At 37.6% G+C, this 72,089-nt stretch overlaps 1 protein-coding gene across 1 annotated transcript; it reads left to right on the forward strand.

The window, feature by feature from the left end:
* The first annotated feature begins 21,355 nt into the window (after positions 1-21,355).
* On the forward strand, positions 21,356-51,502 carry EMC2 (ER membrane protein complex subunit 2). Its single transcript, XM_041412949.1, has 10 exons — positions 21,356-21,471; positions 22,130-22,194; positions 26,337-26,422; positions 29,177-29,234; positions 40,108-40,193; positions 40,365-40,424; positions 42,878-42,959; positions 44,104-44,214; positions 45,081-45,185; positions 51,098-51,502. Exons 1-10 carry the CDS (start codon positions 21,360-21,362, stop codon positions 51,182-51,184), a joined length of 852 nt encoding a protein of 283 aa, XP_041268883.1. The 5' UTR covers positions 21,356-21,359; the 3' UTR covers positions 51,185-51,502.
* Positions 51,503-72,089: the final 20,587 nt, after the last annotated feature.

The raw sequence follows: 72,089 nt of genomic DNA on the forward strand, positions 1-72,089 counted from the left end.
CACTTGGCTTTATCAAACTCAGCAGATAAATCATGTATGTCCTTCCCATTTCCTATGTGAGATTATGAGTGAGGAGCTGCTTCTTGACAGATGTCCAGTGAGTATTTTCAGAAGTGTTTTTTCAGTCAAATGTAACCATTATAGCTGTCTAGTCAATTTAGCAGTGGTATTTCAGTTTTCAAACTACAGCCAAGTTTTCTCATAGCTATGACTAAAGAGGTTCAGTTAGAACTTCCTAACAGAACAAAAGGCCTCTTTTTCTCTGTTTAAAATTACTTCAACACAGTATTTTTTCACCTACAGAAAAGTAAAATGTGATGCCTCTCAACCAGGGAAGGTAAAAAAAAAGACATTTTAATAGTCTGAAGAGAGGAAAGTAAAATGAAAGTATGTATGGCACAAATCCTAAGAACTTTGCTTAGAATTATTACAGACATTGAGGTACAACTTCTTTTGGCATCCATGGGACATCAGGATTTGGAGCAGATCCATTCCTGCAGAAACAAAAGGCATTTGTGTTATTGAATAAAGATGGAAAATGAGAACAGTAAGAAGGCACTGGTAGAATATCTATGTATATTAGGTTTGACCTAGATTATAAATTTCAGCTACGTTTGCTAAGAACTCATATGATTAACTATATGTAAAACTACAAGTAGGAAATCCACACAAATTACAAAACAAGAGTTACAAACCACCTGTAGTGACATAAGCTGTAACTTCTAAGGAAGTCAAACATTTCTTAATTTTTGCAATTATGAAAATGTTGTCTTGCTTAGTAGCAGGAAGAATTGAGACATTAAAACACATTATATCTAAACATTCCCCACCTTTAATATAGGTTTGACCACTTTGCTTGAACTTCCTGCAAATGCCTAAATATAACATTCAACCATTTTATTAATACATAAACTGTGCTCTAGGCGTAAAAGTCACAGCAGAACATGGTGTGACCCATAGGATCACCTAGGAGACTGTGTTGGTAGTAGAACATGCTCTCTCTTCATAACAAAAGTATGGAATGCAAATTGTCTGACACATAAAAGGTGCATGCTGCATAGACCCACATGACTTAACGTAACACTTGGGCAGTATTAGCATTTTGACTCTTGCTTCTGATTTACAGGAAAATTATACTGCAGTGTGTTGCAAACTCTAGCAATTTATGGCAATACAAATTAAATTGGATTGAGTAGCATCAAGTCCAGTAATTGCAGGACCAAATAAATCCCATACATTAACTTTGGATCTCTTCAATACACTGGTGAACATCGACTACTCTATGAGATCTTACCAGTTTGTCATGAGATCACAAAACATTTTACCTAAACTGTCAGTAAATGTAAAAGTAGGTAAATACTAAGTAAAATGAAAGGTCATACTGAATCTAATGATAAATTCCCTTTAATTAGGACTTTCTATCTCACTCTGATTTTCAGAAGTAAAATATATTTTGAGAAATAACCTGAACTCCTTGTCTCAAAGTGATTCAGTGACAGCACTTAATATATGGTGAGATTCACAGTACCTACTTCTTGTCAACATTTGCAGATTTTTAGTTCAGAAATAGCTTGTAGTTCATGTAGGGGAGTAAGTTATTGTACCTTTCCACTTAATGTCCCTGGGTTTTCAGGTAGTAATACCTTTGAGAAGAATGTTGTGGCCAAAACTTTTGATTGCTCTACTAATGCATCTCTGGTACTCAGTGTAGAACTACTGTGCAGTTGAGGAGAAGACAGTAACAACCATTATTTTTAGCAGACATCTATTTGACAAGGAAAGTGCTGCTGACTAAATAATTTGTTGCACATGCACTGGTCCAGATTCTGCTTGTCTTTTGCAATCAAAGTTCTCCTTGATGCGTCAAGGAAAATTGAGAGTGCAAGCGTAGCAAATTCACTCCCCTAAATATTGAAGGACACATTTTCCTACTTTTCTTCACATTAAGCATGAGCATACTATGGAAATAATACTTGTAGGATCAGTCGTGTAGTGAAAAAACATTTAAAGAAAGTGAAAAATTTTCCTTTAGATTTATAATAGTCTTGTGTAGGCAGAAAAAAAAAATGAATACTCAAAAAACACAATGCAGTGAAAATCCACATTATAATCTAAAAGCAAGGATGCCATAAATCCTCTGCCATTCACAGGTCCGTATCTGAGTTCCATTCCTTTGATCTCTGCCAAATCCTTCAATTCACATTTGCTGGCAGTCTTATTGACTCTTCTAAAGGATATTCAGTGACTGCATCTAGGTTAGTAAATCAAATATTTCCCAGGAAATTAACCGCCTCCACCGTTAAATTGCCAGGAGAGTCCCTGTGATGGCTGTGCCAAGGCTAGCTGGCAATTTCCCAAGGGATTCCTGGATGTAATTCAGGAGGAGGTATAGGCCAGAGACCATTGCTCTTTGGATGTGGCACCATGTCTGACCCCATCAGACCACAGCCTCTGAGACGTGACCCAGGGGTAATGCAGCTCTTTCACCCGCTAAGAATTTCAGCATATGACAGTCTGAATAGCATCAACCACAGCCACGGGCTTTTTTGTACTACTAGAGAAGTACATGAAGTTTCCATAACCCTCTTAATTCTCACTACAAGGAGTCTTTCACCAGAAAGCTCTCATTCTGGCATTTGGGTCCTGGGGTTCATTCACTAGAGGCAGCTCCACCGTAGGAGCATCATGGAGACTTACCTCATAGCATCCAGACAGTTGTTACTATGGCCAAAGGTGATCTAGCCATTCGCTCTCACTTCTATTTCTATGATGCTAGTTCTTCAAGAGATGTTATCAGTGTAAATGACAGAGTATGATGTCTTACACAAGAGGGAAGCTGTTAAAATGCTCACCATTCACAATTTTTTCCCTCTTGTCTGCAGAACTAGTCTAAAGACATATGCACAGTTTCTTTGGGTTTCCACAGAAAGCAATTTCAGCACATAAACTGTCTTCCTTCCTAGTCAAAGTTTCCCTCTGTGACTTGCTTTCAGAAACTCTAAGATAAGCAAGTTACTGCAAGAAAGGGCTGCTGATGTCAAGCTGTGTTTGAGGGAGGTCTGGAGTGCATTTTGAGATTATAACTTCCCTTATTCTTTGGTCCTTTTTAGAAAAGTTGCTGTTAGACAAGAGCAGTTGATTATTTTAGAGAGGTTTTTGGATTCCCTGATAAGTCTGTATGCATAGCCACTCACAATCACCTGAAGAGATTAAAATTTAAGACTTAGAATTGACTGTAGCAGAAATTAAAAAGAAATTACCACATACATTTCTTTTTGTGGCATTCAAAGGTGTTAATTTTTACAGATCCTACACCAGTGTTCTACTTACTGACCTTAAAGGGCACATTATGCATTTTTATATTCACTGCTGCCTTTTCAAAAAATAGGGGTTCTACAGAATCACAAATGAGTAATAAAAAAAGAAATGCTGAGGAAATACTCAGTTAAAAACAGATTCTATAATTAATCCTTGGCTTTAAAGGAAAAATAATGCCTTTTAAACTCATACTTCCAGCACAATTGCATTAAAACTTACTTAGGTGTTGGTCATATATCTGCTTGATCTTCTCACAATTATATCAATGCAATTAGTTTTTATTACTTAGGACACAAAACAAAAGTAGTGGGTGTGTGAAAATATCTGGTTAGATTATGCCTTTGAATTTCCAAGGAAGTTGGATGTATGCTTACATAGTTTTGGAAAGGCATAATATTCACTTTAACAGTGTGCTACTGGCCTTTACAAAAAACTAGTGAGATGTGAAAGAAGACCAAAGAAGTGCTTGCAGATATATTTCAGCATAGAAAGTAGCTTATTACAGAATTTAGGAAGAACTTTCTCATGCTTACCAGCCTCAACAGAAAAATGTAATAATAGACATCCTTTTAAAAGTAGCTTCCAAAGTATACATTAAAATTCATTATATCAGCAGCTCATACAATTTACTGTTATTGAAACTTGGCTGTTATAAAGTGGGGCTACTTAAAGCATACTGTGAAGAATAAAGAAGGCAGAGTTGATTCTACCCTCTTGATTTGATTCCTGGCTGTGCACACATGGTAAGCAATAAAGAAGCTAGTCAGGCCACGTTTGGGATGCTTATAGGATCACCTCCATTAACTGCCCTCAGGATTTAATGCAGGAAAACTCTCTGTTGGAAACTTCAGTGGACATAGATAGATTAAAGTCTTTTCCTTTACATAACAGGGTCTCATCATAGAAGAGGCATGAAATTCAGGTTACCAGTTGTCCAGTTTCATCCTCAACCAGTATGATTATCACTGTTAATATTTTTGTGGAAGCAAAGCTCTGCAACTTTTAGATTTGCATTGTCAAATATTGTATTTACATAGTGAAACATTTATTTTGAAGCAAGGAAACTTCAAATTTGTCAATACCTGAGTCCTTTAATTAAGGAAAACAGCAGGTAAACAACAGAAAGATGGAAAGGCTGGAGTTGGTCTGGTTTTTGTGGTTGCTGAGGTGAGTTTTTTACTTTTAAAAAACTGCTAGAGAAGTGGAAGAGATCTAGAAAATTGCAGAGAAAAAGGATTATCTGCATAATACAGTTGTGAGTTGAATGTAACCACTGAGCATTCAACAGAAGTTTGTGCCACATTCAGTCATCTGATAGGCCCTGAGGAAGAGAATATCCAGAAATACATCTGGAGTCCATAACAAAGTCAAGACAAGCATGCAATGGAGGAGGAGAGGAAAAATCAGGTTTGTAGATACGAGCTTATGAGATGATCCAAAAGATTGATCTGAGATTGTGTAAGCCATCACACGACCAAATGAAAGAAAAGGTGGAAGAAAAACAAGATTCTATATCAAGAAGTAGAGAGGAAATATAGTGGGCATAGTCAATAGTCACATCTTGAGTAGAAATCATCAGGATATTTAGATCATCAGAAAGAATAAAAGGCAGAGTGATACTCAGAAAGCTGGAAGAGGAAAAAGTGGAACTTCAGATCCAGGCTAAGAAGGTAGGTCTGCCTAGAGAGGAGCCCTTGTTAAAGATGAATGCAATGCAATGTTAAAGATAAGTGCAATAGCAGATGGCAGAAGGACAGAACTCAAAGAGGAGTACAGTGTGAGTTTCAGGCCTCAGAAGAGTAGGCCAGCAGGCAAAAGGATCCCTGTGGTACCAGAAAATGTCCCAAACCCATTCACCACTTTAGGAGTGCCGTGAAAATGTTCCTGTTACAATAGATGTGAAATTGGGTATAGACTTAAAGAAAATATTCACAGAAATGCTGTAAATAGTAATAATAATAATAATCCTAGTCATGCAGCATGAAGCAACCACCACACCACTTAGAATATGGACCAAATGTTTGTTGGGCAGACAGACAATCAGAGAGCTGTATGACTTTGGTGAATTTTCCAAGATGTTCAGGCCAGGAGATTTGCAGCACAGTGACAAAATGGGAGATATTTGGAAAATTCATTGTCCAAGTTGATCTCCTATCCCTTAGTCAACCTGAAAAGTCCACCCATCACTCTGTTATTGAAGCACACAAATTAGAGACCTTATGACAATAAAAAAATCATGATCTAAAAGCCTATCAAGACTATCATGTATTCAAAATCTCTTGCATGTTTTAGTACAGATTTGTGATGCATGTTAAAAGTTTTCAACATCTGTGTGGTCTAGAGTCCACATAGAGGTTGTATTATGAGCCCCATTCTCTCTGGCTTTCAGAGAACGGAACTTACAAACTGCAGTAAGGCAATAGATGGCACAAATGTACTCATTATTTGCCTTTTCACCAAGGAAGTCAGCACGTAAGTGAGCCATAAGAGGTTGCTTAAGAGCTCTGAGGACCAGGAAGAAAGCTAATGAGCATCAGCCTGGGAGGCATTAGCAAGATATGCCACATCTGTGTTTGGAGCAGATAAGACACACAGATCCTTGGACAAGCTGAGATCTTTATTCTCTCCCACTAATAACATTCTCAATAGGGTGCAGGTGCCTGCTGTTATTTTGAGGAATTCCATCCAGCTTCTACTGCCAGGACTTAAAAAGCCAAATATGCACATCCACCCAGTGCACACTATTACATCTTGTAACAGTTGCAGAATGGTGGTGGATAATTCACAAGGAAAGCTGGAGGCAAGAAGGCATGGTTTCCAGAGTCACTCAAATGCCAATATTATAAATACTATACATATGATGATGATGATCTGCTTTACCCATTTACAGCATATGAGAAGCTGGAGGTAATTTTGTTTATTATCACAATAATACCTGAATACTGATGAACTCATTAGCTGATCTGAAAATCTGGAAAGGATTCCCAAAGGCAGTGGAGGTCCCAGTCCAAAAGACTAGGAAAATTAGGAAAGTCACACTAGAACTTTAGTGTAAAATAATTACAATTATTTTGAACACTTTATGGTCAATAGCATTTTGATAGCACCTTTTGTTATTGAAATTCTTCACATTTTTTTCCTGCTTATTTTTTCTGCCTTCACAGAAAAGCATGAGATGGACAAAAAGTGTTTTACAAAAAGAAACACCACCTGTTTTATTACATGAAATGTAACACATATACTTCTTTCTCTTCTGCATATATACACCAAATAAATATAGCCCATATGGCACTCAGAGTATGTATGTGCTCACATTCCTGCCACACATAGTTATCCTTTCAAGAAATCACCTGCTAACTTGTGCTATTCTGCAAACTGGAAGTGCTCCTACTGCTGCAATACTGCACTGAAGAAGATTCTGATCTGTAGGACAGATGTTATCCCTGAAAAAATTCTAAATCTGGTAGTGTATAAAACATTGATTTTTCTGCTGAATTAAGTATTGATTTAATTGGAGCTTTTTCTGCCTCCAATTTTGAGATCATGGAACACTTTTCTAAGGCTTGTACATATTGCTTGGTGGTTTGCAATATTTCAGCAATGCCTTGAGGCTTTCTGTTTCATTGCAATTGCATTTACAGCAATAAACTGTTCAACAAACACTGAGTTTTATTAAACTGGCAAAATATGTGATAAAGAAAGCTAAACAAGCCCACAGTCAGCTGTGCCAAAAATAAACAAATGCTTTCTTTTAAATGCTAAAAAAACAACAAACAAGGTTCAACAAAACTAAAATGCAGAATAATTCCAAAAGTGAAGTGTGTATAAAATTAAATTTCACAAGAAGAATAGTCACACTATCCAGCTGCAGTTCCACTACAGCAGAGATCCATCATTCCCTGTGTAAGGAAATCCTTAGCCATTTTCTCCTATCCATTGCCACATTATATTGCTCCTTCAACTTAATGAGAGACTGGAGTCCACCCCTGAGCTGGAGGAAACGATCCTCCTTTCCTAAAGCTTTTTTAGGATTAATTTTCAACTGTCTGTATTGACTGGTTGAGAACCAGAGAAAAGTTGTACCAGCACAACTGAGGACACCCGTGTTCTCAGGATGGCAGCTGGACAAGGCAGGCAACTCTTCACACCTGCCTTGCTGCCTAATCTCACATGCGGCATAAGTATGGTCCCCCTAGGAATGATGCACTCTAATCTTCTCCCTTTCCTTTCTGCTTTCCTTTCTCATCTTTTCTCCCATGAACAAGAGTGTAAGAAGAAGAGGAAGCCATGGCCTTGCAGCTGCTGAGCTTCTTCAGCACCCACGGAATGGCCCTCAGGGTTCATCCTCCAGCCATCTGCAGCAGCACTGCCATATTCCCATTGAGCAGCAGCCAACTCACCCCACAAGCCCACATGTGCTTTCAGTATGAAATAAAGTAGTTTGTTCAGTGTTTTGTTTTCAATTGATTACATACAGTTTCTCCTCATTTCCTCTTGTATCTTGTCTTGAGTATAATAAAGCTATAATTTGCATTTTATGCAAATATATTTATATTTACAAATATCCAAAATGGGTAATGCAGAGGTGAACAGTGAAAGGCAAAGCAACTGTTGCCATATTAGAAGGTAAGTTATTGTCTTTTCAATCAAGTAATATAGGCAGTCATAGAAACCTAGGATTCATCCTCATCACTCCTATTTTGTCTGTTCTTAATACCCTTCACTGACGAAGATGCCATAATTTACCCAAGCAGGTTATCTTCACCATCTTTTTTTAACGTGGTGGGTTGCAATTTTTCTGCAAATGGAACATGGTTATGACTGATATAAGAGATCTTTTTCACCAGGCAGGGCTCCATAACTTTCTTTTTAGCTGATCATCGTGTTCAGAATATATATTTGCCAGAGATTCCTGACAGGAAAAGCATGGTGAATCTTCATGCCAGTGAAAAACTTTCTTCAAGAACACTCTTTTTACAAGTCTGGTGACTGCAGAAGATACACATAAACTGAGGGGCATGATAATTTCTTTAACTCACCACTTAATAAAAACTGGCAAATCTCACTTTATAATAGCTTGAGAAAAGAAGAACATCATCAGTGTGAAGAAAGAAGATGCTCAGGAGCATTGTGTTGAGAACTTTAATAGCCTCTTTCCTAAGAGAGAGAGAGACCTCCTAAAAGCACTTTCTTCTGTCTCATTTTCAGGGGCTGTAGCAAGGCTTAAGAAAGGACAGGATATACCCCTCTAGAGATATTTCATCTAACTAAACACAGATATTGTCAATGAAGACATCTGCAGATGAGTTATTCTTCTCAATTCCCTTCACAGTAAATGGAAAGAAAGAGTTGCATTTGGTTGTGATTCAGCTTATACCTTGGACACCTTCTATAGGATGAGACATACCCCACAAATGCATGATTTGCTCCACTGAGTATAAACTGAACCTGAGAATAATAGCTTGTATATAGACATCTAGACTGTATGGATTTTAAGCAAAGTGAGAGGAACCCTTCTGCTGCTGACTTTTAACAGGAACAATTTCCATGGATGGAGTAATTTTATTTGCAGGCAAAATCACTGTCTTGTTTTGATTAACTTTTTTCTGGAACTGCAGTCCATTAACACTCACTCATGCAGATTGTAATGATGTATTGTATATTCTTTTTAAATCTTATATAACAGCTCTAATGTGTAACAATGTTACGGTAATTAAAATCACAGTTTTGACTATTATGAGGCATTTTCTGCTTGTGGTTCTGAAATACAATTTCTGTCATTTGGCAGCTACACTACCAAGAATGTAGCAAGGTGAGGGAGATGTGTAAACAATTTACTGAAGTTTCTATTCCAAATCAAAGCTAATGACACCCCAGAGGAGTAAAAATCATCTGTTTCCATTATCAATCCATGAGAAAACTTCCTCCCCTCTGAAATTTTTCTTCCAAGATCAAGCAAAGAGGGCAAATGTGAGACTTCTGGTAGCAGAGGGTGCAACTTAGGCTACACTAGAAAACATCTGTGGAGAAACTCCCCAGGCTATCTCATGGAGCAGGCTCAGAGCAAGGTTTGCACTTGCTGAGGGGTACCTGCTATTGCAATGTCCATGTTCTACTAGTGCTCTTCTAGTCCATTTCTGCCTCCACAAAGAGGCCCCAAGCTGAAGAACTCAATGAAGCAAACAGTAGATTAGTATTGAGAGAACCAACAAGCGTCCAAATTCAGGATTTTGTAGCAGGGTAAATAGTAAAGACATTCTTGTCCCTTTAATGAATTTCATTTGATTCCCAGCTGAGCTGTTTCATATGTGTGTTGTGCTCGTGGCTCTGGTATAATAAAAAGATAGCTGAGGCAGCTGCTATTAATGCTGACGTGCTTTACTACTGCAATGATTGTGCTCACTGCAGCTCCTCCAGACATGCCCCACTCTTTGGACACACACTCTACTTTTCCAACCTGTGACTTGAGTATGAGAGCAAATGCTTGCACTGGTAAAACAGCATCTAGCTGGCAGTGTGGAAGCTCATAAAGGTTGGCCAAGCAGCTTCCAACAGTTTGCAAGGAAAAATGAGGGATTAAATGACAAATAATGAGATATATATTGCCACTAAGTTTCTAAGAAGTCAAGGCAGGAGAAGGGCTGGAATACCTACAAAAAAAATCAGTGTTGAAATTTGACACCTCACAAATGCACCCAAACTGCAGCAGGACCTGGCAGCGTAGGATGTGAGCAGCATGTAAAAGAGATGCGTGTGGATACTAAATAGCAATATGGCTGAACGCAGGAATAAGGACTTTCAATTTGGAGAGTTAGATTATGCATAAATGGGGAGTAAATCCTTTGTTTTGCTTTAGGAGTTTAGATAAGTTACACGAGCTCCCTGTATTTTAATTTTCTTATCTCTAATACTGAGATGAGAAACATATATTCAGAATATGGTTATTTTCTTCAGTATTTGGTGATGCTTTGCTCAAGGAACAGCATGGAAGTAATTTCTGCCTCTGCTGAAGCAAGAATGGATTACCTAACAGTGACAAACTGTCACCATCATTTTGCCTTGGCAGGTTGAATAACTGATTCGTCTTTCTTTTTAAGGATAAAACCACAAATCACTTTACCCATGAATAAAACATGCTGCCCTACAAAGAGATCATTTCCTCTCCAAATCAAGTGGTTGCCCAGAAAAAATCATCTCAGAAACGCCACAAAAATAATGAGATATAGCTGAACACAAAGAGATAACTCAAGAAAGGGAACAAAATTAATAAATAAGGATGGGCAAAAGCACAGGAGAATTCTTTGTGAGACAGATATGGGGTTTAAAAATGAGAAGATTTTTAAGTGGTCAGGATGTCAGGAGGGCGTTAAAGAAACATTCAGAGAGCAGACATCAGTCCAGAGAGGGTACTGTAATTCTCTTAACTTCAGTACAATTTATTTCAAGTCAGTCAAAAAAGATCCCAAATGTATATGACACACTACTGCAGCTATGAGGAGATGAGTGACTGGGCTGGGAGCTGCAGAGGTGAATGCAGGACGGAGTATCTGATCCTCCTTGCCAGCTGCCTGCTGTGTCCCCGCCATCCCTGAAGGAAATCCACGGGACGTGCTGAGTTGCTGACCCCCAGATCTGATCCCCCCTCTCAGTCCCTTCCCAGCCGGAGGCTCGGGAGCTGGCACGCCTGCTGACCCGGGAGCGAGGCGTTCTCAGGTCTCACCGCTGCTCGTCCTCTTTTCTTGTGCAGGAGAGAAGCCCTCCTCCCCGCCGCCACACAGGCATGACATTTCTTCTGCTCTGCCCTCTCTCAGAGGGACACTGCCGCTTGCAAGCACGGACTGCGAGCCCTTGTAAGGAGCGCGGGGCCCGGCCCTGGCGGCGGCAGAGAACTCGGCGGAGGGCGGCGGCAGCAGGGCCTGCAGCGTGCCCGGACCGCTCCGTCCCGCACCCGGCACGGCTGCGGGGAGCGCTCCGTGCCCAGGCCCCGCTCCGTGCTCGGACTGCTCCGTCCCGGCACGGCTGCGGGGAGCGCTCCGTGCCCAGGCCCCGCTCCGTGCCAGAGCCGCGCTCCGTGCCAGGACCGGGCTCCGTGCCAGGGCCTGCAGCATGCCCGGACTGCTCCGTCCCGCACCCGGCAGGGCTGCGGAAAGCGCTGCGTGCCAGGCCCCGCTCCGTGCCAGGCGCCGCTCCGTGCCAGGGCCGCGCTCCGGCCACCTCCCGGCGGGGCTGGCACCATTCCTGGCGTCCACCGGCTGGGAAAGGGGGCTGCCCTGGCCTGATGTCCCCCTCCTCAGCTCCCGCCTGACTCGGGCAAAGGCGCCTCCTAACTACTAACTGGCTCACTTTAGATATAAGGAAAAACAGCTTCCAGCACCAAATTTAAGCCTCGGCAACATACTACCATTCAAGAATTCTTACACTTCTTTAATGCTCACAGGCACAGTTAAGACTCCGCAAAAAATTTTTAATTAAGTATGCAGGGAAGTGTCTTTAGGAGAGCAATTTCAAGCTTTTGTACACTTGGCTAGTAAACACGAACTCACACTACCTTACTCTTTGGAATCAGAAACTTGGATCTGCAGTGTTTGTTCACCTCACTGCCCTTTTAGAATCAGGCTCAGAAGGCTCTCAGAGCGCGGGCTAGGGTATCAAGCCATAGAGGAAGTGTTGTTTGACTTGCTTAAGGATCACTAACATTGTCAATTCATCAAGTTGATTTATATTTCTTTTCCCCAGCTTTCTAAAATAGTGTCCTCTTTGCCTTTTCTCATGGCACACTGAATGATGTGATTCTGACATGTTCTCCATTTGTGATTGTCAATAGCCAGGAAGATTTATAGCCTAAGGTTAAAAAAATTCCTCTGGCTCTTGTTCCTTAGCTTAGGAATCCAAAACAGGGAATTAGTTTTAAATTGACTGTAAATACTAATGCTGGATTAAAAAATTGAAATTATACCACTTTACTATGTATGTTTCAATATATAATATTTTGTTTTCATCAAAATGATATGAAAAAGCCTCAGACTGAAAAAATTTTACTTGCCACTTTTTAATGTGGTGATGCTGTGATAAAACCTAAAAGTATGTTAAAATGTTCTATATATATTAACCACCATCATAGTAACGCTTTTAAAGCAAACTATTAATTTATTTTTACGTATTTTTTGCACTTTGTTAAGTTTTAAATTTGATGTAAGAAAATATCTGAAGCTCTAACATTAATGAATGAGTAGGATCAGACTCAAAGCTACCTACATTAAAGCAAGAAGTCCTTCAATTGCATTATTCATTTTTTAAAATTCCCTATATTTTTCATCCACTTATTTAACTTCTTTGACTGATCTTTAGCATCACTAAACAAGACAGTAATATCTTTAAAAGCTCCTCACATAAAATGAAGACTGTCCATATCTTGCATCTTAACAAGCAAATGAATAATTGATTCACACAGAGGATAAATTCTCACTTTATTAATTCACAACATGCATGGATCCTACATGTGTACATTCTTCCTTATGTCATGGAGTTCCTTCATGGCTGTCCTGGAGTTATTTTCTCCTATGTCCTACTTTCTTGAAGGATGCCACCATTGTTCCATTACTAAACGAATCCCCCAACATCACTGAACTAAAATGGGTCCTAGATGCTACTTATTAGGTGGTGAGCCCAAATGTCTCTCTATGCCCCATATCTCATGCACAGGACGCAGACTTGCATACTTTGCTTCCATTGGTAAACTGCAAAATTAAACTGTTTTTTTTCCTTAGCAAGTGTCACTTGTCTGAACAGCAATTCTGACTGGATTATTATTGAAGAGAAAGATTGGTTTCACAATAAAGAGAAAGGTTTTTTAATAGCACACTGAGATAGAAAAACCAACCAAAAATTACTTTTATTCATTTTTAATTGGTTAAATGAAGAACTAGCTGTGGTACCTACCAAATGTAGGTGGTGAGTTTTCTGTGCTTTAAAATAATGCCCTCAAACAACCTATGCATTTACAACTCATTATGTGAAGTTGGGATCCCTGCCCTCCTACTTGGCTCCTGTAAAAGTGGTAGAAAATAACAGAAGAGCAGAAAATTAGAGATCCAGAAAGGAGATTTCACACACTTTTTAAGAATATTTTAAGCTTTATTAACAAAACACTTTAAACTTTGAATTAAGTGATGAAGCTCCTTGGCATCAGAAAACAGCTTTGAAAACCACTGTTTTAGTTTCCAAGAAGAAAAGGCTTAATACCAAAATCATTTCTGTTTCCAACTATAACAGTATTTGGCATAATGTGATATTGTAGCAGTCATTCCCATCTCTTGGTGAGTGTGGATGGCTTTCTGCTCCACAGTAAGAGCAGAGGTATGCAGTGGAAGGGTCAGGTTTGAGCTTGGCAGAACGCAGCATATGTGATTTTAGGCAAGCCGTTTGAGACCACGTCCAAGAAAGGCAGCAGGCAACACTTACAGTGCATAACTTCAGGGCCTGGTCTCCTCTTACAGCTCAGGTGAAGGACTGCATAACTGGGGAATTGTCTAAATCTAGCTAGGAGAGAGATCACTGAGAACAGTAACTGGACTGTGTGCCTGTGGTGTACCATTGCCTGCCTCTTGCCAAGCCAAAGTTGTGGGCAGGTGCACAAGCATGGAGCACAAACACGGAACCAAAAGTCCAAACCCCTCCCAAATGCTTCAAACACACATTTCTGAAATTTCAGCTCCTTCAGCACTAGCTGACAGAGCTTTTAAAAGGATCAAAATATTGGATTTATATGACCAAAAGTTCTGTCTGTCCCACATTAGGCATTCCAGCAGCACTGAACGCTCCAAGTTAATTTTTCTTTTTATCTCAGCTATTTCAGTGTTACCCATAATGTGTAGAGCAGGTGTGTGCTAAATATTTTCTGCATCTGGATCATAATCATTCTGTATTCACTCCTTTACACGTAGAACAAGAATATAAATTCCCTATTCATATACTACTAGAAAAAAATATAGAAATATTTCTGTAAAGTGTTCAGATAATATAGACATTGGCATTTTAAAATTAGATGGAACTACAGCTATGCTGTACTTCCATCTAATTTTAGGTCTAAACAGTGTAGTCACTTAGAAGATCAAAAACCACTTTAGAGAGAAGAAAAATCAGTAACTGCCCCCTCTTTCTAGACCAGCATTTGAATTCTAGATGAGGCCTTTTACCTGTCCACATATTGATATGTAATTACACTGTAGACAGTATTAAGAACTGTTAGTTTATTGTAGTCAGAGGAGGAACATAAATACAGAAAGCATTCTTGATATTAAGGTTCATTTGTTGATGGAGCTAGAGGATTGATTTTGATTTTGACTGAGAGATTTCCCATGAAAGATCTTGTTAGAATTAAATCACAGACAATTAAGTTTCTGGTGATATTTTCTAAAACCCAGTTTCTTTAGTATACATGAATTTTAAAATCCATCACCTTTTTTTTTTTTTTTTTCTCCATGTCTTCAGCAGAGCTACATCTGTTTCTTACCAGCTATACAGTATCAAAATTGGGAGCTTCATTTACTAAGAAAGACTTCATCTCCACAGCAGAAGCTGTGATGCCAGAAGGTAAATAGTGGAGAGGACACAGAGGTTGGCCCCACTCCTACCTGTGGATACCCTCAGAGCTTCTCCCACCCATGGTCAGAAATTAGCACTGTGGTGGTTCACTGCCCATGGGGTGTCTGGGGCACAAGAAGAGTGTATTGGTTTTGCACAGCCTGGTTTTTGGTAGCAGGGGGGCCACAGAGGTGGCTCCTGTGGGAAGTGGCTGGAAGCTCGCTGGCCAAAACCGGGCCAGTGAGAGAGGCTGGTAATGTGAGAAATGAAACACTGGAGATGGGAGCTCTTTTTCAGAGTGGCAATTGCTAGTTAATGTTGATGAAGTTGATAGGATCTTAATTTGAAGTGTTGGTCTCTTGTTGAATATTGGATTGTTAGAGTTCTGAGATTTGCCTTTGGTTGCCACTGTTAAGTGTTACTATCTTACCCTGTATTTGTATCCCTTTCCCTCAGGAACCACTTCTCCTGCTCCCAGGACTTGCACCTGGACTGAATGTAATGAGGGGCTGTTGGTACAATATGGACTCTCTCAAAAACAAGAAACCAGCACATAAACTATGGTTTTAAACTGGCAGCACCACAGGGAATCACCCACCATTCACCAGAGCCAGATTTTGTCTTGTTACCATAACTTGAACAGTACTCAGTCTGGATGACAGCCCTAAACTACCAGCCAACATGGTCTTCCTAAGGACTCTTGTGAGGATGAAAGCCCCAGCTCAGCCTAGAGACAAAGCTGCACTCCTCCTCCTCCTCAGCGTCATCCTGTGGGAGCAGTGGCGGTGTGCGCAACCCCTCAGGTTCGCCACCCAAGAGCTGTTCTCAATAAAGGCCTTTTTAAAGGAGCTGGATTCCTGGCCCTGTTTACTACAGTAACAGCTCTGTGATGACATATTTAAGATGGAAATCACATCAAAGTCAAGTTTTTCTCCTAGTCAAATAGAAAATCTCGGTGATGAATAGAGCAAACCCCAGGCCCTGTCTCCCTCCACTGTCGGCGGGAAGGAGGGAGGGGCTCAGAGGAAAAGGTTGTTTTAAGGCCTTATTTTAATATCTCATCATCCTCTTCTGATTCTGTTAGTAATAATCTTCACTTTGCAATCTTAAATTGAGCCTATTTTCCCCTTGAAGTGTTTCTCTCTGTCCTTATCTCACTCATGAACCTTGTGTTAATTTTTTCCCCCTCTCCGCTACCCAGCTGTGGCACGGGAGAGTGAGCGAGCGACTCTCGACTCTCGTGGGTGCCTGGCGATGGGCCAGCGTCAAGCCAAGCACAGGGAAATCGACGGTTCACCCTTGACGGTTCATGCCCCTCACCAGGATGCCAGGGGCAGGAAAAACACTGGCCGTTCTCATGCTGAACCCAAACCACACCGGGCACTTCTGCGCCCGGTGTGTGATCAAGGTGTAAAACTTCATGCCATGCGAACTGGCCCTGGACAGTTTTTAAGGACTGTAACACAGAGAATTAACCTGCAGCCCTTAGTGCCACCTGAAGTTTGGGCTCTGACGTTTTAACCCCGGTGTCCGCGGGCGAGACAGGAATGGAGCGCCGCGGACTGGGGGTCACACGTGGCCCCGTCACCGCGCTCCCGACGCGAGCACGGACCAACAGAGCCCAAAAGCCCGGCGGGACAGGCGCCGGCTGCCTGAAGCTTCGGCCCTTCGGAGGCTCCCCTCCAGCGGGGCGAGGCTCTCTCTGGTCCCCAGTTGTTCTTGGGTGTTAATGATGGAAAAGAGCAATGAGCTTTTTCACAGGGTGGGTAACACTCATGTGGACATGTCTGTACATTCAGCCCTAGATTGTTTTGGCCCAGGGTATTGCAGAGTGTATGTTTATGCTCCAACGTAGAGGCCAGGTGTAGGATATTCAAGCTTACTGCTTCTGGACTTGGCTAATTCATACTGAGGTGAGCTTCCTGCTCTTTGAAATAACCTCCACATTTTGTTTCCAAGAATGCTCATTTACAGTTGTGGCATTGTGGTAGGTGTAGAGTTTTGCATATGGGTGGGGTTGAATGAGAAATTTCATACGACCAGCTTATGAGTTTTATCATACCAATTTCTCAATCTCTTCAAGTGTTCATCCATATGAAAGGCTGGTGTGTGTTGGTACAGGGGACTGTCTCCACTTTGGAAGCACACATTTGTAAAATTCTGTATTTTTTTTCTTTATTGCAAGAGTAAAGTAAAGTGAAAAAGGAGTCCTGCAACAGACCATGCAAGGACTCTTCTTAAAAAAGATAGCTTTTCTCTGTTCTCTGTGTGAGCTTTAACAGATCCTAGTGCAATGTAGCTTTTCATGGATGAGGAGATCCCAACAGTGTTGTGACTTAGTTCCTAGCAAAGAACTTGAACACAGTTCTGGCAACTTTATGTAGCTCATTTTGAATCCCCCTAAAATGCCTAATTTATGTGAAACCAGGTGCATGGTTCATATGTCCTTATATACCCAGGCCTTTCTAAACAAGACATTTTATACTTACATATTGCTTAAAGATGAATCTATGATTCAAGGTTAGGAAAGAATAACATGTAACAAATGAAGTAGTCTGTACCTTGCTTTGCTTTTCACTCAGATTCTTTGATACAGAGGTAGAAGTTTAACCATGGTTAATTTTTTTTACGTACATGCATGGTACAGGTGGTTAGGAAAGATAACTGAAAATAACTGTGTTTTCCAGTGTTGGAGCTGTGGTTTTTATTTTTTCTTTCTTTATTTTGTTGCTGTATCTCAAGCTTTTAAGTGTGTTTGGAAATCTGTGTAGCAGGAAAACATCTTGTTTAACTTTTTGGTCTTGTTCAATGGACTTAGATGATCCAATACCACAGAATACTGTGCTATTGCAAGAGTAGCTTGTATGTTGTTATGTAACATAATATTTCACAGTAAAGCTTAATTACTTGAGACAAAGGTGTAATGTTGCTGCTTTGTTTTTTTTTTTTTAATACTGGTTCTAATTATTCTGGAGAAAATGGCATATTTCCTGGTTCCTTCATAAATAAAAGAATTAGAAACTCTGGAGTGACAGGAAACCAAAAACTGTCTGTGTAGCCAAGGAGTGTGATGTAGCAGGTTTGCACATCACTTGGTACCTGGTGATGTGTAACCTCTTACTAGGGCCTTCTTAAGTTATGTAGAACTTCATAGAATAAATATTTATCATGTTTTCAGTGATACATTAAAGATGAATTTGTCCCATGAGTGGAAATATTTAAAAAAGCAAACACCTGTATAACTTCATTTGAAGAGCAGGTTTTGGAGTACACAAGTGTAAAATTAGCACAATCTGCACACAGGCAGCAGTTCAAGAACTATTAAAATAACAATTGACTTTCACAGAAAATGCATCTGACATATTGTCAGAATTGGACAGAATGAGCCAGGTTTTCTTTTCTTAACCTTGCACAGCAGCATAATGGTGTTAAACACATCACGCCCTGCTAAAGGGAAGCAGTGCCTTTCAGCTGTCACTGCTGAGCTTTTTGGGGATCTTTGAGTGCTGTCACGGCAACTCTTCTTTCAGTCAATAATTCTCTTAAGTGGTTATCAAAATGAAAAAGAGAAAGGAATGGCATATTCTTTAAACTAGCTTTCTTTTGATATAAATTTAAAAAATGAAGAAGTATTTTTTTTACATATTTATTAGCTCTGAATGCCTCTTGCTTAAGTTCTCTGTAACATTAAATTAGTACTGCTATTTTCTGTATTAAAAATTACACTCCTTCAATAGTGGCACTTTAAAAGTTTTCATTATCGTGTTCTTGTGAGACTTTTTTCAAGAAACTCTTTGTCATTTTTGAAAATATCATAAAATGCTTTATAAGATGAAGTTTACCAATGTGTGTATCTTGGAACACGTTATATACAAAACCAGAAAATTATGAATTAATTTAAAAACCGAGCACTTCTGTCTTTAATGTTAGGTGACAAACTCCCCTTCTATGACTTAGAAAATAAATCCATATTCAGTATATATGGCCAGTCTCTAGGAAATAGGACACATCTGCCATTTCATCTCTGTAATAATCTATGTGCAATTAGCTGTTTCTGATGTGGTTTTGTTCTGTGCTGTCTTTGCTCTCATTTTAGCTATTTCTAATTTTCAGTTGTAATCAAAGGGTCAGGTCAGTTTACTCTGGATTTTATATATGGATTTATGGGATTACAGCAGGCAAAGGTGATCTGCTGGGGTTTTTTTTAATTGAAGCCCTTTAGACAGCAGAATTGCTGGGGTTAGAGGCAGAATCTGCAGCACCCAGCGTGACACCTGTGCCTCTGCCTGCAGATGAGAGTGCACAGAGGTGGGCTGTGGGTGAAGATTTGGTGTCTGTAACAGAGATACCAATATACAAATGAGCTCTGGAAATATAACGTCTGCGGGGTCCCTGTGCGACTGCTGTGGTAGCAGCAATATGCCAATGTGACATTCTGGAGTATGCAATTTCTGTCTGCCCCAAAGTGATAATTTCCTTCATTTCATCAGGTGCTTTTAGATTTCAAGGACTTGAAAACTATGATCCAGTTCATCAGTGGAAGTGTAGGTAATTATAGGAGGATTTTTTCATATCTGGTTGTTCAGGCCAAATGAACTGACACCTTACTGGACACAAAAATGAAACACAGGTTGTGTCTCTTAGCTTCCGTGGTTTTGGGCAAAAGTAAACATTGTCCCAAGTGTCTCCCTTGTAACATTGTGATTTACACATGCCATGGGTGCCAATTTAGAAAAACCCGAATCTAAAACAAATGTATCAATTGCTCAGCACCAGCCTATAGGTGACAGGAGAAGTTTTAATTAAATTTTTGACATTTCCTTATCTCACTTGTTTTTTTCTTCTAAAATCTGTAATTGTGTCTCTCCAGCCTTGTATTATGTCTCCGAGACTCATACTATTATTGTGTGACACTTTTTGATAGATTTCTTAGTAAAAAATTCATTATTTGACAACATTGTAAAAAGACTTGTATAATTTTACTGCAGTTCTTAGTGTTTTCTTTCTTCTACATTTTACATAAAATTTAGTATTTCTAAAATCAATAAATGTTTCATTCATCAGTTGATGTTCTATTCTTTATCCTAGAAGTTTTTTTCCATTGCTGTAAATGTTGGACTTGTGTGATGAATGGTAGATGTACCTTCTGTTAATACATAATTCAGACACTGTTCCATTTGGAATCACACTGGAATGAAGGCATTGATAATTTCCAAGTAAATGAGTGGGTGGAAATCAGACAGCTTATTTATTTTTAGGCGTTTAGCTTGTCAGCTTTTGTGAATGTTTGTGTTCACTCACATTCTTGCCGTCTAACGTTGAATTTCCAGGGACCATCATATGTCTAGAACCATTTAACTTTGCCCATGCATATGAAATGTAACCCTGTGGTGGTTTTGGTTGAATTTCAAAACACAAAATGTAGCACAATAAGAGTCTTATGAGCGATCCGAGATCACTTCAGGTAGATGGAACAACTTCTAGTGCTTAATTTTTAACTGTCATTTACATTAACTCTGTGTTTTGAAGTGCAAGAAAAACTGACAGTGTTTAGTTCTATTGCTGTATTTGTTTTTCCAGATGTTGTAAAATTAAAAAAAAAAATACTAGTAAGAGTTATCCTGGTACTTTCTTATTAATAAAGCCACTATCTAGTAATGAAAACTATTTGCCTTAAGTTTTCTCAAAGTTCGTTCTTGTGTATAGAACAGCTATACTTAGATAAATGTATATGTATATAAAATCAAATTCTTAGCAATTTCCTGGTTTAGAGGATAAATAAAGCTCAGGCAAGGTAGCATTCTCTAGCTGCATTGATGAATATGCCTGCTCTCTTGGAGATCTTAAATGTACTCTTGGAACAAAAATCCTTATAATAAAATAAACTGTCATTTCTATGTTGCCTAGGGTAAACTGATATTTTTTATACCTCTGGACACTTCCCTCATGTAGAAAGCCTTCACATCCATGTGTACTTTTATTGGAGCTCCTTTCTCTAGAAATGTGTAGATTCCTTTCAGAGTGGAAGTTCTAATGTTTTTTCTAAAATTTCAAGTGAAAATTTATTCACCTATAGCAGAAATGCAATTTTAGTGTTTTTTTGTAAATGGGTGAAACTACTCAGGAGAAATCTCGTGTAGCCTATTTTACCTAACAATGGTTAAATTTTGTTATTTATTGGATAAAGAGGTATACAATTTTTTTCACTTCATGTATTATTGTCCTGAGAGACTGCTAACTTAGAAGTTGAATTGATAATGTTAGAGCATGAGCACAGTGTGAGTAATAAGGTTTCAGACATCTGTTCTCTAGTAGTTTTTTAATTTTAGTAGAAGTCACTTTCTTAGCTCTGTTGCTCTTTAATCCTGTTCTTCAGATGTGTCTTATCTATTACGTGCACATTCAAACGCCATTACGATCTGAAAATCTCAATTTTTTTTCTCCCTTTGCCCACAGATATGCGTGATAAAATGAGGAAATGGAGGGAAGAAAACTACCGAAACAGTGAACAGATAGTGGATGTTGGGGAAGAGTTAATTAATGAATATGCATCTAAACTTGGAGATGACAGTAAGTAAGCAATCACTATTTTAAAAGTTCCCTTGTCTGTTTTGGTTTTGTTTTTTCAGTCTGTATTTTAGTTAACAGCCTTTATATTGTCTTCTAGTATGTGCTGATGTTGATGAAGTATGTATTGCTTTCTTAGTCTAATAGGTTTCCAGAATTCCAAGAGCTTACTTCTTTCCCATATGTGGGCTGCAGTGAAAACAGCCTTAAAAATTACATGATAGAACTGTTAGCTTGCTATATTAGTATTTAGACATCAATGTGAAAACTTCATTTGAAACTGTTACAGAGATATTATTTGCATGATTTTCTGTTCTTCAACTCTGTGACAGAAATTGAAGCAAGTCCTCACAGGGATCTGTCTAGAACATGGCAGTTATGATTTTGGGAAAAATAGAGAATTAGAGCTTTTTTGCTTTTCAAGATGTCAAAAAGTACTTTGTTAAGCAATTTAGCACTGAAAGTGCTAAATTGCTTAAATAAGTTGTTGATTAATTCAGCAGTTTCTTAATTTGTTCGTGTTTCAGCCATGATTAGTGGGAGTAGAAGGGGGAAAATATACAGACAGAATTAATGAATCCTGTTTACATGATAGGTGCTTCCTACTATCTTAAACAAACCCCAAACCAATTATCTGCATTTACTGTCTCTTTGTGTCCAGTTTGGATAATTTATGAACAGGTGATGATTGCTGCCCTGGACTGCAGTCGAGATGATTTGGCATTGGTAAGTTTTCAAGCTGACTTTCCTTTCACACTGTTGTGTATTCATCCTGGGTGTCTCTTCCAGATAGTTTTTTGGACGTTACAACATATTCTGAACTCCATAGCTGGAACTGGTAGAAAGAATATCTATCAAGAAATGCAGAGCTATGAAGAAACTGCCACCACTTACCTCCTCTAAGGCATAACTTTTGTTTAGACAGATCACATCTCTTCCAATAGCCATGAAAATATTTACAGCTACTCTGGTATGGGCTAAAGGTCAAGAATAATATTGAAGTTGCCATATTGTACAGAGAGTGTTTGTTTATTGAAATCCTCTCAAATTATATTGGTTTTCTGAATATTTTGAGGTAAAATGACCCATCTTACATATATTATATATCCTGTTGGCTACCCTGAAAGAAAGTCCCTGACATGTTGGAGCAGGTCTTCAAGATTAATAAGGAGCTGGACTGCATGGTGTGTAATGAAAGGCTGGGAGATCTGTATTAAATCTTAGGAAAGCCAAGAAGGGATTTTTGAATACTGATGGGAAGGAAGGTATAAAGAAGTTAGGCACATATTTTCATAGGTGTGAAACAAAAGACAAATGTGGGACATAAGCTGTAACAAAGGCAATTCCACTTATATATTATGAAAAATTTAGTGAATGCTTTATGAAAAATAGCACATTGAAGCTGTGGAATCTCCTTTGGTAATGCTTAAACATAGATTGGGGTATGGCTCTGCACACCCTTGGAAACTGGCTCTGTTTTGAGTGGGAATTTGGGGCAGGTGACCTCCAAAAGTCCATTGCAATGAAAGTTATTTGGTGGTTGTTGATAAAAATATTGTTAATGGATATTTGAGTCAATTTGTATGCAAATTTATTTGAATGATATAAATAACAATTGAGATAGAATTAACTTATTTGAACTGTAACCTGGTTGTTAAATTGAAAACAAAAAAAGCCACTGAAACAAACAAACGAAACAACTGAGTCAGTTTAGCTGATCCTTTAAAGCCAAAATCAGAAGAAAACAAAGGCTTACCTTGTGCCCTGAAAGCCATCAGACTTGAGCTTGCTCTAAGTAAAAAGCCATTTTCAGGGCTCCAGGTCTTTCACTGCAACTGTTCTTCCAGTGCCTTGTTCTCTGTCAGATGACAAAATACCTCATAAAATCTTTGAGGTTTGTGTGATGTCATTTGGGTAAAACTTAATGCAAGGGGGGTGAAGGGAGGCAGAACTAGACAGGGTTATCTGGCCATATATATATATACACATATATCTTGAAATGGAATATACTGGAAAATGTAGTACAAGACTTTGAACTTGTGAACCCACTGAACTTCCCTCTCTTTTGTCCCTCAGAAGAAAGTACTGTTGTAGTATAGCTGTTTGTTTAAACAAAAACAAATAGGCTTACTGTTTAAATAAATACATTTCTGTGTCCTGATTTATATGTAAAATAGATTTGGTCTTTATTTTCAGGGTCTTTTAAAGAAGACTTTCACAAAATTGTTGGCAGAGCCAGTGTTGAAAGATCAGTTGTGAAACGTTCTTTATTTTTACTAACCCTGGCAGGGAGTTTAGATTTCAGTGCCTGTGCCCTTTAAGGAATATTGCTTGAGATGAGAGAATGCAGCATTTTGTATACAGCTTGGAAATAAGATTAAAAGCACAGGTGGAAACTTAGAGGGATTTAATTTTTTAAAAATTTTATTTATTTATTATAAATAAGTAGTTAGTTTGAACAGGTTAATGTCATCTGTGGCATTTTACTAGAGCTGTAGCTCCAAAGTAGACGAACAGCTTTGGCTCTTCTGTTTTTTTAGCAGTGAGATTTTGACAGCTGGGATGCATTTTGCTTGTGGGGGGGATAGACATCATCTACTCCAAATGAGAAGCTGAGGTAGTTTTCAGAGTAATTTCTCTGACTTTCGTCTTTTCTTTTGCTTTCCTTAATTATTACTTTGTCCTTTCTGTCCTGCACCAAAAACCCATGTGTAATGCATGCCCCTGCTGCAGCCAGCCAGTTGGTTCACACAGGTGGTTTAGTGCAATCACGTATTGTTGGCAGCACTTGCATTATCAGTGTTCTACCTGCTGAAGTCCAGGTTTACATTTCTCTGCCTTTGTCTGATGTTTAAAAAGTCAGAAGGCAAATGAAGTGCGAGTTGAAGTTTCACATGCAAATTGTCTTTGCCATTGTAACAGAAAATTCTGAGACAATGTCACACGTACATTACTTGTGACATGGTGCAAAACCAGTCCTCAATAAAATAAATTATTATGGGTATTACAAGTCCCATTTTAAAAAGAGGACATTCAGTGCTGCTGAGTCCAGAACATTTTGAAGATATAGCTGGTATAGTTTATTAATGTGCTTTTGGTTTTATCAGTGTTACAGTGAGTTGTTCATGACTTTCCTACGACTTTTCCTGTCACTTTACTGTGTCTGATAGCTTAATCTACAGGAGTTTATTTTGGCCCCTGGACTGTTCTGTTTGGTTCAGTAATGGTTGTGTAGTGAGATCTAATGTGAACAATTCTCTTCTTGCATTAATCCTCCACTTGAGCACTACTTTGATATTGTCAATGAGGATTTTTTAGTTTTAAAGTTCATCTACAGATTGTGGACTTTAGTGTTGTAAATACTACATTTTTTTTATTTGTACTGTTATTTTTGAGAAAAATAGTACGTGTGTTTATAAAAATCACAATCCTTCAGGGTTCTCTGATCACTAGACCACATGATGGATTTATTGTATGCAAAAGTTCTTTTCAAAGTCTACAAGGTTATCTGGGTTCTACTTTTTCTGGAGTTTTATGTCTCTTTAGAGACATAAAACTTTTTCCTGTCTCTTTAGAATGGTCAGAGATTAGTTCAGTCACCACGTAACATGCTGCTAAGTGCATGTAGTTTTTTATGACTAGAGCAACAGCAGTTCTCCTAGACATCACTCAAAGTGCCAGTAAGCAATTTCTGTGCTAAACCTGAGCCTTTCTATGTGAAATTGCACTGTAAGGATCTTGGTTCATTGCAAATTAAGTTGATTGTGATGAAAATAGTCTGTTCTTGCTTGAGGCTAAGCATCACAACTTTGGTCACTGTTGCTTTTCTCTGTTCTATTTCTTAGCATCTGGGAGGGATGTGAATATTCCTCTTGGATGTGCTTTAGCAACCTGTTTATCTACAGAAACAAAGAGGGATCCTACTAATTGTTACTGATTTGTACTTTGTCCTTTGACCAGTGGATTTGATGAGATGAAACAGATTATGTAGATAGGCCTCTGCTAGAACCTTATGTCTGAAGAACAAGTTTCTAAGTTGAGTTGCACAAATAAGTGCCTGGAAGAGGATTCAGTGTGAAGCTTTTCATGTGATGCACACCACTGGTCTGTTTTGAGAGCCTATAGACTGTCCTGCCTCCCACTGTCATGAGTCAGCTAGGAACTTCACAATGCTACTTAGCCACATCCATGATATGGTTATGAGTTAGCTTGCTGTGGGGAAGTTGTGACTCAGTCCCTCTTCCAAATGTCCTCTGCTAATCCAGAAAAATCTGCCTATGATGAATTCTTTTTATCCAACCCAGGTGTCTCATTGATTTCAGGAGTTAAAAATTATGCCTCTTCTGCCAGCAGGCTGTACCCAAGCCAGTGGCAAACATTTTCTTTGGATTACAAAGTTTTATTTTAAAAATAAACACAGAGCATTGTATTAGCATAGTTTGTTCCATTGTGAAATATCCATTTATTGAAGAAGTATCACTTAAGCTTTCACTGTCTTTGTTTTTTTTTACTGCCTTGTGTTACTGTGGGGCAACTAAATAGAATTCAAGTTTTAATAGTGTCAAAGCTGTTTAAGTAGGTGATTGTAATTTTCTGGGCAAATAACTATTTCCAAGGGGGCCTGACAATCTAATGCCCTGTATGGAAGATACTTCTTAAAATCAGTCATCTTAACAGACAGAATTTCAGTTTCCAACCTTGTCAATGCCTTTTATTGCTTGTTTCAAAAATTGGTATTTACTTTTACTCGGAACTGGCATGTCAGGTAGTTGAATTATGAGTGAAGGCCTTTTTTTTCTGTTTTTTTCTTCTTCTAGCTTCTGTGAAGATAATTATATTCACAATAGTATTTTTGGTTCTTTGTATAGTTTTGTCTTCAGGAACTGAGACGGCAGTTTCCTGGGAGCCACAGAGTTAAACGATTAACTGGAATGAGATTTGAAGCCATGGAAAGGTAAAACCTGAATTTAAAAAAAATGTACTTTCTGTCTGAAAAAAATCTGTGCTCTTTCTTAAAAAAGCATTCAGCCATTGCAAAGTGGCAAAATAATGCTGGGCAGTTTCTTTATAGGAAATAACATTGTGCATGATCATATTAAGATTTTTAGACATCTGTATTGCATTTTTGCAGGTACTGTGTTTCATTTTTGCAATCTTCCCATCAGAGATCATAGATCAGAAGGATCTCTTACTTCACAGCATAAGCCATTATAAAGTAGAACACTGCAGAGTTTTTTGGCAAATTCTCTAAGGCCTAGGTTTCATCTCAGAGAGCTATGGCAGCATATGAAGACTAGTGCCAGCTGGTTTTTTGCTTTAATTGTTCTTCTGTACTCGTTATTACTCGTTATTACTTGTTTCTTGAGTGTAGGTAGATGAACTTAAAAATGATTAAATCTATAGAGTTTGTTATAGAAACAAATCAAAAAACAAATGGAATAGAATGGCTGAACATAAACATCAGGCTGACCTTTTTGAAATATCATGTCAAAGGGTTATAACATACTAAGTTCAACAGAAATTACTAAAATAATGAACAGATCAAAACTTTGCAATTTTCCAAATGAATGACCTCAGGACTTGAGGATTAACTTTATTGTGCACATTTCTCCTTGGATACATCTTTGTTGTCAACATTCTGTTCTATAGCACTTGTCTTGGGTGTTAGGAATGACACCTTCCAGTGCATTTGAATTATAGGAAATCTGTTCCATGCCACATTTTGCACAGAGTTGGTGAGTTTGGAGTCTTTGGGCCATCTTGATAAAAAGGAATTGGAAGTACAGCCTAAATGCTTTTTTAAAAGATACTTATTTAGCATATGTTCTTCATCCATTACATTTTTGCAAAATTAGATTTGAAAATGGTATTTGATATGAAGCACTGATAAGTGTCCATTGCTTGGATCAACGAGAATGAATAAATAGACTCCATTCACAGGAGCTGTCTCAGGGCAGCCAGATGCTCTGTTTCACACTCACTTTATATAAGATGCATATTTTTGAAGAATTTCCATTAAACTAAGCTCTCTTGTCTTCATTTTATATAGGGTAGGAAGACAGAGAATTACAGCAGCTTTTCCCCCTTCCCGAAACCTATTCAGAAGTACAATGGGTCATAATTCCCTTTAGGCTTATGTGTCTGCATTAGAGATGTTACTGAATGGGACCTGATCTTTGTGGGAGATAACTGCTGCACAAACATCATGTGTGGTTTCAGCAGTGAAGCACTATTGAGATCAGAGTATCAAGGAGCAGAGAAAATAACAAAACCCGAAGTTTCATGTCCGTAGGTTTTCTCTCAAAGTCAGAGCAGAAAGAGGCTTCAGCTTGGGGTTGTTTTGAACAGGAACCCATCTGCAGGTTCTCTAAGCCTTGCCCCAGCAGAGCCTGTCTGTTTTCCCCCAACTAAAAAAGAAATCCAGAAAGATTTAGGCTGCAGGCATCATGTTTCGCTTCAACTGAAGTGAACTACTTATTAAATTCCAAGTGACTGTAGGATCTAGGGACGATCCTGCTTTCCCAAACAGGAAAAGGAAACAGTGAAGAACATCCCCATAGACTGAGACATCCCTGTAGACACTTGCTCATAAAAAGAATAACTTTCTGGAACTTCACCATGTGAAGCTGGGATTATGGCCGTCAGATTCAGTCTTCTAAAATGCATTTGACAAAGCAGCAACTAACAGAGAGCACAAATACAGCATTTTACAGCATGTCTGCTCGGTTCTGTAGCAGTTGCCTTCTGCTCTTTCTGCTTTTGTGCTTCCTTTCACAGTAGTTCTTACACCTTAGAGTAGCTGGAGTGGACAGCTGAGCTATGCTAGTGTCAGCAGTGCTTAGGGAGCAGTGCAAGTATGTAAATGAGTGTCTGAGGTGATGTGTAAGGAATGTGGAGCATCAGAAGTCAATCAGTGGTATCTCTAACAAACTGCTTGTCAAACTACACATGAAGACACAATGTATGCCCTAGTTCTGTGGCAATAGCACAACAGCTGTGTAGTGAAATGTGGTTTGAGTTATTTCATTTGCTGGGGCCATGTACACAGCTGACTGAACACACAGAGCTGTTTCCCAGAAGGTTTGGAGTGCCCATAGCACCTGAAGTAACCTGTTTCAAGCACATTTCAGATAACAGAATTAATTGATAAACAAATAAAAAAAGTTGGAAATCGTGGAAGACATTTTCTGTAAAGATTGATATTATAATCTGTGGTAGACTCCTATAGGAATCTTTCCAGTTTCTGGTGTGCAGCTACTTATACTTTTTAAAGTCACAACAGAAGGAACTTTACATTAAGTTTTAAGTTACAACAGTGAAGTGGAATGTCATTATTTTGGATGGCTTTTCAAGTTTTGGAGTTTCTGTTTCTTGGGAGATGTGAAAAGGGGGAGTAGGGATGTGTTGGCTGAACCTATTGGGTAGACAAAGAGAACAGGCAGGAGAATGAGATACTGGGTGTAAAATATACAAGTTGCTGCTGAAATGGTATTTCATGAAGCAATTTCCATGTGTTTTTCTTAATTGGTGACAAAAAAGACTGCTGTTTATACTTACCACTCTCAGAGGAATTTTGTATAAATATAGTGTGCTTAGTATATGTATATTTCAGTATTAAAAAATGCAGGAGGGTTATTAGCTATTGCAATGAGAGTCAAAAAGTCAGAAGTTCTTAGCAGAAATAAATGTGAGTCATTTCTTTGTATAGGTATGATGATGCTATCCAGTTATATGACAGAATTTTACAAGAAGATTCAACTAATACAGTAAGTTTAAAAGATAATTCTAAACTGCACTGATGTGTTTGAAATTGTGACTGTATTTTCTGTTTCAGTGTGGAAAAATCTGTGTCTGTATTGCTGTATTTGTTTCCTTTAGTTTTCTGTTATAATAACCAATGTTACCATTTCATGATGGGAAGATGTAATGCAATACCTTCTTAAACACTGATTTTAGGAGGCAGATTATAACTACTGATCTTTCCAGAAGTCTTAGTAGTGTTTAGAGCTGGGCCTTTCAACTCTTTCATTTCCCAGAATACAGAGTATTTAAAAGACTAATATAGTCTGTCACATGTCTTCTGTGCTCCTAATGTGTAATCTTACTTAAGGATTAACTATTAATACACTCAGGTAGTGTTTGAATAGCAGTTATTTTGATTCATGTCTGAGCCATTTTACTAGCTCTTGAATCAAAATGCATAAAGCATGCCAATTGTATAAAACAAAATGTGAGACAGACTGTACTGTTCTTCTAAGCATTTTTTGAATACTGTTTGTAAAAGCCGCTGTGAGCTATTAGCTGCCAAAATGGAAGTCTAGAGAAACTTGTAGCAATATATTTTCATTGATATTTTTTCCTACAAGGATAAAACTTGATATATGAAGAAATGCTGGAGTTTCAGATTTTGTATAACATAGTTATTTATTGGAAAATCAAAAAATTATTAATCATTGAGGGTGTGTTACTTGACTTTGAGGAGCTGTCTATTGGGTGAACTTTGGTGTGAATGTAATACTTGGGCTATTTCAGATATTTTGACAATCTCACGTAAATCTTCCTAGGTGTGTGTTGAACCTATACCTTTCCTTGGTCAGTTTATTTGATGTGGTCTGCTGTTCAGGAGGGGAAAACCCACAGAAACATAGATAACTGGGATTAACTAGGGTATGCCAGAGCTGGATATTGATCATGTGCCATCCCTTAAACTTAGTAAACAATTAAAAAACCCCAGAAAACAAATTAAAAAGCAAGCAGCAACAGTAAAAAACACCCCAAACACCAGAAAGTTATTTTTGAGGCAACAAATGTGGAAACAATACCAAGCTAAGCACTTGGACAACAGTGGTAGGTTAAAGTCTGTCTGTTAGCAGTGCTAGAACTCACAGATTTTGTGCAAGGGTAAAAGGAACTATTTCAGTTCTTCACTCTTCTTTTTTACTCTCCCTGAAATAGTAGAAGCTTGAGCTCAAGAAGTTTTGAGCACAAGATGCATCAGTGTCCATAGTAAATGGTGGATTTTATCACTGCATGGCCCAAAGAGTTTGACACTAAATCTTCAGAGTCATGTTGGACCAATATGGAACCCATTTGCAGTGAAATGACAGAATGGGTCACCTTGGTACATGTTTTATGACCATTTGCTGACACCAGTGGAAAATGGAGCATCCTATTACAGTGACTTGCATGGACCACAGATCTTTGAAGTACATATTTTTGGCAGTTTTACTTTTTGCTCATCTCAACATAGTTAACGTCACCTGTGTGCTTTGTTGGATGGCATTACAAAACAAAATTATGTATTTAAATAAGTAAAATGCATGATTGTTTCTTTATTTGAATTTTTTCCATAAACAATTCATAAAGATCCCTAAACTTGTAATATTTAGAAGCATAAGTTGTAAATATTAGAACAGTTGTGTGGTTGAAGTTCTTAATTCTAATAATAGAATTGAAAAATGTTAAATGCAAGGGCCAGTTCCTTGCTATATAACTAGAATTGGTTGGGTAAGGCTTGCATGTCAAGAGTGAAAGTTAAGTAAAAAGTTTTGCTAAGTTGTCATGTGTATATTTCTTTGTGTCACTTACCTGTTAATTATTTCATGCACACATGTGGCTGCTATAGGAAAATAAATATTTCAAGATTTTAAAAAAGCAACTGTTGCTGAGTTTGTCTTGGCATTCACGTAACTTTATAGAAATTTCTTCTGGTCTGCTGACACATGGAGTTGCTTATATGCATTAAATGTTTTGGCAAGTGCTTTAAGTGAAACATAGACATTTGTTCACACAATTCATGTAAAAATCATAGCTTTCATTGACTGATCAAAAAGCAGCATGGAAAAAGATTTTTCCAAAAAATTACTTCTTTTAGACACATAGCAGAATTTTCCATTATAAAAAGTAAAATTTGAACTCAAATTATGTAATGGACATTTACACTTTCGTGTGAAGTTTTGTTGCTGAAATTACATTAACAGTAATTACTTAATTTCTTAGGGTAGAATTCAAAATAGTCTTTATTTTTTAAAATAGGATCATCTCTAAGTTTTATCTCACTCTGCGCTTACTTTCTGAAAAAGATGTCGCATTTGACAATGGAATAGTGTTAATGTCTCCTCAGATTTTGTTTCATTTTTCAAAGCATGTAGATGTTAAGTCATAGTCTCTTTTCTAAAGACTTTAATGAATGAAATGTGACTCTTGTGAAATGCATAGCTTGCATACATTTCAATAGGGTAAGGATTAGAACCTTTTCCATTCCTGTCTGTTTTGGTTGAAATGGTGGCATGTTAGAGGTCAAGCTGACAGATTCTTCTTATTAAGGCTGCATATTATTTTCTGTCATAGGGCTCTTTTATTAATTAAAACTTCATGTAGTGTCCAATTGAAAATGTTTATAGTGATGCTGAACAGTAACTGATTTGTTTGTAGATCTTCAGATAAAATGTTTATTCTGTTTCTCAGAACAAAATAAAAGGGAGTCATTGGTTTTTTTAGTAGTGTTGGTAGAAAGGTTTTGTTTGTTTGTTTTTGCTCTTTATGTATTTCACTGAGAAATCCTTATCCTGCTCTGCTTTGGAGGAAAACCTTTAGTTAGCTAAATATTTTTTATCAGTCAGGCTCTTCTTGAGGTGGTCTGTTCAGCAGAACAGAGAAGCCTGTTGTTAAGGAAATTGAGTTCCATGTATTCAAGTCTTAAATTGGTCTCTAACCCGCTCCACTGTCATCCTAGTGCACTTGCAGTTTCTCTTGGTTATTCAGCTCAACCATCAAGAAGATTACAGAGCATTTGGTCATTACCAGGGGAAAGTGAGATAAGGCACAAAGTTCTGCCGTAATTCTAATCCGTAGAATCTGGAGTCTTTATTAGGATAATTCTTCAGCTCTTTCTTGCCACTATTTCAGCTAAGCTTTTAATGCAAGACACTGCTTCCTTAGCATAGAACATGTGGATAATCTCATTACCATCGTGGGTTTAGTAATATAATTGTGTGAATGAAGAATTTAAATTTTTTCTAGTAAGACAGTGTTCTCATCAACTCTAATGTTTATAGGAGTGGGCAGGAAAAAGGGTATGCATATGGTCACATGAAGTTACCCTTTCTCTTATTACTTTGAGATTCTTTTTGTAGATGAGCTGGACATATTTCAGAAGAGGCAAAGGAGGTGGTTGAAGACCTCTGGGAATCCAGAATACTAGAAGGATTCAGAGCACTATCTCAGTACTTAGTATCATGTAAATAGGCAGCAGTTATATACCATGAATATCTGAGTTCATATCTTTCTGCATTAATTCCATCTAGTCTGCATAGGTAACCTTTCTTTCCCTACCTCCTTGTCTTCACTAAATAACATGAGAATAATGAGCACTGAATTTGAGCACTGGATTTCTGTTTATCATCTGAACTGTGATCATTCCTTAAAACTGCTGCAGTGGCTGTGAATTCATTTTTAACAGGGACCTCCTGTGAAGATCTTGCAGCTTTGTACATTTATCTACAGGATGCTCTGAGCTGCAAAAAGGAAAACTGCTCACCAAATGAAGCATCTACTAATGGGCAGAATTTTCTGAGGTGACATGTGTGTTTGCTTAAATATATTGGCCACACTGCCAGGAAAGACAGAACTAGACCTAAACATAGGTGTGTACAGTGATAGTTTTAAAGGGAGTTGAAAAAGATAGCTTGGCACTGACTGACACAGGGTGGAGTTGGTGAAAGTTGTGAAGTTGTTGCTGCTACTTCAGTTAGTCCCCAGTGAGAACTGCTGGGGAAGCTGGGAATGCACTATGTGGTCCTAAAAAAATGGGTTTTTTGCTTTTGGCAGAGCATCATTTACCATTGCAGGGTTTTTGTGCTTCTTGTTCAGTCATGATTGGTGAAGTGAGAGGGCAGAGTGCATTCCACCATTTGTCCCATGTTTTGTGTGCATAGCACTTTTAAATGTTGATGGAGATTTTGTCTCTGTGAAATTAAGTATTTGAGAACAGAAGAGCAGCTGTACTGCAGTTGTGGTAAAAGTCCATTTTACTTGTCCTGGGTCTGGCTTTCACTTACTGCAGATACCAGAAGTGTATACGAGCAGGGCAATGACAGTATGCTGTGGTCTGTTCTGCCGCTTTCTATTCATCTTCATGTTGCAGTTTTCCTGTGCCAGAAGTGTTGGCTCTGTTTTTAATAGCTCTTCATGAAATTTCTGCATAGACTTATTTTTAAACTTGCTGAAGTTTGCCATGCCTACATCTACAACATAATTGAGAAGTTAAATGTTGTAATTTTTTAATGGATTGTGCAGCTCTCCCATTTGTTTTTTTTTTCTGTTCCCACACCTTCAATCCAACAATTTTATTTAATGCCTCTGAATTTGTCTGTTACTGTCAGCAGTTGTTTTCCCTTTATTAATGCTCGTCACTATAGTGATCTTTTGCACTTTTCTTCCCTCTAAGCTAAGAAGTCCTAATGTGCAGTTGTTAGCATTCTGTGCCTTAAAACTCTGCTGCTGTTCTCTGTGTAATTTCTGTGTTTTTTCATATATTTGGGTGAGAAGTGAGAAGACTGAACAGCAGTCAGTACTAAAAATGCAGGAGCATTATGGACTTAAAAATCACAAAGTGATGCCATAGATGTGTCTCCTCTGATACTTGATGTGTCTCTTCTTTTCTGATAACTCCAATATCACAGTATTTTCAGTTTGGGTTTTTGGGGCAGGGTTTTTGAATTTTTTAAGATGGTTTCTGTACACTGAATTGATGTTTTATAGAACTGTTTATTGCAAGTCCAGTATCTCCCTCCTAGCCAGACGAATTCAGACAGTTTTTTGTGTACATTAAGTTAGTATTGTTTGTCCCTGTATGCAGCCATTTGTGTAGATTAAATTTCATGGGTCGTTTTATTGTGCTGGTAAAAGTATTCATTATGATTCGTTATTGTGAATGCTAATTTTTGGACTTGTCTTTTGTTCTTTATACTTAAATAAATCCTTATCAACATTTAACTTTACGTCACTATTAATTCCCGTGTTAGATCTCTTATCAAGAGTGCTGGGCAGTGGTTTTTAATACAGGTGATTCTGGGATTCTCAGTGCAGAGAACTCTTTTTCTCTATTTTATATCTTTTGACTTATTTATCCCTGTGAAGATGTTCTCTTGTTAGGCTCTGATGACTCTAGTTTCCTTCAGAGCTTTCAGCTTCCAAGGTGAGACATCTTGTTGAAATTATATTTTAAGTCAAAGATTACTTTTACATGGATCTTTATTCATCTACACTTAACGACTCCTTGAAGAACTCCACTAGATAGGGGAAGCCTTACTTTCCTCTGTGTAAACTGTTCTTACTTTTTTGTTGATATATAACATTTTTCATGTTTTCCAATTCCAGGCTGTAGTTTTCCAGCCTGTGAAGCTCCTACCAATTTTCTCTGTGCTGGTGTTAGACTTTATACGTTGTTTATGGGATACAAAAAGTTACGTTTTGCTTTGAGGTTATCCCTAAAAGGGCAGCTTTAACCCAGTAGTTCTGTGCCTGCATGGGTTTGCAAGATTTAACTGTATTGCATGACTAACTTTGAAAAAAGTCTGAATTCTGGTAGGAATAAATTTGTTATTGTGGTTGTTTTTGATTATGTGCTGGTTTTGATTATGTGCTTTTTTGACATCCGTGTAATTTTTTCCCTGTATCTCAGTTGTAGCTGTTTACACTTCTGTTTTGATTTGCATATTACAATTTGAGGGAAAATGTTTCAGTGGATCAAATTCTTAGATCAAATACACATTTTCTAAAATGTTAAAAGGAAACAAAACATTATTTTTAAGATGAAAAATATAATCTGTTAAATGCTGTAGTAGTTATACAGATAAGAAATTCTTTCTTTCATAGAGGTCTCAATCGCTGAAAATTCTCCTACTAATACTTTCTTTATGGCCATGAAATTCAGAGCAATGTTAGACTCTCTCTTGGTGTGTTTTACTAATGAAATGCAGAAATTGATAAATGTTCAAGTCCTCACTTCATTTTGAGTCTACCTAATGCTAATTAAAAAGAATCATGGCAAATGGAGGATTAGTTCTTATGCCAGATTGAGGATAACTAGTCTTTAAAAGAAATAACTGAGAAAGGTTCACTCCTTAATAAATTTGTACATACTGAAGTAGCTTACTCCATATGATACTGATTCTTTAAGTATTTCTTTAAGATGCATATATCTTTCCATAAAGAATTAGGGATTTGCAGAATTAGCCAGTAACTATTCTAGTGTTTTGCTTTAAACTCTGGAAAATTGAGGAGGAAATCTGTGTCGTAGTATCTGCGTGGTCAAATGCTGCAGATCTTGTTGCAGCGCTGGAGGTTTTGCCTTTTCCTTTTTACTTAAGGTGGAAGGAGAAAGAAGATTGAGTAAATTTTTGTGGAGGCTTGTTCTAGAAAGTCTTACTGTTGTGATGTGAAGAAATGAAATGTACCCCTTGAATGCTGTTTTCTAAATCTTTATCAATGTAATTGTTTGTGACTATTTTAGTAGACTTAGACTTCAAAATAATTTCAAGTCCCTGTATTTAAAAACTAATTTTTCAAGAATATTCTTGGTGGACTTGAAATTAATAATTGAACAAATTTATACTCTGCATTTTGCAGTTTTTTAGTATCTTGCAATAGGTCTGCTAAAAATGAGTTTGTGTTTTGAGATGTGATGTTTTTGGTAAAGAGGACCTTTAGCATAATGGAGCATGAAATAGTCTGGTTTTCTTTTATTAGCTGGTTGTAAGGCAGGTAAAAAATAGGAAATATGGTATAAATGCTAGGTAAAGCCTCTGAAGAATTGGTGTGAGTCTGGCTTTACTTAACAAATAACTATTTTTGTATGCTAAAGTGGTTATTAGTGTTGGCAGTGGTTCTGTGCAGTAAAGCATTTTGTTTAATTTGTATGGGAATAAAGAAAAATTGATGCTACGAGTGTAAGTTGCTATTAGTTATGTTGCTGTCCTCAGGATGCTCAGGAAACTGTGTGAGCTCCAGCTCACAGAACAGCACTTAAGCTGATTCACACAGTGAGCTCAGGAGCAATATAAATGAGAACAAGAATTAGAAGTTTACAGCACACAAATTGTGGTCCATGTTTTGTTTGTAATGCAGGCCTTTTTGTATATATTTTTCTTAACATACTGACTACTGGAATTATTGAATTTTATTTTTATTTAAAAACTGATAGACTTCATGATTGAAAGAAAAACTAGGAATAGGGAGTCAGACAGGAGAGTAGTTTGTGAATACCATTAAAAGCAATAGTAGTTTGTTTTCATGTCTTCATTTTTTCACCTACCATATCAATCCTGTGAATCACAGATCTACTGAAAACCTCTGTGCATATCTCTTGGCTTTATGACTTTATTCATGTGATGGAAAAAGTTAGAATCAGCATTAAAAAAACCTCTACATCCTCACTCAATTCTTTACAGTGCTTTTAAAAAGTCTCTCAGAAATTCTGTGCTACTAGACAACGTTTTGTTCTTTTTCAAGATGTTGGCACTGTTTGGAGTGGCTGAGCCTCTCTTTTGTAAACTTGGGAGTTCTCTGTAAAGAAACTTATCTCCCAGCATTTTGAGGGTGAAGAGAGTGCAGATTCCAAGCCCAGATGCTGCTATATTTTTGATGATAGGAAGGTAGACCAAAAAACGAAGTTTTAAAAGTTATAAAAGTGTAATTTTGAGGAAATTTCTTGGGATTTGGTGCAGCAGGGAGATTCTGTCGAATGTAAATGTAACTCATTCAATTCCTAAATACTACTGCCAGAATATGTTGTGTAATGCTTTTGTTCTTGTTATTTGATTGCATTAGATTACATGCTCACTATAGGTAAACATCAGTTTATGTTTGTGACTAGAAGTAGTTGTAGCTTTTCATAAATTAATGTCTTGAGGCTCCTGTGATTTATGTTACTTGTGAGTGCTGTGGTTAAGAAATAAAGCAGCTATGGAAAAAAAACTGTTTCCAGACTCTCTTGGAGGACTGACTTGGATACAGTTGAAGGAGTTGCATTAGAAACAGAGAAAAGAGTGACTTATGTAGACTGTTCCTGTTTGCCATTGCAAATTAAGTCTTCATATACTTTGATTGATTTTATATATTTAATAGATTATTTTAGTTCTAAGGGGTTTACTTTAATCAGGCTCTTAATTTCTTTAAATTTAGAAAATAACCGAGTTGTTAATCCAAGAGCTGCATTTAAAAAGCTGCATTTAAAAAGTCAATAGTCTGTTACCTGCAAAAATCCTTCTGTCTTCCTAGGCTGTAATTGCTTGATGCATTCCTTTGGCTGTGCACGTTGTTATCCCCACTTTTCCTCTTTTCATGTTTCAGGCTCAGTGGGCAGGTCACTGGGCTGTGTATAATGTCAGCTTTGGGTAGTGGGTTAACACTGCCCTGGTGTTCCCACCATAGAAGGGGGTGACCTGCTTTACAAAAGCTTTGAGAACTCCATAAAATGTGACAGCAAACAATGGTTTGGTTGAGGTTTTTTTCGTTGTTATTTTGTGGTGTTATTTTGTTTTGTTTGTTATAGCAGCATGATAAGCATGTGGGATTATTCTTTTTGAATTTAAAGAAAATAAGTTTAATTTTGCTGTTATCTTTAATTTTAGAAAAGCAAAAATAAAATACGGAGTGTGTTATTGTTACAGTAATAAATGTGTCAGCAGTTAAAATTTCGTGTTATGGCTTTTAGCCAGATGTCTCCCAGTAAAAGTAGAATGATGTATGTAACTTCACAGGTTGCAGTTTGACAAAGAAGCAGTGGAAACTACACTCGTTGTGTTCTAATTTGGCCTCTGATTAGTCTTCTCTCTGTCTGTGTCTTACATTTAGTCAGAAGGGTGAAATAATTTTTTTCCTCACTTGAGTTGTTTTCACTGAATTTCCATTGAATAAGTGTTTGTGAGGGAGATAAAGGGGATGAATTAAAAGGAGATTAATTAAATGTCTAAAGCATTTTTAGTTTTTCTGTTTTGGTGCTTGAACTAATTTACCACTCTCTTGTTTGGAAAGCAATTGATTTGTTCAAATGGATTAAAGGATAAAAAATTATTTAGGAGAGTAGTTATGTTTAAAGTGTTTTGTGAATACACAAGAACTCTTGTAGGGTATATGTGACTGTGAATTTAGAGTACATCATGAAGAAAGTGATTTCAGAGCTATCTGAAATTCAAAGATTTAAATTGTTCAATATTTTGTAGAAGAGTTGTCCTGTCAAGGCTTCTAAAATATGATTTCCAACTATATAAACTCTTTAGAAGATAAATGGAATGAGAGCTATGAAGGGGATAAACAGTGGGACTTAATTACCAGAGAAGTGTGCTTTATATTTTTTGTCTTTAATGTTATCTCATGGAGAAATTACAAACAAGAGATATGTGTGCGTGTTGATATCATGGACACCAGACTGTGTGTTGTCTCATGTCTGATCACAGTGGTTGTGGTCACCCAGGAGCACAGGGATTAGAGGCAAGGAAGGAGGCTGATGGCATTCCTTTTTTGAGTTATGTTCTGCTGGAATTGTGTTTTCCTTCCATTCGGTCAGATTTCTGATCTGATGACTTTTAGGCTGGCTGAGGTGTATTGTTTGCTCCCAGCTGGGAAGATTCCTTTGTTTTGAATCACACCTCAGGTGTATGTTGATATTCAGTTGGTTTGAGCACGGTGCTGGTAACATCAAGGTCGCAGGTTTGATCTCTGTAAGGACCATTGTTTTAAGAGTTGACTCAATAAGATCCTTGTGGGTCCTGAAAACTGTAACCAGCATCATTCAGAAGCTGGAATATTGGATTAAAATACAGAGTAATCAGCTATTACAGTCCTCTATAGCTTTCCTCCTTCTGGTCTCTGACAACTTTTCTGGACTTTAAATACATTTTAAATTTAGAAATTTATAAATACATAAATACATAAATAAATTTATAAATACATTTTAAATTTATATACAAATAAAATTTAAATACATTATAATTCTTATAACTCATTTTTATGTTTAAGTTGAAGTACATTTTCTACCCACATATCAAAGTACTGCTCAATTTTTGGCATTGAAATAGTGATTTTGTATTCCCTTTACATTGCAGAGCCTACTTTGGCCACCAAGAATGATGAGAGACTTTTTTAGGGAATTGGTGTGTATTTAGCATTAGTTAAAGGTGCCATTCAGCACTTCAACAAGAATATTTTATAAAGGCTGAAAGCCATTCTTATACAGAGATAACCAAGATGCAGCTGTGGGATTCTCTAGGACTCAGTCACCATTTCTCCTCTACAGTCATAGATCTTGTGAATGACAAGGTGGGGGTAGTTGGAATGGCTGAAGATTAGCATCCCCTGCTGTTTTGTAATTATCAGAATCTGGACAGTCATTTATTTGAATGAAATAATGCATACAGTTTGTGCCTCCAAAGAAAAGCATACATAATGTGATTGTAAGAAGAGGTTTTCAGTCTCTCAGTGGGATGTGATTGGGTATGTTTATAAACTTCAACCTAGCAGTGTCTCTGCAGTGGAATTCCACTGGTATTGAGATAATAATTTGCACAGTCAAATTGCTTTCCTTACAAAAACCCAGGGAATTATGAGGCCTAATCCTTTATTAATGTCAACCCATAGGCAGCAAGAAAGCGTAAGATTGCCATTCGAAAAGCCCAGGGGAAAAATCTCGAGGCCATCCGAGAGCTGAATGAGTATCTGGAACAGTGAGTGTCTTACAAGAATACGGATTGTGTTTTGCTATTCTGATAAATCTTTTTAATTAAAGTGGAATTTGCATTTAATTTACTCTTTTGCTTCAGTGCTAGTCATTTACAGAATTCCTGGCACATTCTCTCTTTTTTTCCTTTTTCCCCTCTCTTGTATTCTCTATACAGATTTGTTGGTGACCAAGAAGCTTGGCATGAACTTGCAGAACTTTACATCAATGAACACGAGTAAGTTGTTTGCTAAGTCTGCATAAAAAATGTTAATTTGAAACCCACTCTGTGTAAGTCAAAAACCACAGTAATTTTTTTTAAGGAGTAGTGTTACAAAGTATGCTGTCTCATTTCCAATATACTAGGCCTCAAATGGAAATAATTACCAAGCTTATTTGGCTACCAAATACTTTAAGAAGGCATTTGTTTTTCAAACAAAAAGAGTTTGTTTAATTACCTGTATGTTTTAATAGTTTTTAAAAATCTGATGTTTAGAAGAAGTGGTTTGAGTGCAGCAGAGAACACTTCCCATCATTTTTTGTTCAAGTTGTGTATTTTACTTGTTAGAGGTGTTAAATTCTCTACTTCTAAAATCAATTGATCACAGCAAGCGATATTCCAATTTTCTTTTAGCCTACCTCTCCCAGAACTTTTAGTAACCTTTAAAAAAAACCCCACAAAGCAAAACATGGATCCAGAGTTGGAGGCATCTGGTCGCCTGGGTACAAAACCCAATGCGATCAAGAATGCTGAATGTTGTAGTAACTGGCTTATTGGATATTTAATGTTTTTGTTAGCTTTTGTTATTGCTGTAGTGACAGGAGGAAATCCCAGTGTGAGAAGATTAGCACCAAAGCCTTAGTGCAAGTTTTCTAATATCACAGCATTAATTCAAACCTCCACCAAAAGGCGTATCTTTTCTTTCCCCTCTTTCTTTGGTTCTTCAAGCCAGCCTGAATTATATCACATTGTTTCCTTCTTTCCTTTTGAGAGGGTGGTAAAAGAATCAAATTGTCAAGAAAGAAATAGCCATTCTCACCGTGAGGAAAGAATTGTTCCCCAATCACCTCTCCTTGCACCCCATTCTCAAAGAAAATAGTTATTAAACTCTTTTAAATGATGACTTCAGGAATAAACTGGAATTTTGATACCCAGGCTTCCATTTGTTTAGGGAAATCTACCAGCCACTTTTCCAAGAAAATAGCTACTAAAAAAAAAAAAAAATTGGCTGGAAAGATATTTAAGCTTGTCAAATCTGTCAGTACGAAAGTGAGTGATAGAGTGGTTCAAACATACGTATTCCATTATTGGGTTGGGGTTTTTTTGCTATAATCTTTATTATGAAATTGTGCAATAAAACCCAAGAAAGAAATTGCTTTTGCTTGTATTTGTTTTGGTCTGTAATTCCAATAAAAAGCAATATGCAATACTTCAGTTCATGGAAAGAATTCACTGTCCTCACTGTACTTCCATAAGCATCATTATTATTATTTTGATAATGGGGAAAAATTGGGCTCTTGGCTAAAAGCAACTAAAAGTTAAGTTTTAAAAAAGAAGATAATTCATCAGTTTATATGTTTTATCAGGGTTACAAGTCACAGGGCTTGTGAAATCACCATTCTCATTTTTGTTCATAAACACATGTAGATATACAAGGTTTGCACAGTCCTCAGTTCTACCCTATTCTGCCATGAGGACTCTGGTTTCTGCTTTTGGAGAGTGAGGTGGCTGCCCTTTTATCTCCAGATTAATAAATTATACAGATACATGACAATCATAACATGCACCAAAGTAAACCACAACATATTTATTTTAGGATACAAGATTTTACAGGTAATATGGCTTAATATGGTCTCATAATTGCTAAATTGCTTTTACTGCGATATTAAATATATACCCACACTGTCATTATAAACCTTGTATCTCTGAATTTTGGAATCCTGTGACATAAACTGTGCAAGAGTGCTATCACATATCACTAAATGATGCAAATTCTGCAGACAGTTCTATTATTTGAAAGATTACAAAGCTAAGATTCTTCTCAATAAACCTGCATTTTGAGCTTGACTTCTTGATCCTTTCTGAAAGTTTCCACCAAGGAACTCAAAGACTAGCCTTTTCAAATGATAAGGATTTGCCCATTTTGAGAGGTCTGATGCTATTTTCATACATTGATTTGGACTGTTTGCATTTTAGAACTGTTCTTAGTATGTTGGTTTTTTGTCTCAATTCTGTGGTTGACTGTTGGCAGGTAAAGTTAATTGACAGTGTAAATGCTGTGATCAGTAGCTGAATTTATAAATCTTCAGATAGTTGAATTTTCTTAGGAAAAAAAGGAATTATTTTGTAGTTTCAGTTCAGTGTCTTACAGTACGTAATACTTGTTTTTACTCATCCCTCCTGCTGATGAAAAATGGCACTTATTAATAAGAGATTAGTATTAAATGCTTTTCATGAGCTGTTCCAGTTATACCTAGACCATTAGATTTTGGGTATTTTTCCCCTGTCTATAATATAAAAAAAGTAACTTGGTTCTGAACTTTATTTTAAAATGAACCATTTAAATTAATTGTGAATCATGTGATTTTATGGGGGAGGGGGAAGTGAGGCTTGTATTGTGCTGTAAAAAAACTGAAGCAAAGAGCTGTGTACTCGAGTTTCATTTTGTCACTGTTTTTTGTATTCCTCAGCTATGCAAAGGCAGCCTTCTGCTTAGAGGAGCTTATGATGACTAATCCACACAACCACTTATATTGTCAACAATATGCTGAAGTAGGTATTTCAGAAAAAAATCAATTATGTTTGATTACATTTTCTGTTTTTATGTTACTGAAGTGGTGAAAATGGTTTCTTTAATTTTTCCCTAGGAGATTTTAAGACTTCACAGAGAATGTTAACATCTCATAGAACTGATTATGTTCTGAAAACTGTGTTTTCATACTCAGTGACTCAGTCACAGTGTGACTAAGCTAAATATAAGAGTTAGGGGAGGAATTATTCAAGATAAAAGCTAATTTTAAATGAACTCTTCTTGTTGAAGTTTTTATGCACTTTTCAAATTAAGTTCCTGAGAAGCTAAACTTTTCTACAAGAATGCTGCCTAGAAGTTTAAAATGTATTGCCTGTTACTGTGGACTCAGATCTTGGAATCCACATACGAAATTCTGCTGAAGGAACACTGGTGGAAGAAAGGTGAATGCTAGAGGTAAAGTTAGGAGTTTTAGCTCAAGGTTTTAGCCATCTGAATTTGTCTTTTTTTTTCCAGATTATTTTTTTCCTAAATTATACTGTTAACTGCTTAGAATGGGTTTAATTTGTTTAGTTAACATGGGTAAAATTGGGTTGACATTAAAACTTGAAGGCCTGAGTAGCTTTCTCTTAGAAAGACTTTAAACATATCTTCTAGTATTTATCTCTTTTTGTTGGTCTAATATATAGAAAAATTAATAGAAAAATAATGGAGTAATCCTCTAAACTTTGTGTGCTATTTTGAATACATAATGAAAGACATTGTGTTGTTATGTGAGCTGTTTTCATGCATGCTGTGGGAACATAGTGTCAGTATGGATTTCTAGTAGTCAGAATTTGGATTTAAAGTTTGTGCTACTGTTCATAAGAGACAATCCCAAGGTTTCAGGTATTTATAGATGAAAAAGAATCACTTTTTAATCTTGTAGCAATGCATTAATGAAATTAATGCTGAGGTTTTTTCTCCTATAGTTAAATATTTTTAAATGTATCTGTTGTGAAGAGCTTGGATTTCTCCCAGGCCAGTATTTGGCCTTTGATAGGACTCACCTGATTTGAAATGTCATGTGAAACGAACTGGGAGTGAATTTTTGTAATATCATTGCTTCAAAGTGAAAGCCTGAGGTATGAATGACATGCAAGTTTCAGGAGTTTACCATTTTTACAGGTTAAATACACTCAGGGGGGGCTTGAAAACCTTGAGCTGTCAAGAAAGTATTTTGCACAAGCACTGAAGCTTAACAACAGAAATATGAGAGCTCTATTTGGACTTTACATGGTAAGCATGATTATGTATTTTCCGTGTTATCATTCTGAGTATGTTTATGCATGTATGTTATCCTTTGCCATTTGCTGGTTTTCCCCTGATTTTTAGCTTAACAGCTCACTGTTTTAAAATACAGAGTATTTTACATACCTTTGGAGTAGGGATAATTTTGTGCTAGTAACTACTCCTTACCGAAGTGCTCTTAACCTTTAAGTCTTGGCTGTATTTTCCAAAGAATTATTGTTACTGGCATGGGAAGGTAACTTCTTCAAAAAGGATTTAAAGTCAGGCATCCTCTCTAGAAGATGATGAATTGCTGAAAAACACCAGCACAGTAGCAGTATTCCTTGCAGAGTGGATTTATTTATATAAGTAAAATCTTTCTTTGGTTCTTAAGTAATATTTTGTATTCTTTCAGGTGAGGGTGGGCATATTTTATGTATAGTCTTATCTGCTTTTAAAAGTGTTTTCTGATGCAACAGGGGAAAATGCCATGTCTGCAATGGCTGCTTGGACGTACAAGTGATGCATTTTATATTGTGTCTGGTAAAAAATTGATGTGGAAAACTAATTCATAACTCTCACTTTAGGAGAAGCAAATTGGATTAGCTAATCATGTCCAGGTTTGGTTCTTAACTCAGTACAGAACTGAACTGAAGTCTAATGTAGCTTTAAATAGAACAAACAATAGTTTAAAAAGTCTAGCTGATTCTTATCTGGATGCTGTTTGCTGGTAGCTTTTAAATTTTTTTTGTCTTTTTCCACTATCACTGTCCATGGGGCTTGGACTGTAAGGATGCTCAAGGTTCTCAGCTTATTTCATGCACATAAATTTTATAATTACACTGAGTTTTGTTTTTATTTTATTGTATTCCTAGTCTGCCAGTCATATTGCTTCCAATCCAAAAGCAAGTGCAAAAATGAAAAAAGATAATATGAAATATGCCAGCTGGGCAGCAAACCAAATAAACAGAGCATACCAGGTTAGTACTTCATTGCTTTATGATACTCTCAACATGCTCTATAGTTCTTTTCTGCACTTTTATCAGCTGCTGTTCAAGAGGTTTAATATGACATGTAAATCAGCATAATCTGCTTGGATTTTTTTACATTCTGCTTCTGTTTGATTTCCTGGAAACCTTAATTAATAAAAGGTTAAGTTTCTTGGAAGCCTTAATTAATAATTTTTACAGTTACTAATTGCTATCATTTACTTAATATCTTTAAACATACTTTTCCTACTAACATTAACTGAACGTGTATTACTGTAATATTGACCTTCAAGACTTGGTTCTACAGGTATTTTGGAAAACTTGGTATGTCTTAATTCTTAGAGTGACTTCATTATCCACTTCTATTTTACTAGAAAACAAATTAAATTATAGGAGCTTTGTTTTCCTTGAATTTACTCTAACCTTTCAAAATCATATTTAATTGCCTTAATATTTGTGACTGAAGTTGGTTTTGTGTAGTTTTGTAGAGAAATGCTTATTGAGTTGTGAAAACGTAGACTTTGTAGGCCATAATCAAAGCTTGCTGAAGTAATTTGGAGTCTTTCCAACTTTTTTAAAAGTTATGTGTAAACTTCTGTATATCCTGTTGTATTATAAGCCTCTATTTCTTTCTATAACTATGAATGAAAACATGTTTTAGCTCATGGGCTCTGCTGTCTGTGTATCCCAAATATATTATGTCTATTTGACTCCATTACAGCTATTCTTAATGATCTGCCAATCAAAGTTTATATATAAGTAATCCTGGACATCAACATCATACTGTCCAATTCTCCCCACAACTTTTTTGTTGAGCAAATGTATTGGTACTAAATGCAAAGACTTTGTAGCTCTTTGTACATGTAGCTCTTCTTTCTCCCTGCAACATATCAGTATTGGAACCCATTATTTAATTTTTTTCTTCTTGCTACTGTTTCACAGTTAATACTACCAAATGGCCTTTTTACAAGCAGCATATCTATAGGGAATTAAATTAGATTTTCCTTTTACAGACAGTACAGTTTTCTTAATACTTAACTGCGTTTCAGTTTCTTGCCAAGTGTGCAGCTTCTTGTGGCTGATGTGTTTTTGATATATGCCAATTTAGAGGTATTTTCCATTTCTCCTAATTGGCCCTGCAGCTTCTGACTGTACAGTGAAGAGCATTGTATCCCTGGGGACATAATGAAAACTTTTTAACATGTGCCTAAAGTTTATTTCTCTTCTGCTCTTTAAATCGCTCTGCTTTTCAGTAATAAACCATTTACCTGCTCATGATGGTAAGGTGTGTATGAATTAACTACTTTGTCTGATGCTTCATAAATAACCAGGGCTTCTTTTGACTCTAAGTATGCCTGACATTCCTCTAAGCACAGCACAGATGGAAAACTCAAGTATTGCAGGATTAAAACCAAACAAAACCCAAAAAAACCCAACAAAAACCCCACAAAAACAACAAAACAACCCAAAGAAATTTTAAAAAAACCTAACACAAATCCAACCAAAACAACCAACCACATACTAGAAACCATTAAAGAATGGTTTTTAGTAAATACACCACAGATTCATAATTGACAGAACACAATAGGTTTTAAAAGATGTGTGAATTTTTAGTGAAAACCAGTATGCTGTGTTTTACATCTTAGTAAAATCAACTGCTTAGATTACAGTGGATTTGCATATGTTTTAAGTAAATATTGTGACTGTAGTTCAAAGTACTGGTAGAGACTTGTTAGCACTTCTGGGAAGCAGTCCCTTTCAGGGTGCATCAGGGTGGAAATTTACAGCCAGTGTGGGCCATGGAATGGCCTAGAAGACCTGGAAATAGGCATCTTCTGGTTCTAAATATAATGGATGTGTAATTATGACAGCTTCTAGTTAACTGTTTCCCATCCAGATAAGCATGCCTGTTCGGTTTTTTCTTCCTTTCCCTTCTTTTCTCTTCTCATGGCTTTCTGTTAATATCATAATGTCTATAATAAAACACAAATTTTATTGGGAATGGTGTGGTGCTGGGAGCATTTTTAAGTGCAGGGGGTTTGGGGAGGGACTGTTTGTTTGTTGGTTTTCTTCTAGTTTGAGATGTCTATTACTGTTTTTTTGGATCCTACATTAAGCATTTTTGGTTGATGCTTCCCAGAACAGGTCATGTGAACACAACTAACGTACATACATACATACATATATATATATATATATATATATATATATATATATATACACACACACACACATATAGCCTCCTCTTCTGCTTCTGTTAGCTGTTTGGGATATAAAGTGAAGAACACTGTGTGTGATGAGAATCTTAGGGGAAATTCAGCTCTTGGAAAATGAAAGTGCTGAAACTCAAGCCAGGATCTGGCAAATAAATGGGGTGACTACCTCCATTCCTCTTCCCAGAAGAACTACAAGAAGCTCCAGTGAGCACAGCTTGGCAGGACATCCCCAGCCCAACCCCCTTGGGTTGTTACAGTGCTGCAGAAGCGTTTGGCTACTCCAGTCTCTGTCAGCGACTCAGAACATCCAGCAGCTACAGCCAGAGGTGTTAGGTGATGCAGTAGTGGCAGTCACCCTATGAGTCAGTGTTGATTTGTTGCTCCCTCGATGAGCTGAGCTGTTGGAAATTGTCACCATTTGGACCTGAGGATGAAACCTTGGTCACTTGTGCCAGGGGAAGCCCTTACAGTGTTCTGCATTAGTGGGAGGGTATGTCTAGACAGGTTTTAAGCTGGATATTTATATGATCTCTATAAATCCTCCCCACTTTCCATGCATTATCCACCTGTAAAGTGCAGTAAGGGCCTTAACAGCTTGTTGGGTTTGACATTGACTTGTTTTATTGGTTGGACATTCTCCTACTGCTAAATGATGTTTTTCTGGTGGTCATGTTCTAGAGAGCAAGATGAATTTGGAATCCTGATTTGGATGTCTATACAAATTATATGAATTTGTGACTTTAAATTCCAAATTATTAAAGCAAAAAGTTAGTTTTGAGCAATTGTCTTGCTGTGAGATCTTTCCCTATTTCCAGTTTGGATTTGAACTTGAATTACCAGCAGTTTGATCAGTAATTTTGAAAAACTGCCTTTATTTTCTCAAGTTACTGGCTATAGTTGCTTTTAAATTATTTAATTATTTAAAAAAAATATTTTGTATGCTATTTACTTGAATATTTTTACTGGTCTTCTTCTTTCAATTTATTCTGTCATTCCAGCAGTGTGCTTTGGCACTTGATTTTTGCTCTTCCTGTGCATTCCTCTATGAAATCAGAGGAACTTAGTTTATTGTCATTTAAAGAAAGCGGTGTTTGAGTAAAGAAAGAAAACATTACTTCACCGATGTTGGTTAGACTGTGCAGCACTGTCTTTACAAGAAAACATGTTGATAAAGAATAGTTTAAAAAATTCTGAAATGCACAGATATTTGACACTTCAGCTAGTTAATATACTTATTTTGATGTTAAATATATAACAATCCATGCTGATTAGTACTTCTCATCTGTGTCTAATCTAGGAGAAATGTAAACTTCTTCAGGAAGACAGAAAGGTTTTGTAACTAGGGCTGCTGTATGGAGCTGGAATTCCTGGCTGCTAACACATCCCCTGAAAAAAAAAAGTCATTATGCTCCAGGCTTCTTAAATTTAATTGAATGGGTGGAAAAAAGACCTAAATAAAATTTAATTTTAATCTTCTATTTCAGAAGCTAGTGAAGTACTCCTTATTCAAAAAATTAGTTTTAAGTTTATTATTATTATAAGCTTACTTTTGCCTTATGACTGGGAAACTGGATCATTCCATATGTGCAGACCCTGAGAAAAACTTCTGTCTGTTCTAACTGAGGACATGAGTCACAGTTATTTTAACACCAAAACAAAATAAGGCTACCTGGTGCTCTTCAATTAGGTAATTGGTTTAGCATGTCCTCTGGTAGAAGCATTTCAGCAGAGGCAGGCGAGTTTGATTAATGCTCACAAAAATCTTTAATGTGATCCTACTCACAGTAATTTTCCAGATACACGCTTCTTGGGTACATTGCTAAACACTTCTGTGTTAGCAATCTACATGTTATTTATGGCTGGAGAGAGGTGATTTTGTTACCAGCCATTTGGGAAACAGAAAATTAAGTCATGATTTAAGAAATGGATTCCAGCTCAATCAGTCAAATTGCTGTGTAATGGCTGAATAGACAAAATAATTGTTCGTCAGGGCAAATTTGAAGTGATTACATTTCCAAGTGTGCTTCTGGTTGTTATGACGTAGAGTTTGGTTTTATTTGTTCAGTTTAAACTACATGTCAGTATCATGAAGGCAACTGCTCTTGAAATTAGCAAGTAGCATTTTTTTAAACTAATGTCATGTGTCAATTTTGCTTCCAGTGTCCATGTCAAGAATAAGTAAAATATTTCTTTACTTTGAAGCTTTTCTCTGCGTGCTTTCTGCATGTCTTGCCAAGTGCTTTTTGGCCACAGTATATTTAGGCTTTTGTGCATTTTATTGAAATTTCTGAATGCTTTGAGTTTTAACAATTTTTCACTTTAAACTTTTGACTTGTGTTTTTTAAACTTGCTTATTGTTGTGAAAGGATTTGGAATTTCCAAGTGCCTGTTTCATGTGGACAAAGAGAGAATATTTTATTCAATCAGATAAAATCATAAGTTGCTGCTTTCACCTTGGAGAATCTTAAGAAATCTTGGATTTTCCTCTGAAGTTGACTATTACATGTCACTTTGGAAACTGCACACCCTGAAGAATGGGTTTATATATACTACGAGAATCAAAACCTGCTATACCAGTTAATGACCTGGAAGTATAATACATGAAAATACAGTGTTTTCAGTACATCTCTAAGCTGTAAAGTGTTGTTACAGTAAGAAAATTTCTCGTAACTTTGATTTGAGATAGCTTATTATTTACTGTGCCAAAACTATTTTTTTTAAAAAAACCTCAATGCTGATTGGGAATTGCAATGCTAGATTGTAGCCTAGGGGTCAAAAGCAGGTTAACAGGTCCTGCAGCTTGTTGCTGGTGTGAGATTACCTGAGTTTGATGACTTAATCTTTCTTAACAGGTCATGAAGAGTTTGCTAAATTAAGTTAATTATAAGAGAGAAGGGACACATTATAAATCAAGGACTAACTATGCAAGACACCAGTGGTATTTGAAATAAAAAACTTCAAATTGAAAATTTATTGAGTGTTTAGATGTTAACATTCAAGTAGAGGATAGGTTTTTTTACTAAAAGCAAGTTTTAGTTACTGTTTCTGTAATTTCTTTACTGCCTCTCCCAAGCTGAAATGCAAAACTTTTTAGTGCAGGTGTATTAAAAATGGTTAGGAATTTCATTTGACTAAAGACCAACCTGGTCAATTAATCCGCTCTGTTAGATATGGCTTATGAATGATGGCAATTTTCAGTATCATTAGAAAAACCCTTTTGAGTTCAACATGGGGTGGTCAGCATATCCTGTCCTTCTACCCCTTCCTTTTTAAAGCCACTACTAGTATTTGTTAAGCTGTGTCTTTCTTTCTTATCAAGACAGACTTTATTTCAAATGTTCTCTGAAATTGGTGTTTTAATAGTAGGCTACAGTCAAGTACAATGTCATCCCACATGGTTACTTTGACCCATAAAATATAATTATATGTTGTCTGGATTGTTTTATAGTAAATGTTGATAAGTAGAATTTTTTCTGTCTTACTTTAACAGAAAGTATTTCTTCTTCATTGAAGAAGGTGTTACAGCTTGTATTCTGCTGGAAATTCTGAGGTTTAATTTTGTGCTTTTAAGTTTTTAATAAATAGAGTTAATTATTGTTATTTGGTGTGTAGAACTGTTCTTTTCACAGGATTTAGTCATAGAATGTCAGGTATTTGACAAATAACAATCCTTTCTTTCCTCTTTAGTTTGCAGGTCGCAGTAAGAAAGAAACTAAATACTCTTTGAAGGCAGTGGAAGACATGTTGGAGACCCTGCAAATCACTCAGTCTTAGCTTGGCACAGAGATCTAATATGAAATTTTCCAATACCACACTCAACCTGTAATGACCTGTGGGTTATGTTACTCTAGTGCTGTTAAAAGTTAATTTTGTATTGATTACGTGCTATATAAAATAACATTTTATGAAAAGTAAAATGCCTATTTATTGCTGCTGTAAGAAATGTGATGAATACCCACTGAAATGAATTAACTTATCCACATAAACAACACGAAGAAATTACGTGCTGCACATCAGTATCCTCAGATTTTTGTATGTACAGTACCTGCTTCTAAGCCATAATTTCTAGAAATAAACTTGTTAAATGATTAAGAAAATACAGTGACTTAAATTTATATATGTAGATTATTAACATATGCTAAATATTTTTTCTTATTTGCACATTTAAGAGTAAAAACATGCTACAGAGGTGCACTTTCTGGAAAATACATCAAGGAGTGATTATGAGTACACTTCATTAGAGAAGAAAGTTTGTTAAGGGTTTTCTTAATGAGTTCATATCTAGTACTGTAGAAATGGAGAAAACTTACTCATGGACTTTGCTTCAGAGGTACTGTTGTACTGACTTAAGGGCAAAGACATTCTTCTTTGTGGCTTTGTGGGCAAATGCTTCTATGTCCATGTAATTCTCTGATTGGTGTATGCATATTCCCTTTATTTTCTTCCTTCTATGAGTTCTTTCTTGTACATGTGTTCCACATGGTGAATTTCAGCTGGGGCTCTGTGCTGGTCTCTGCTGTTCTGTGTCCCTGGTATTGGCACCCCTGCTGTGGTGCTTTGGCTTCTCCACATGGAGCGGGGGTTACTGCACTGAAGGGGTGACATGAGAGCTTGTTCAGCTGCCTTGCACTTACTGAAGGATAGTGTTTGTTACACCATCAGCATGAGGCATCTAGCACACTGTAAAACTGTTGCTTTTTTGTCTTCAGGCACTTGTTTATTTACTCAGATAATTAGTCAAACACCCTCATTCAAGCATTTTGCACCTCTGATCGTTCTGGATGTTGTTCAGATGTGCACTGTGGCAATTCAGTTGCACAGCTATCATTTCATTTACTACAGCTTCAGTAAGATTGCATAACAGCATCAACAGACCTTTGGCAAATGCTAATACCAGTACTGCAAAGTTGTTTTCATGGCTGCTACAACCATCCAAGATGATTAGACTTTCAGATTTTATACTGCCTAATCTATATAGATAGATGGGTTAAAGATTTTATTAAACCCTATGATCCTGGACTTGATGTAATAAAACACAGCAGAGTTCCTTCTTAAAAACAAACCAGCAACAAAAACTTCCTTCAAAGCTTGTAAATTTGTATAACTGAGCTGTTTTTTGCATGAGACTGGGCCTTCAAGAAACATCTAGGATCTGACTCTTATCCATGAAGTAGGTTGGAGTGTGACAGAATGGATGCCATGCCTTGAGAATTAATTGTATGTGGAATCATAAAATAGTTTATTTCACTGCTGTTGAAATACAAAACTGCAGATACTGCGTAGTGTTATATTAAATAATCCAATTCTAACTTGGGGAAATAGTGCACATCCTTTTATAATAATAATTCACAAACTGGCCTCAGAACAACATGTGTGGCTGGATTATATATGCTTTGGGTGGAAAACATCATATTTGAAACATATCATACTTGGTCCTGTGTATTTCTGTTGTAGTCTTTGATTGTATGAGTGTGCCATCTAGAGTTTTAAACCCTCATTAGTATTTTTTCTGTTATGCCTACATCTCGTGTAACTTGGTTGCATTTTAAAATTAAAAATGGTGGGAAATTGTACTGAAGGTTAAAATTACTTGGTGCATAACATTTTACCTCCAAGTTATTAAAAGCCAGCAGTGCAGAATTTTTGTGTAGCAGGCACCTCCTGCTGAAATATGCTGTATATAAAGCTTTGTTCAGATGCAGCTTTTAATATAGCAATGTCAGACTTGGGTATTTAGTAGATCAGTTTCTCTGTAAGGAAATTTGTTCTGTTTCTTGTTTTCAGTTATTTGATGACAATTTTCATGTCATTTGGCTGCTTAGCACCTTCTCATTTTCATTACTGTTTAGCATCTCTTTGAAATTACTATTTAGCGCTCTGATTTGTGCTTGTATTTTGGCAAGATTTCCACATGGTAGAGCTTACAAGTCAACCTTGCAAATATTTCTGACAAATTTGTGTTTACTTCAAAGGTTAAATAAATTACTCCAATGAAAATGCATGGGCAGTCTCCAACAGAACTATTGAACTGCAGCAACGGAAATTGAGAGTATTTTTCATATTGAAATATAAAAATAAAGTTTAAAAATCCTCTGCAGGAGAAGTAACTGCTTGAAATGCCCTGCACTTTCAGCAGGAAAGGGCTTGCTGAGAAGAGAAGTTGTCATATAATATGATCATTGTAAAAGTAATTTTCCAGTTCTAGTAAATGATTTTGTAATGTTACAGATGCTGTGTTGCATTAAAGAATAGGTTTTCAGAGAATGGGTTACTTAATTAACAAGTGAACTTCATTAAGTTCTGTATTGTGCTCTGACAGTGACAAATGCTACACAAAAATATTATCAAGCATTCAGTCTCCTCTTTCCAAAATAAAAGGCCATGTTTTCATATTGTTTCAGTTGACAGCGAAAGTTTGGGGCCTTTGCAGTGCCAGGCTGTGTAGCAATGACTGTGTCTGTTTTCTCAACCATACTTTGATAATAGGCTTGACAGGGAGAGCTCAGTGTTACCTGATGAGGTAAAAGTCATTGAAGAGCCACCAAAACCTCCATATCTGCCTTTGTGATACAAGTAATTGATAACTTCTTCAAAGCCTTTGGTCCAAGTGTTACACAGTTCATTTTATGTAGCTGCTAAAAGCACATCTTGTTTAGAATGTATCCCTAAATCTCTTCAGTTCAGTGCCCAGAAGGTCTTGCAGTTGCTATTGGAAACTCTGTTATTAGTCAACGGAGGACTTCCTCTTGGCAGTGCTGTATTTGTAATGGCATCCATGTTTGCTAGTCACTGCATTTACAGTGGAACTTGTATTTCAGCCAGCTTTAGAAAGGAGGGGAAAAGGAAAGCAAATTAAACTTGACTTACTGGCATGAATTTGTTAGCTTCTTGTTACTTGCACTCTCATCTTCCAAGAACACCAACTGTAGCTGCAGTCAGGTTTGCAATAATAATTCTTGTAATTTAAGAGCTTTATGTATTCAGCTCTAAACTCAAAACTCTGTTATAATCTAAACCATAGAGATTCCAGTGAAATAGTGCTATGTGATGTGCACATACCTCTATGCAGGAAAGGACTACACCCACCCTCCTTCAAGTTGGTGTCAGAGTAGAGGAGCATCAGTACAGTTTTTGACTGTGACTTTGTCTATAAAATTAATGTGGCTTAGTATTTTTCAAAATATTGCTTAGTATTTGTTCAGTGTATGAATAGAATGTCAGGACTATTGCTTAACTATGGCAAGTAGTCTCCTGTACTACTGTCTGTACTAGTAGAACAGATGACTTGAGTCTACCCAGAGAGTAGTTACCAGGAACGAATGGGTCTGCCTCTTAAAAGTAAACTGAAAAAAAAATCCCCCAAACAACAAAACCCAACTCCTCCACCCAAAAAACACCCAGAAAAAAGCCCCAAACCCCTACCAAAACAACAAAAACCCAACAAACAAACAAAAAAAACCCCCAAAAAACTAAACCAAACAAACAAAAAAACCCAAAAATACAAATCCCAGAAAAAAACTGCAAAGACAAAAAGACAAAAATAAATCAACCCCACCAACATCACCTGGTAAAGTTGATTTTCAGCTGCTGGATGTGAAATGCAAAACGTTTATCAGTGCATTTCATAGGTGAATTTATTTTGCCTTGTGGGGAAGTCTGCTGTACAAAGCAGTGCAATCCCTTCAGTGCTTATCAGGAAGGAAGTAGGGCTGCAGAAGCACACAGGCCAGTTCAACCCAATGCCATAATAGGGTTTCCACTGACTGGCATGTTGCAGAGAACATCCCATGCATCTGCACTCAGAATCCCAGAGCTGAGCAGTCATGGTGAAAAGCACTAAATGAGCCTGGCCTGGCACAGCCCAGAGCCTGCAGAGTTGGTGCTCAGGGCCATGTGCTCACAGACCCAGCACAGCACCTGAGCTCTGCCTACGTGCCGCTAGGGCTGCACTTTGCCATGAGTCCCTCAGTCTCCTCACAGGATCTTGCTTCTAATGAGGACTGTTCTGTCCTCTGCTTTACTTTTCTCCCATTGGCATCTCCACAGCTAGAGAATCTTGCAAAAGATCTGTTTTTTCTTTGAGACTGGTGTAGAGGTGAGGATGCAGATGGATCAGTTGCTGGAGTGACCCTGGCTCTGTGAAGGTTTTGCACACTTGGCTTCAGTGCACTGAGTGACCAGTGCACACCTAAAGGTCAGCGTGTAAGCTTTGCCTTGGACTGAGTCTGCTCAAACCCTTTGTGGGTGCTTGACAGAGAGTGCCTGAGGGTGGATGTGATCTATGCTGAATGACCTGGAAGTGGAAAAATCTGTTATGATGATGTGGTGACTGCAGTTTGGGTCTCACAGTCACTGGGCCTTTTTGTGCATGTGTGTGAAACAGCATGGGGTGAATCACTTCAGGAAAACAGCCACCAGCTGGGAGGCTCTTTCTTTATCCAAGTCAAAGGGATGGCTGGAAGGAGGACAAACCACCTTTTCGACTTGAGTGAGTGACCAGAGGCCCACTAGCTCTCTGCCCTGTACGTGACAACATTTGCTGCGCTTTTGTATTGCCAAAATAATGATAGGTGCTAGGTTGTGTTTAAAATTTAAAAAAATAGTGGTGCAAACATGTTTCTCTCATCGTCCCTGTGTATTTTAACTGCTTTCAATGTGAACTTGATGTTATGATTCCTCATAACATTTGGGTGGCATGTAGGCATCTACCTCAAGGCAGTGGAGAAAGACACATTTGCAGTGGCTGCTCACATGGGAAGTTTCTGGTGGGCTTCCATCATGGCAGGCCACAACCTGTTTGCACTTCTTGTCTCATAGATGGGGCTTGCTTAAATAACATTCCTCTTAGGATCCAGGCTAATTTTCCCCAGAGAAGGAAGGCTCTTTTCCCAAATTTATACTTTTCTTTTTTTTCTGTAGCAAGATTTTAGGTTTTGGACATTATGTTTGGATGTGAAACTTTAAACCAGGCAGAGACTGCAAAAATCAACAGTGAAGCAGTTTCAAAAAAGTGAGCAGCAAGTAAAATTAACCATTGCCTTTGTTTATTTAGGTAATTGAGCTTGACACCATGGTGTGTCTGACAAGTTGGTTTGTGTTTTTTATTCCATTGAATACGGATACGACACTCATAGCTGTCACTGCCCATCTGAGAATATTTGTTTCAGTTTAAACATTGAAAACCATGTAAATATGGATAGATCATGAGGTGGGCAGCAGTATTAAAAAACTACCCAGTAGACCTGTATCTCTTTCCCTGGACCGCTGTTGTATTTTATTCTGTTTAAGTTAGAATCAAGAATGAAAACCATAAAAAATTATTATAAATCTATTAAAAGTCAATAGCTGCTGTCTGTTCAATTCTGAAATCAGTGTTGTTACTTCTCTTTTTATTTAAATGGTTATTCTATGGGCTGCTTGGCCATTGTTAGGCTTTATTGTAAGCGTGAATGTTTGAAAGATTCAAGGAGAGGATGAAAACTCTGATAAATCTATAAATACCCTGGTATTTATGCAATTGAGATAAATTGTATTTAAAATGAGCACAGAATTTCTGTTTTAAACATATCAATACCATTTAGTGGCTTGTAACAATATTGTAATTGTAGTCATGCCAAGCTTTTTGATCAAAACTTCCCAGAAATGTGATGTCTAAATGGAGCCAAAAGCTCTAATAAGCTTTTAAGTAAAATTTGATTTAGTTAAGTGTAGGCACCACCCAGACTTAGAAAGGAGCCTTTGCTAATACAGATAATTTGCTCCTCTTGGGAAGCTCCCATATTCAGGTAATTCTGAGCCTGATAGCCATATGAAAGAAACAGCTACAACTATTAGAGTAGTTTCAAAGAAAATCAAGGCTTTTCCACATACAAGCCATCTTCTCAGTGGAGATGTAGATGTGGTCATTTGAGAGCATCTTTGAGAGCAAATCAATACATGATACCATCAGTGGAATTGGATGGAGAAGCCTAGCAAGAGACTTACATCTGATTTTCTCTAGATGCTTTTTTTTTTTTAGTGTGAAGTTTGCTGAAGAAGAAGGAAGTTTGGTGCTTCAGCTAACTACATAACAGTGAATTTTGGGGATATGAGCCTGACAGGTTGGTGGGTGACTGGGGTCAGTGCAAGGAGCAGTGTCTTACACTGGTTCTGGGTTGATAACACCTGGGCCTTCTATGCCAAGGTAGTAGGGCCTGGTACCCTGCTCTAACATCTGTGTGGAGGATGAGAACAAACTTTCTTGTGTTTTTTCAATGCCCAACGATTGTATTCAATCTACTGAATGCCAATATAACATGAGCAGTGCTTTTAAAAAAAAATCCCAGTGATTTCCCAGTTCAGAGGAGATCAGTGATCCAATTTATTCCTTCCAGCTCTAGACAGCATACGTACAAATATTTTGTTCAAAATGAGATCCTGGGCCCTATTCTGGATTCCTATTTAGACAACAAAATTAGGGATGGAATTCTCCAAGTCATCACTTCCCAGCTGGCCTTGCTGGCGCTTTCTTGATTCCAAATTTTTTTTAAGATCAGACCACATATTTAAGTGCTTAAGTGCTTAGACATGGATTTTATTCTTAAATTTAGGCACCATTTTTTAAAAAGATTTTATTTTGTGTCCTTCATTTGCCAGACTCCTAAGTGGAAGCAGAACAGATAGTTGTCTGAATCACCCAGGCTCTGTGTTTGTAAGCATGTGAAGAGGAACTTTTTATAGACAGCCATCTGTACTTAAAGTGGAGAAAGAAAGCAATAAAAGTGATTGCTGACTAAAGCAGTAAGATCAATATTTTAAACAAAATTAATGCAAAAAAGACTACAGATATGGGAAAGTAGGAGTTAGTGAGGTTAGAGGTCTGCTTGAAGTATGGTAGGTGTAACAAAGTGTGCACTGCTGGGTTCTGGAGGAGCCCTAGTCCTTTTTCTTCATGTCTCCATGTCCATTCCCACAGTCTCTCACCTGTTGCCTCCCACCAGTTACATCTTTTGTGGTGGTTCTTTGGGTCAGGTTCCTGTCCATGTGATGTGGCCAACTGTGACATATATGAGGATAGAGGAATGACATCTGGGTGGTTTGTCTGTTGTTTTTCCCTGTTTCCTTTTCAGTGGTGGGTGAGACCTGAGAGTGTGTCTTGTGGCAGTAAACAAGAAACACCAGAAGACTGCCGTATATTGGCTGTTTCCACTTACCTCTGGTCATTTCAGGTATATGAGCCAGAGAAATCAAAAGTGTCAGAAGGATGTCTGTCTGCTGTTGCAACCCCAGTGATCAGAAGAAATCTGTGGGACCAGCGTTTCAGTGCCACCATGGGAGTAGGAGGAAGGTGAGCACAAACACCCCGAATAAAGAAGACTAAATAGATGGGAAATTATACTACTGAGGAATGGCTAGCATACAAGAATTTCATTTTACAAAAAATTTGAGGTTTGACTGCTGCTTTTGTTCCATAACCAAAAAAAAAAGAAAAAGCCAAAAGAAACCTTTTCACCACTGAAAAAGCCGTACCCACAAGGTTTACTCCACACTGGATTACCAGTAACCTAATGACTGAGTCATTTCCTTGTGTGGTAAGAGGTGAGGGTTTATACTGTCTACCTGATTACAGGAGACTTTGAGATTGTGTTTCTTGTATTCCCAGCAAGTGACCTATCCATCATGTGTGGAGTCAAGTCTCTGGCCCAGAGAGGGTTGGAAAAAATGGAGAACTCAGTATGAGACAGCTTCTCTTGGCAGCTTGAGAAGAGAAACTTTGCCTTGCTTTCATGGTGAACTTCATGTATCAGCGAACTACTGAAAGGCTGACTGAGCTTGAATAAAGTAAATTATCTTTCAGACATACAGATGCATCTTCAAATCTTTAAGTTTAACTTAGCATATTTCTTGGCTCAGACCTCAAGTGACGTAACTGGTGCTGGCAAGGAAGGTGCATGCCATTGCGAAGACATCTTAAAACATAACTTCATTTTTCTTACCTGCTTAAGTATGGTGGGTTTTCATTTGTCATATTATTTTAGCAGGGTTATGTAGATAAATTTACTTATTATACTGATCTTCTATAAAAGACACCTGTAAATGCTGTTCTTTGTTACATTAGTAGTGTCTTTTCTCTCAAGTCATTCTGTCTGTGGGGTTATTCCTTTTACCCCTCCCTAGGTAGTTTGAAATATCTCTGATGAAGTCTGTATGCAGAAAATAGGTAACTTCACTGGATATTATCTTTGATTAGTTATTTTTCCCTTGTGCAGTGGGAGTTAATCTGTTTTAATGACAAAACATCTTGTGGGTAACCATAGAGTTCTGTAACCAGCTTGAAGCAGCCTCCTACTTCCTGAGTTTTGTTACTGACTGGGCTCTGCAACATGGTTCAATTCAGTAATTTAGGGGTTTTGTCTTTCAGATTTCTCAAATGCAAAATATAATCAATGCAATCTTTTGCTCCCCCAAAAAAATCACTGTTCAGAGGTGTTGCTATAAAAATAATATAGTGCTTTTCAGTTTTATCCTGCTTAACTTCATAAATGTTGTATTACTAGTTGGCTGATCAACAAGCTAAATCTGTCTGGGGGGAAAGAAATAATTCCTCACAGGTAACAAGAAATTTATGTCATGTGGGTCATTGCAGTCAGTGCTTTGAGTGACAGGAGAGTGTAGGGTAAATTTGGCAGAATTCATGTACATTTTATACCAGCTCCAGATGTTTTAAGGATTCTATGCATTCATTTTTTAAAAATGGTCTTTTAATAGTTGAGGTGGTTATTAGTTTTTCTGCTCAAACTGGACTTTAATGTGAGTAGTTGAAGTAGTTGAGGGATATAAATTAGCACATCTTGCTAACCTAAAAGTTTTATTATTTATCCATGGTGTATTTTCTATAGTAGTCAAGAGATTTGGTCCTGTAGTCTTCATTGACTATATAAAAGATAATCTGCCATTTAGATTAACAAGACAAATATATTTGAGATATGTTGTATGCAGAATTTTTATGATTGAATGCAAAATGATCACACCGTAAAGGGATGTGGAATAAAGTAAGAAAAGGTCTTGAAGAAAAAAAAAAGAGAAGGTGGTTCTGAATGTTAGTGGGGTCACAACTAATCCTGAAATTAATTATTCTGTATACTGAGAGTTTGATCAGCTCTGATTTAACTAAGCAGGAGTTTTTAGTTTGATCTGAATGTGAACTTGAAGTTGTGAGTTTTAGGTCAAATATTATATTCCATTAAAAACTAATTTATATTTTGTAAATAATTTTTAGACCATTTTCATTTATAATCATAGGTTTCTCTATATTGAAGGTGCTGCATTGCCAAATACTTTGTAATGAATGGGACACATGACAAGTGTTTAAAGTACATGATAAAATAAGGAACTCATCAAAAATTTTCTCTTATTTTTAAACTATTTTTTCATCACAAGTCTGAAAAGTAAGTGACTGATTTTTTTTTTTTTTTTTTTTTTTTTTTAATTGTCATTAGGCAGCTCTGGTAAAATTTATGTTAAGAAGTTTTGGCCCATTTATGTGTGCTGAAATTTGCCAAAATTGGTAATGTGATATTCCATCTTTAGCAAGACTATAGAGCAATAAATAATGACACATGACTGTATGTGAGTGTTGTTAGTTAATTTTTTTGTGGTGTTCATGAAATGCAACAATCTTCCAACCCAAATTCTGCAGCATTAGGCAGCAAGTTGTACTCTGAACTAAACCAGATGCTGATCAGCTCTGTTCCTATTATCGACTTGGGGCAGAGATGGTAACCAGACCTTATTTGCAATGTTAACATTTGGAACAGATTAACAGCAGTTAGGCTGAAATGAGAAACCTCCACTTCACTGAAAAGGTTCAAAACATGTAATGCTGTAAAAATCAGGATGTCTGTAGTATGTTAGATAGGAATAAATAAGTTAACTGTAAGCCGCACTTTCTCCTTTGCAGGATGTGTTGTTTCCAGTTTATGAGTGACTCTTTAAAGGACATGTTTATGAGGTATAGTCAGGCTTAAGTCCTGATAAACCATCTACCTGATGAGGTAAAGTATATCCAAACTTGCTGTTCCTGTTCATTGTGAGAGAGCCCTCCCCAGAGCCAGACTGTACAGAAGATTTTTGTCTGGGGGACAAATCCCACATGCATTTGTGAAGTGCAGAGACTCAGGATACTTTTGACTGCCAGCCTTCTGCTACATTCAAACCCAGTGGGAAGCATGCCCCAGAGGTCCAGTCAGAGTGCATGGAACATGTGGTGGCCTGGAATGGCACACTGGGCTAGGGAAGTTTCTCTGTGCCTGCTTGTGGCATCTCAGAGGATCCACTGGAGGGATTCAACAGGAGTGTAGCATAGGCCTAATGCGTTTTAGGCTGAAATTGGGCTAGGCTTCCCACCTCTTTGTGAGTATTGTATAGATATTGGTGCAGCCATAAGCTACTACAATGCATATTTCTGGTGTTGTACTACCTTCATCCTCCTTTCCTGTGCTTTTTTATTGGGAATATTGCTTCAGCAGGAATTGAATAGCAAGCTTCAATTATAAGGAGAGTATTTCTGCAAAAGTCAGTCAGAGATGTTGCTGGGTTCTCATTGTGTCACCTGCTGTATGGTTTTTCCATACAAATGAAGGGATCCTGGAAGCATGGGACAAATGCCTGCCTGATGTTTCCGTGTGCAGGGGGTACATGCTGGTGTGTGCTTAGACCCATGCTACCCAGGGTTTTGCTCCTGGCATTCAGTCACAAAAATAAAAAGTTACCTCCTAGCTTGTGTCCACCCAGCATGGATGTGAGGCAAGTTCAAGTGAATGAGTAGGTTCAGGCAGCCTTGGAGCTCTGCTGCAGAGGACTGCTAGATTTCCCTCCAGTAGTCTACAGCTGCATCACACAGTTCCTGAGTGACTCCAGTTTATAGGTCACCCCGGGATGTAGATGTAGGTAAACTTTCAAAATTTATTATAAAAAGTATGTTTGCCTTTTTCTTGACCTTCTAGGTATTTGGGCCTTATGAAAATTGATCAAGCTGTTATTGAATTACAGGTCAGTGTGAAACCATCCCTGGCCATGGTGTTACTTAGAAGATTAGAAGTCTGAATTTCAGCTTGCAGCTGGATCTCTTCTGTGCTCCCTGTACTTTAAATCAGAAAGAATAGTTTCAGATGCAGAAGAAAAGCTGAGAGAACTTTGCAAGTAATAGTATTTTCCATGTAAAAGTGAAAAAGTAGTAAAATACGAAGCTGTTAGTTTTTTAAAGAACGACTTCTTTGACATGGTGTATATCTGGGGGGCACAAAGGAGGGATTTAATTTTTCCCCTCAGTTTAGCATCTATTGCCAAGGAAGCTTGGAGGGAAGTATTTTATGGCACTGGCACTGAAGAAACAGGCAGTGGGTAGTTCTGAAGCATGGTGGATGTTGCTATCTCTGCTTAAAGGTTCTGAGCTGAGCTGAATTTAGGATATCTAGCATAAGCATACAGTGCAAGGTGGTGAAGCAGGAGTAAAATGCCAGCAAATCAGTGCAGCTCAGCATGTCAGTATGCACTGCTGCATGGCTGTGTGTTAACATCTGCCACGCTGAAATGGCTGCAAAACAGTTCATAAAGTGGAAGCATGGCTTCAAGCAAGGCAGAGTTTTGAGAAGAAAACTTGGAAGTGACACTGTTGAGCAGAAAGTTTTGTGTGCCCCTTCTTTCATATTTTCAGTCCTTCACTTCTCTGCATTTTTCCATCTCTCAGACACATAGGGGTTCTAAGGGGGGCTCTGCTCAGCTGTCATTTCAGCATCCACAAGACTGGTAACCAGGTCTCATTTCTGACAGTAAAATTTTGCTCATCCTTTACCTTGGTCACTTGAAGTGCTTTGCTAGGCAGTGGCATATTTGCATAGGCAACCTTTTCTCTGCAGACAAAATCATGCTATTTCTAACTCTTGCACTCTAACCTCTCTGCTTTACCTTTGCAAATAGCATTCCTATTGTAAAGAGTCCCTTAGCCCTTTAAGCCATTTTAAATATTGCTTTTAAAGGTTCGTTTTGTCTGTTGTAAGAAATCTAACATATTGGAATTAGTGACAGAATTTTAAATATGGAGGTGATATGCTGTAAAATCTCAGTTGCAGTTTGCATTAGATTTAGATTTAAAATGAGCAAAAATGTAATTGAGGCATAAGAGTTGGCAATACTCATAGCCTAGGAATTATGTTTCATACTTTGGAAGGAAAATGGTTTGGCTTATTTTTTTTCACTTTCAGGAACACTGTTATTTTCTTACTTAATGGTTTCAGATGCTGTTAAATGAAAAAAATATTTCTGGAGTAAGGAATTTTGCAGGTGCTTTGTCTGGGAGTGTCTCTTGGAGTTTTACAGTATGACTCTTTGTGAAAGCAACAGGTCACAAACCTTCATGAAGTGGCTTTCAGCCAGCCAGGAGTGACAGCTGAAGTTGCTGGTGTTGCAGCCACCCTGACAGAGTGTGACCAACCTGCCCAGCCCAGTGTTTCACCATGCAGGGGGGTGGCTGCAGCAGGAGACAGCACTCAGACATCCCTTTGGAAAAAATGTGTTGTATTGCATACAAAGAAGAAGAAAAAGGATTCAGGTCTTAAAGGCTCAAGGACTAATAATGGCTTGGCATGTTGAACATATGTGGCCCAATCTTATTGAAGTATTGACTGGACTTAGTTATACTACACCTGGAACTTTGCTGGACACCCAAACTAGTGCCAGAGGTTTGCTCTTAGCAGGAGCTCCCCATGGGCACCACTATCTTACATATTTATTATTTATTTATATATAACAATATGTTATTCTTACTGTCTGAGGTGTGCATTTGGGTTAGCTATAAGTTTAATTATAAAGAAAAAGCATATTTTTTGTGGTGATCCTTAGAGGAAATTCTTGTGTTTTCCTTTCCCTACAACTGAAGAAGTAGAGCCCTCTGTGTGAACCACACTGCCCTACCATTCCCTCCTTAAGAGCCCAATCCCATGCTGTGCTCACACCTCCAGTCACAGCAGCAAAGTGGCTGAAACAGTGGAATTTGGTGGAGTGAGAGCTTGTCCATCACAGACCAGCATGGCTCTTACAGTCACTCCAAAGCAGCCAGCATTCCCATCCTGGTACAGACAAGGCAAATTTGATCATTAGGCAGTTCAGCTGCTTCTACTAAAAAACAAATGGGACCAACAATGTGGTCATGATATCTGAGGCTTCAGCTCATTGAACAGGGAGGTGGAAGTTATCTTGGAAAGCTGAGGTTTAGGCTATCCCTTACAGCCTCATATGCCTTGTGGCCACTCCCAGGAACAAACAGCTCTCTCTGGGGAGTGGTAAAAATGACCTAAATATTTAACTTATTTTAAAGACAGCCTATGATTTCAGATATATGATTGCTTTCCTGCCTTTTGTTTCACTAAAGACAATTGCAATTTTTTTCTGCCCTAATATTTTTTTCCAACAAAAATTTGCATGTCAAATGATAGAAATTTTTTTTTGTGTTTTTGTGCTATTTAGTTTTTCTCAAAAAAAAAAAATCCAGATTTGTACTCAAACATGTTAGTTCTTTAGTTTCTTAGATGCATCTTTTTTGGTTCCCTCTACCTCTTTTTAAATGGAGAAACCTTTTTAGGCTTATGCCAGATGCTCTTGCCTGCTTACACAGTGTCATTGCAGTAACACCCAAGGCACTGGATGGCTGAGGTGCTTTCTGGAGCACTTTATACCACAGCAACAGTTTCTGAAGTCATCTGCATGTTGTCCATGTTGGTAACGTCCTGAGGCTGGACCAGGCTCTTTGAAGTGTCTTGATTTTGTTTTATTTTCAACTTGCTAAACATGAAAGAGAGGTAGGAGAAATGTTAGTCAAAGATGAAGGTTTTGCAAGTATTTCTCATTCACTTGATGTAAAATAAATTCTTTACAGCATAACTGGAATGTCTTTGCACTTGTTCCAGGATGGTTGTACCCAGCCCTTAGAAGAGAGCAGTGCCTTTCCAAGTAACACACGGTTAACTCTGCCAGCTTTACATGTAGCCTCTAGTCAGAGACGTATGTAATTTCTATTTTACAGCTGTCCAGACACACTTCTGAAAAACCTAAGCCATATACACCAGATGTTACTTAGTCCAGTGTGGTCTACCTTGGACCCCTTCCAAACCTGCCTGCATATAATTTTCAAGTCCCAATAGCCCTGCAGTGCTAGAAGATAAAAACTGACCATAACTGTACCTTTCATATTGCTTACAGCTCAGTTTAATTATCTGAAATGCTATCAGATATATACTTTAATCACAAGGATTCTACCTTGACAATAACTACTACCATATATTTTTTTTTCCTAATTTGAGACAGGTTTTGGGTTACTAGCTCTGAATTATGCAAAGTTCAAATCAATGATTAATATAATTACCTAAAGAGTTTTTTTTTCCTTAAATTTTAAATAATGGAATGTGTTTATATGGCCTTATTGAGAAAGGTAGTCCATGAATTTATATGATTTGTTTATGTACACATGGGTGGGGCATGTGTGTATGATTTGGACTTGATATTTAAAAAACATGATTTACAGACCTGCTAAGCAACGAGCAGTGCTGATGAAATCCTCTCAAGAAAGAAAGTTTCTCAAATTTTTTGAGTCAGCCTTGTTTAGGCATTAGCCTATAATCAAATGGATGCTGAAGTGCTTCCCTGAAGAAGTCAGTAACCCAAAGATGGTTTTAGATCAGGGCCTTCAGTGCCTGTAAAGTTTCTTTCACAGAGCCCTGCTTCTGACTATAGCCTGACTCTGAACAGCTATTTAGGTTTCTAGCCCTCTGTTGTGGGATTTTTCTGCTTTGTAAGCCTCAGCCCTTGCCCTGGAAGCATAAGGATAAGAAATATGAAGTTGTGTGGAGAGCCCCACTTTCTTTAGACAGTATTTTCAATGTATTTATTATTATCTCATATTACAACCATATTTTGATATGAAAAAAAATTAGAAAGATGAATAGTTTAGTTCTTTTGTAGTCGTTGCTGATTTTTCTTAGTATTTTCCCTTATTGGTGTGAATTTTCTGCATATATTGACTGTGATAAATTTTATCTCATTTGTCTTTGCTGATTTTTTTTTTTTTTTTTTGTCTTACACAACTGTTCCTTTAGTTTTGGATCAGGAAAGAGTTCAGAGAAACCACAAACCAAGAAAAATATTAGTGAGAATTTGTAAAAAGTTATGACTGATGCTCAAAATGTGTAACTGATGGAACCAGCAGCCACTTGGTTATGAATTAATTTTATCAGCACACATAAGCGAGACCCATGTGGCAAATTAGAATAAACAAACACATTTGATTTTGATATTAAGTATTAAGAACGTTCCTTTTATAAAGTAATCTATGTCTTGGCTGTTATTTCCCTGAATAATCCATTACATTTCAAGTAGCTGTACTGCAGGATAAAGTTAAATCAGATAAAAGTGGTTAATGAAGGAAGTAGATATTTCTGTCTCACTCTGTGAATAGCTTCTTTCCAATTTTAAAATAGAAATAACAACAGTTAGAAGAAATATTTCCAGCTAATATATTATCTTTTATAGATTTCTTATAACCTACATTAAATAGACCCCTTGCTTCTCATGTTTCTCCTTTTTGATTCATATTATCTTACGTTTTAACTTTCTTTTCAACTTTAAATTTTGCGATCTCCTTCAAGAGTCAGAATTACAGAGTACTGAAGATTTTTACTTCTTTTTGTCTTGCACTTTAAGAATACAATAATTTCCCAAACTGCCTTCACATTTGTGGCTACAAGCTCTCTGCTCCACTTTCTCAGTGCTCCATTTGAGCTCCTGCTAAAACTGAAAGCTTTGGGAAAAATAAATCTAAGATGTCAGTGACTTAAAGCCCAGTGCTGTAAGTTTAAGATGTTTGCCTAATATCACATCACCAAAATGGAACAGATAAAGATGAAGTGTAAAGTATATGTAACGTGGCTTGCAGTTAAGTGCAGTAATTGGAGAATGCAGGCAGCAGATCTGGGAAGGTGATAAGGTAAGCAAAAGCTTCTTGGGAAAGGTAAACTGTCTGAAGAGCTGACAGTGATATGCACTGACTGGAAGGAACCCAAAATTGTTTTAGCCTTTAAGCATCCAAAAGACATTGAAGTAATTGAGTAATCATACACTCTGGGTCCAGTATTCCTGTCACTGATACCCCATGCGTATCAGTTATTGGTGTAATTTAAATCTGATAGCCACATAATGGACCAAATTCTCTCCTCTACTTTTCATAAGTTGTCATATTGGATTCAGTATGAAGAATGTTTGCTTAAGTGCAGTGAGCAGGATTTGTGTCATGAGGCTTATTTTGCTTCTCAAAAGTGGTATTCCCTGCTGTATGTACTGTATAGCACCATAGAAGACAAAATACTTATTCTAGAGAAAAATACCCTGAAGCAGCACAGATTAGTTTAAATTCTCAAAAAGGTGTGAGCTTTTCTGTTTCTTCCAGTGTTTAGGCACTTTTTCTTAACGTTTATGCCAAAAATTGTCCCCAAGTCTCCCTTTTGGTGCCAGTGTTTTGAAAGCGTGTCAGATTCTGCACCGTAAAAGATGACGCCTGTCCCTATGTATTTCTTGGAATGACAGCTTTTACCTTTCAAAGGTCATTTGGGTCAGAAATTTTCATTAAAAAATATTTGAGTACATGCCACATACCTTGTCTGCTTATTCAATCTTAATATTCAACAAAACATTTCAATATTGCTAAGCAGCCAGATTGGAATAAGCTCATTGGAGCATGGGAACATCTTTTTGTGCTGGTTTTGTATATAGCACCTCATATGCTGAGGCTCAGGGTGCACAAGCTGTACTGTGGTGCAGATAATAAATACTAATCATCAGGAGAGCTTTAAGGTGGGACCCATGCAATGAGCAGACAGCTTTGCAGTACAAGCCAGCCCTAATTTGTCCAGTAAAATGGGTGATGGGCTTGCACATGTCTCCCTAGTACTGATTGATTAATATGCATGATGTGTTATAGGGCAGGTTAAAAGGATGTGGTCAACCCCCCAGCCTGCAGTGGGTGGAAAGCCAGGCCCACAGCCTAATGCGGAAACTTGGCCCTTGTAGAATTTTCCCAACTAGGAGTACATATGCCATGGGGGAACCTTTTCTTGAGATTTTGTGAGTTATTTAATCTTGGGATTTGTTCAGCAGGTTTTTTTTGCAAATTCCCCCCTCTACATGTTTCTTTCCACCCTCTCCACTCTCCCCAGCAATAGGGTTGGTTTCAGATTCACTCTAGCACAGTAACATTGGTCTGGCAAACTAAATTAGTCTGAACAACAGAGTTAAACTAAACAAGACATAGCACTGCTGTGCACTCATAACAGTGTAAATGGTAGCACAATTTCTAGCCAGACCTGGGCTGTGACAACCATCGTTTCTCCATGGAAGTATGTCCACAGAAAGGACATCCCCTAATGGTCTGGGGTGCAGGGCAGCCAAGGAACTGTTCCAAAAGCCAGAAGAGATGAGAGCACCCTCTTGGAGGAGAGACATAAGCTGTGCTCTGCAAAGTCAGAACACAGTCTGGCACATTGTATGCAATAAAATAAGCAACAGATATGTGTACATTTGGGAACAAAAAAATTGTCTTCTGGTTGTAACCTGATTCTGTTCATTGAGACTCTGTATTTAGCTGAGATATCTTGCCCCCTTAATACCATGAAGCAGCCTGCCAGGCTCTGAGTCTCCCCTCTGTCATCACTTCTGCAGACAGCAGCACCTCACGGCTTTCATCCGTCTAACTGACACATCACCTCCCCACATCTTCCAGAGTTTTCACTCCTGGAAAGAGGACTGAATTTTCAGAGAGAAAGAAGGGTTGAAGATGCCTAGCCTCTCTAAGACATAACTAGTCCTCTCTAGCTGCATGGCTAAAGCCACCCTGTAGCTTTCACCACCTCATGTATTGATATCTGCATGCTTTTTCTAGGTATGATGACTGCAGCCTTGCTCGTTGCTTCCATCAGCATATTGCTGCGTGGGTCATCCTTCAGCCTTGTTGCTTTGTGCCACTTCTCTCTGTAATCCTTCCCTGGTCCCTCTTTATCATTTCAAAAATAAGCTCCATTCTCTCAGTCCATAAAACCTTTCCAAGCTTAATCTTCATCCTGCCCATTGTTCAGGAGAAAGGCTCAACTCCACTTTCCATTACCCCTGTGAGAGGTTTTCAGCCAGGCACTGCCAAGCTCTCTTCCTTTGCTGTACTGCAGCACGGTCAGGGCTCTATCCACAGCCCCATTCCTTACAGCCATATGCACATCTTCCTTTTACCTGCTGCCTATGGAAAACTAGAGGAATGTGAAGTGTCACTGACTATCCATATCTCATAGTTATACTGTCTTGCCAATCCATACCAAGCCATTTCCTTTGGCTTTAAATTTGGTTGAAAAAATGAGGTTTGCAAATATGTTTAAGTTTTTCAGAACTATACATTTTAATAGGACATATGAAGCTCAATGGGGTTTTTTTCTGAATTTGGGTTTAAATTCTTCTAGAAGAGGGTTGGTATATTAAATAAGAGAGGTCTAGGAATAAACTCTTAAGATGTTATTGTATCACAGAGTATTTTTAAAAAATAACACTACTTGGAAAAGTACCTGACCCTACTTCATTCTGCAGGAAATATACCCTATATTCTGCTGCCTCACAGTGTTTGCATGGTTTTGTATGTACTGTTATACTTTTGTTGGTCTGGAATAGAAGCACTTGACTACTATTTCTGATCTCAAAATAGGTGTTGATTCCAACAATTTCCCAAGATGTCTGTTTTAAAGTTAAAATCAAAACAGAATCTGGTTCAAAAATATGACTGAGAGGAAATGGTACATATTTTCTCTTGTTTAATTCTGAATGCTGATAGAAAAAAAACAACTAGAGCCGGTCTATAAAAAATAAATATTTTAGGAAACGTTACTTTAAAAAAGGTGATTTCTTGCTGCTTGCTTCCTTCTTTTGCAATTACAATTAATTTCTTCAATGCAAATAATGAACCACAAATTATACAATATATATGATTTTTTTGTTAAAAAATGGAAGTAGTTGCCTTAGAGATTTGTAAATGTTGGAATAATATATGAGATCGTCTTTCCCAGTGCCCTGTAAATCTTAGACTTTTCCATTGAGAGATGTCAGCTGAGGTGATTATGCTGTGAGCAGACTAAACCTTGCGATTTCACAGCAGACCTCTAATGTATTAAAGTAAGACTAATAAGCTAATTTTTAACTGGACTTTGGTATTTTTTAAAAGAAGAGCACATTTATATTTTTTATAGTATTTCTATAGGACCAGTTCAAGGTAATTAAATGGAAAAACAATGTAATAAATTCTTGGAAACAATCCCCTATAAATACTGGTTTATCATTTGCCATTCTCCTCTCATTTCCACCGGATACCAGTGGGATTTGTATATCCGCTTCCTTTATGTTTCCAATTAAGAAACCACGTCAGATTTGTGGAAAACCTACACAATCTGTCACTTTGACTGCTGAGGAGCGGGCATGCTTCCCTGACCCCTATCCCCATCAATCTGTATAGATCCAATTTCTTTGATTTATATCGAGTAGAATTTCATTGGTGGCTACTGCATAAATCTACAAAGACTTTCACATTTTGTTTCACCTAAACAATGATTGGGTGGAATGTGTCTGTTTAAAAGTGACCTTGCTTCAATATTTGAACTTCGGCTTATAACAGGGGAGAAAAAGGTTTTAGTTGTTTTTCTTCCCAAAGATTAAAAAAAATCATCACTGAGTTTTCCAAGGTATTTGGTTAATTTAAAGCTTTTCACCTGAAATCATATGTTCTGTCATGCTTAAAATGCAATTTATTCAGAAAAAGGTCTTAATAAATTTAAGAAGACTAATTGGATAGAGTTTATTTTTTAAAACCATGTTTCTTTGTAAAAACATGCCTTGTGCCAGCACTACACAACTGACAAAGCCAAGCTGAAGTGCATTAAGCATTTGAGACATTTGGTTGACCTCCTTATAAATGTTGAGATGAGCATTTTCTCTTCTCTGGGCTGGACTTGCAAGAGGCTCTGGGCAGGAGGCAGGAGGGTTGCAGGGCTGTAACGGTGCCTTGCACTCCCATCCTCACAACCCATTGATAAACCAAAGCCCAAGGGCGGGCACCAGGCCCAGGCTGTGCCCAGGCAGATCTTTCCATGCCCCTTACTCCTGCCTGCTGGGAGAGGTCCTTGGCCCTGCAGTGTGAGCTGACGTTGCCTGGGCGAGCGCTGCATGCAGTGGGAGCAGCTTGACAGCTAAACAGCATGGACACCTTCTTTGAGTCCCACAGAGACAGGGCTTAGCACTGAGAAGGGATCAGAAGGGGTGATGCATCTCCTCTCTGCTGCTTCTTCTCTGGCCCTATGTCTTCTGACACTCGCATTCTGAAATGATACTTTACATCGCTTAATCATGTTGCACTTGTTGCCTTAGACAAAGCGTGAGGGCACCCAGATTGCAGTGTGAGTCCTAAGGTGATGCCTTAAATCCTGCCTTCATTTGCCCAGGTAAGTCTGTGAAGGAACTGACTGGCAAGCAAGGATGGTTTTGCTGCCCAGCACTGAGTGCCTGTGTGCATACCACTGTCTCCTGCAAAGTGGAACCACATTGTGTTTTTGGAGCACCATATTGTGTCTAC

This window comes from Onychostruthus taczanowskii, unplaced genomic scaffold, assembly GCF_017590055.1.
Source record: "Onychostruthus taczanowskii isolate IOZ18803 unplaced genomic scaffold, ASM1759005v1 scaffold4, whole genome shotgun sequence".
NCBI classification, from domain to species: Eukaryota; Metazoa; Chordata; class Aves; order Passeriformes; family Passeridae; genus Onychostruthus; species Onychostruthus taczanowskii.

Coding starts and splice junctions, on each gene's coding strand:
- EMC2 (XM_041412949.1), top strand. CDS start 21,360: ATGCGTGATAAAATGAGGAAATGGAGGGAAGAAAACTACCGAAACAGT. Junction 21,472..22,129: donor ATCTAAACTTGGAGATGACA/GTAAGTAAGCAA, acceptor CTTTGTGTCCAG/TTTGGATAATTTATGAACAG. Junction 45,186..51,097: donor AAATAAACAGAGCATACCAG/GTTAGTACTTCA, acceptor TTTCCTCTTTAG/TTTGCAGGTCGCAGTAAGAA.